The sequence below is a fragment of the Primulina tabacum genome, chromosome 6 (genome assembly GCF_025594145.1).
Source record: "Primulina tabacum isolate GXHZ01 chromosome 6, ASM2559414v2, whole genome shotgun sequence".
Taxonomy (NCBI): Eukaryota; Viridiplantae; Streptophyta; class Magnoliopsida; order Lamiales; family Gesneriaceae; genus Primulina; species Primulina tabacum.
Genome location: NC_134555.1, coordinates 14479008 through 14551096, shown reverse-complemented (window position 1 = coordinate 14551096; position 72089 = coordinate 14479008). Strand labels below are relative to the sequence as shown.

Here is a 72089-nt window from a genome sequence, read left to right as displayed (position 1 = left end):
GGCGTTGGGCGAGGGGCGAGCTGCGGGTGGCTGGGCGAGCTCGGGGTGCTGGGCGAAGGGTGAGGAGCGAGGGGCGAGCTGGCGGACGAAGGGCAAGGGGCGAGCGTGGCGAGCGAGGCGAGAAGGGCAGGGGCGATCTCGCGCGGGCGACCTTGCAGGGGTAGGGCGATCTCGCGCGGGCGAGCTTGCAGATGGATGGGCAGTCGGCGAGCTTGAAGGCTCCGGGGCTTGGGAGGGGCGAGCAAACGGCCAGAAGCTTGGACGAGCGTGCAGCAGGGCGAGGGGCGAGCGTGAGGGCGTCTGGGCGTGCACGGCAGTGCGGCTCGACGAGGGGCGAGCGGGTAGGCGGCGAGCTTGGGGGCTTTTGGGGCGAGCACTCATGCGAGGACTCAGCGTGGGCGCGTTCCCTACATATGTTTGTTCTTCATGTGGATGATCGATTCTGGTTTATGATCATTGGTATTCTATACTCTTGAGAATTTCTCGGCATGTATTACGGAATCATGGTCGAATTCGGGATTTCTTTTTTATTTTTTTTGCTCTGTTGATAGAATTGTTTCTAATTCGAAATCTGAGGCTTGGAATTCTGTGTATTTATGAGATTTTCTCAGTTGTTCCTACTTCCTATCTTGATTTAGTTTTAAGAGGTTAATTGCTCTTGTTGGTTAGACTGTCTTTTGTTATCCTGTGAAGCAAGTTCCACACTTTCCTCGTAAGTTTTTATCTGAAGAGACAAGTACACTTACATTGGACGAAACATTTATATAGGAATAGAATATAATTAATGAAGTAACTACTACTTTTATGAAGTAATGGTTGATTTGATTGAAGATATAGATGTGCTGGATTTAAGAGATTTATGTAAGATATAGTTTCCTTGCCAGGGAATCCAAAAATTTCCGGTCACTTGTATTTTCTTGTTTTATACAAAATCTGAACACAGTATGTGTACCCTTGCCTTGTTCAGTTAGATTCTTGTCAAGAAGAAAACAGAATTTTCCTTCCCAAAAAGAGAGAATTTTCCTTTGGATTGTCCAAAAGGCAGATGTATGAAAATGGCTTTTTTGTGATTATCGCCTATTATTTCTTAGCGTGGTCAAATTTTTCTTTTGTCTATTTATTACAGTTGCTGCAAGTAGAAAATGTTTTATTCTTGTTCCTGGAATCAGAGTAAAATGTGGGGATGTATTTCATTCATTATCTCTACTTCCAAAATTTGCGAAAGGCTAGTTTGGTTAGTCATCAATCAGTTATTCGAGTCCAATTGGTTTCTTGAGTGGTGATTATTCACATTGTGATTAGTTGCTGAACAGTTAATCAAATAGAAAGAAGATATGAAAAACTGTCCATCCATAAAGTAACTACTGTACCGTGTTATTAGGGTGGAAGAATGTTCGAATATCATAACAAAAATATATGAATGGCACCTGATAAATTGGTCTCAAATGTTGAGATCCAACAATTAGTTTCTTCACATATCATGGTTTGGCATACCTTTTCTGATTAACATAAGTAAACATGCAACCAAGGAGCTTTATATCTTAGACAAAAAAAAGTTTCTGAATTCTTGATGCTTTAAAACTAAACATGTATGGATAAATTTGGTGACTGAAAAGATATCATATACATAATTGCTAAACAATGATATTTGTTTCTTTCTTTTCATTTTATTTCTTTTTTATTTTGCATTCAGATGATATTTGTTTCCAAATGGCTGCAATTATGCAATTCTTTTAGCACGGATTCATTTGATGGTCAAGAACCCTAATTTTACTTTTGCACTAGTTGTCCATTTATGTTAGAAGGCAGTCTTATGAATTTATGTGTATCTTCCCAATGGGTATCAGTTGTCCAACAGTTAGATTGCTAATGACTGTTTTTCCCCAGCTAGTTAGCTTGTTGTTTTTGAAAGTTTTCATTTGATAAATTTGTGCAGGCTCTATTACACAAAAATAACAATTGGGACTCCTCCAGTTGACTATCATGTTCAAGTTGATACAGGAAGTGATATTTTGTGGGTGAATTGTCGTAACTGTCTTAGGTGCCCCACTAAAAGTGAGCTTAATGTACGGCTACTTTCCTGTTCTGTCCTCTTTTCTATTCAATTTCTCTCAAAAATCAAAATTTTAGCAGTTAAATATGGAATCTTAACTCTTAAGACTGTCCACTTGCACAATCTGATGTACACCTCATAATCAACTATGTTTCACCTTGGAGCTGGAATGTGTAGCTTATGATTTGTGGTCATCTGCCAGATACCCTTGCAGCAGTATGACTTGACGGCATCCTCCACAGGAAAGACAATCTCTTGTGACCAGGATTTTTGTGCTTCTGTATTCAGCGGTCCTAGTTCAGATTGCAAGGTTGGATTGAATTGTGAATATGCTATTACCTATGGAGATGGGAGCAGAACTGAGGGTTACTTTGTCAGAGATTATTTTAAATTTGATCAAGTGATTGGAAACCTTCAAACTTCAGCAATGAATGGTTCCATAGCATTTGGGTGGGTTTTATATTTCGATCTCAGAGTTTGGTGTTAGGTTTTTGGGATTGTTTCCAGTTCTCATCATCTTACATCAGCTATTAACTAGGTATCCTATACTAAGCTATTTGCAATACGAACCTTTCACATTGAAACACTAAACCACCTTTAGCACATGTTTGGAACAGCTTCAACTTTGGTGGAAATTGTGGAATCAATCTCAATTTGTTATTGAACATGTATGCATATATTTTTGGAGGCACGTTTAGTAGCTATGACCAACTTTCTAATTAAGAAAATGATGTAACAATATACATTTTTACCTGCTTTTATTGAAGACTAGAGCATGAGAAAGTAGATTAGGGAAATATGAAAAAGGGAGAGTACCTGATTTTTTGATTTAATGAAGTTGTTTTTCCATTGTTCTTCATCCATTTTATTGTCCGTACTATGATAGAGGAAAAAGTTTAGTGCCTAATTGATCTCAAGAGGCCAGGTAGAAAGGTTGGATTTTTTCAGGCAGTCTTATGTTAAAGCTGGTAATTTTAATGGTGTATATTATTAATTATCGATGTATGTGAATGAGTTATTATATAATGAAACTATAACAATTTTACATTTATTATATGCTATGCATGAACATCAATTACTTATGTACAACTTAGCTTTATAAAGAAACCTAAGAACTGTGTGACTGTATCTTTGACTTCCTATAGAATCGTATTTTGTGCCTCGAAATTGATTTTGTAGTTATGTTTTTTTATATGAACGCTATCAGTATTCAGGGTCCATTATATCACAAATAGATGGTAATGATATATTATGTACACATAAATTAAAGTTATTCTAAGAAATTAAATTTGTGATGTATGAAAGAGAACAAGACAGAAAATTTAATCCTTCTCTGAACATATGGTATAAATCAAGTTATAGTGATATATCTTCGTGAGTATCCCCTCCCCTGATACGTCCTCTATATAAGTTGTCTATAATGTATCTTCATGATAATACTTATCATGTGCAGTGTGTCACTTTCCCACATTTGAAAGAAGATTGCAGTATGCATATAGTTTCCTTAGACAAACGCCTGTAATAAAAATGACACATGCCTGTTGCTATGCAATAAGCTCTAGTTCTTGTTAGATATCTAAACCCATATTTTCAATAGTGGCAGGATAAAAATCAATTGTATTTCTCTTTTGGATAAGGATTTTGTTTCTATATTTACCATAGGAAGATTAAGTCATGCTCTGGGAATTAGCTCAGTACATTTTTAAGGGACGGCAAAAGTTTCTCTGCACTGAGTTTGAGGTATAGGATCAAGAGTAGATTGATGACCATCAGTGTTTTCAGCAATGCCAGTTATATTACATGAATTAACTCAACATATTCTGGATTTTGTGAAACTTTTTTATTTTCTGTTTTTGATTTTCCTTTATTTTTAACTTTTTTTGCACCAAGGAGAAGGGAATTTCTTAATTTTCTTCTTTGGATATACCTGAAATAATTGCAGAGGTTGAAATTTGAAAATATGGAATTACTTACACTTATTTAGTGTTTATACATCATTGTGTTCGTACTCTGTGCTTGCTTCTAAAGTGAGTCTTCCCGAATTCTTTCTTACAACATTTCCCTTGTCAGATTCTTGCAACTTAAATGACATGCCTTTTCTGTCTCTGACATGTGTATTATCTGAGATAGGTGCTCAGCTAAACAATCGGGAGAGCTTGGTTCATCTTCTGAGGCAGTTGATGGAATAATTGGTTTTGGACAAGCAAATACCTCTGTTCTTTCTCAACTTGCTTCGTCTGGAAATGTGAAAAGGATGTTTTCACATTGCTTGGACAGCTACAAGGGAGGTGGCATATTTGCTATTGGAGATGTAGTTCAGCCAAAAGTAAATAGAACAAAACTCCTCCAAAATGAGTATGTGGCTTTATGACTTGTTTGTTTTTTTCTTTTTTCTGCATTGGAGTTGTATGGAAGATGTTTGTAGTTTATGTTTTATTATGTTGTTTTTATCTGTGTCTTGAGCTATTAGTGGAATCTATCTCCTATGCAGTTGCTCACCTTATGTCCAGAATTTATTTAAAAACCTCAAGGCTAATCTGAATTTATACATATGATTGAGAATCTCATTATCACTATGCTTTGAAGCCTTTTATCTTATATCTGGCCCCAAAAATTATGCATTTAGCTCTATTATATTACACAGTCCAGCTTCTCATACAGCTTATGAACTTATATGAAAGGGTGCCTGATGATATTATATTCTCTAAAAGTCAAAAAGGTTTTCTTTGGAAAGATGGTAACCTTCAACCATTGGTATTATTACATGTGAATAAAGTTGAAATATTTGGTCCTGTCCTGTCTCATTGATCTCCCTGAGGTGGGAGAAGTCAGATTTTTCACCATCTACAGCAAGATCAAATCATCCTAGCAATCACCATGTTTTATTCTAAATTTTTGGCACACTGCACACCATTCATTGTGTTGGTTATTGTCCCATTTTTGCCACAGATCCACTGCAACAACCGTAGCTATTATTTAGCCTGTGAAAAATGATAAAGTTGGTCAGTATTGATTTTTTCAGTAACACTGTTTGTTCTATTCACGTTATAGCTTCTTAAGTAATTACCTCTATTTATTTTTATTGATTAACTCTACAATTTTGATTAACCCTTTTTATAATGTTGCTCTGAAGGAAATTGACGTGGGTGGTCAGTTGCTTGATCTTCCTACTGATATATTTGACACGGGATCTAGTACGGGAACTATAATTGACAGTGGCACGACCTTGGCCTATCTTCCAAATAATGCTTATCAACAGGTTGCAAACAAGGTAAATCTAATATTTTCAAACTTCTCGGAGTTATTAATACATTCTTGGTACTAATGTAGGTTCATATTATTTACTCATTGATCTTTAGCATATCCTCTCTCTCTCTTCCAATTTGTATATCTTTGTCATTAGATGATGGCTCAGCAACCAAATTTGGAAACTCATATAGTTGAGCAGCAGTTTAAATGTTTTTACTACAGTGAGAAGTAAGTGTCATTTCTTAGCTGCAACACCCTCTTTCGTTTTCTTTATCTATTTTTGTGTGGGTGCAATAAATGCCAGTATAATACAACAAATACAAGCCAATGCCCTGTTCTAGTTAACATGTTCTCTTCACTAAAATATGCATATTTGTATCTTTAAATTAAATTGTGACTCAAGCTCGAGTTCGATTTGAAACTCGAAAATGCAAATATTTTTTGCTTGAATTCGGTTCTAATCAAGGCTCAAGTTCGAGCACGGCTAGAAATATTGGACACAGTTTGCGAGCTACTACCAAATAAATGTCCGAAAAGTTCGAAATATATTTATTTAATATATAATTATATTATATTACTAAAACTCACGATCGACTTGCGAACCATCGTACAAACAAATTTTTCTCGAAAAAAGTTCAAGCATGTTTGAGTGGGGCTCGAATTGATAATTTCGAACCCAAATCAAATATTTTTCGAGCTGGCTCGATTCATTTACACTTCTGGTAATATTCATTGAATTGGGTACGGGTATAGTGAAGAGTTTTCAAATTGACCTTTCTCAAGCTTAAAGGGGTTGAGTTTGTTATGGACAAAGTTATTGGAGAATATTTGAAGTTTGAAGGGATAATTGCCCAATAATGAAACTCAGATCTAATTTTGAAAGGAAAGTAGTCAAAATGTTTTAAGAGATTCATTTATTGATGGTCTAGTTGTATCTTATTAAAGATTTTAATGGATCCAAAATTGAATGAAGTCATGCTGGCAAGTTTTTAGATCAAAAGTATTCAAGAACAAGATTCAACCGCTCTGATATCATTTGATAGGATCGATTAACGTATCAAGAGTGTTTAGAAGGGGGGGTTGAATAAACACTCACAGTTAAAACTGGTCTTTTCTAATTTTGAGTTCAGTTTGGTGACAAACTGATTCTCGGAATCTTGTTGGTCAATGACAATCAGTTAAACTAAAGTAGTTGCGAAAAATAACTGACTGAAAGATAGAATACGAAACTGAAATAAAGTAGGCAAGGGTTGTTTCTGGATGTTCGGAGAATTTAATTACTCTTACGTCACCCCTTCTATCTCAAGGATAGGATATCCACTAAAAGACTTTGATCAAATACAAGAATTGTACTGACCCACTTCAGTTTGGACTTAACACTGCCAAAAACTGAAACTCTTAGTTTAACAGAATGTTCTCAGTGCGTAACTGATTTTAGCAATATCGAATTTCAACGATTATTACAACTTGCTAGTGAGCTCAAATTGTAGCCTTAACTGCTACGAATATATCAAGTAAGAGTGAGATAAGATTTTGACAGAGTGACAACAAGCTTTTGAATAGTGTTGACTCCCTTTTTCCTTCAGCTGTTCTTCTGTCATATTTATAAGCTTCTTTTCTCCAACGGTAACTTGAGATGAATTTGAATCTTTGTATCCGTTGATTTCTACTTGATTATTCCTTGGACATTGTTTGCTTCATTTATTGTGATGCGGCATCTTAATTGCTTTCGCCGAAATGTGTTTTTCTAAGCTGTATTGATTGAAGTGCGGCGTTGCAATCTTCTATGTCTCTTGACGGTTGAATGTTCTTTCCCGAGACATGTTCAGTTGAAGGGTGCTTAGCATACGACTGAATATATCAACTGATCAGTTTTCAACTGATCAGTCTTCTTTATTAGATCAGCTGATTTCAGTTGTTAAGTCCAGTTGCTGAGTTCAATTTACTCGATCAGTTGGTTCGTATTTTCAGTTGGTTCATATTTTTTCAAACGCCGGAATTTAGTTTCCAACACATAATTAAATCATAAATAGTAAAATCATTTAAAATAGCTTTAAGCATAAATAACTCATTTAAAAAAATAGCTTTTAATCATATATCGTAAAATTATTTTAATCGTAAGTTTGATCCTCGAAAGTGATTAGCTTTTATCCTTTGGTCGACAGGTCAGTCTTCAGCTCCACATGGTCCATGAGGGTGGGCACTAGGCTGCATCGTGGAAATACGATCGTCGGACTCCCTCGGGTGCCTTCTCCCATTGACGGGCTCCCTCCGGGATCTTCTCCCTTAAATGGGCTCCCTCTGGGGCCTTTTCCGTCATGACATCCCCACAAAATCATATGTCATTTGTCACAGTCAATTCACATCCCTCAAAATATTTTTCATTTTCTTTTAAAAGCGTAAAATATCATAAATTTTCAAAAATAGCATTTTAACATTAAAATTTGCACAGCTTTATCTTAAATTAAAAAATCTCATATTTTCATAAAAATCATCATTTAAAATCATAAAATATCATTTAACATGCGTTTATGATCCTTCGGGACGCTTCCAAGCTTTGATATATTTTCTCAAGTGTAAAATAACCGTTTTGCCCTTGGACTCTAAAATTCCCGATTTTGACTTTTTCTTACCTCTATTGACTCAAGCATATCCCATAATATCATATAAGCTTAAATTTGACTACTAATATTTTTCTTAGACGTAAATCCGATTCTTTCTATTTATTAACTTACTTACTAAATTATAAAGCGTTTTAATCCCGAAACAATTTAAAACTTAACGTAATCTTCCCAAATTCGAACCATGACTTACCAAAACGTATCTAACCCATATAACTCCAAAACTAAACCCCTGTGAACCCATTCAAAATTCAGAAACCCATATGCCCCAAAACAATTCTCGGCCACCTGAGAGATCACCTCAACCATGAGTTGTACTTTGTCTAACTCAAACCAGCCACTGCCAAGCCTAGACCAGACCCTGACCAGACCTCCTAGGTACCCTGCTGGACCATCTCGAGCCATCTTACCTAGGCCAGAGCCCTGCGCATGAAGCCCCAACAACCTGCGCATCTTCTCCCCCCATGGCCGCACCTCTTACGCAGCCCCTTGCAAGACCTACTGCTTCCACCCCTGGCCACCTTCCCGGCCTCCTATCCACCCTCCTAGGACTTCATGAACCCATCTGGACCATCCCACAACGCTCAACCTTTCCCTCCACCAAACCAAGCTGCGCGCAGATCACCCTCATCACCGCGAGATGCTTGGTGCCTTTCTCCCTCGGGCCAGCGGACCACCAGCCCTTAGCCACTCAGAACCTCACTTTTCGCCCACTCTCAGACATTCACGATCCCTCTGGTTCAAACCCAGATCATGCACTCAGCCCCCTAGCCTCAAACACAGCGCACAAATCACCCCTTCATAGCCATGGTTCCTCAAAGAACATCTTGTTTTCTTTCTTAGTCTTGCATACTCCCTAAGCCTCGATCTATCCATCGAATCGTACTTAAACGACTCTTTTCTTACCCCTTAAATGTCTCCCTATGGCACCGATGTCCCTAGGAATCGAAGCGTGTCGTAAAGGATCGTAAAACATCGAAACATTAGAATAAAAGTTCAAACGATAAATAAATTATTCCATAATTGATGTGACCTAGCTGAAATGGATGAGCCGGGTAAGGGGCTCCAACAGATCAAATCAGTAATTTTAGTGTTTGGGAATTTGAGTGAAGGTAATGGCTGCAACAAAACCTGCAACTAAGAAAGGAACTCGTGAATGGGCGCCGGAGGGGTGTCCGACGTAGCCACTCCGATGCTTAAGTCAGCGAGTTTCAGATGAACACAAGCAATATTTGAGAGGAAATATGTAAATGCTTGAAAGTTCAAAGATTTTAGAATCTATAAATGACATCAATACCTGCTATTTATAGTAGAAAAATGAGGTAGGTACCTCGATCCTCATGTCACCTACTAAGTATGGCAAGTCGGCTAGCCATACTTGTAGCTTCTGATAACTTCTAGGACACTCCAAGCCCAAGTTGTTCTGACAGATTAGACTGCTTGTATCAATCACACTCGAGTATGGTGCAAGTTTCAAGGTGGCCCGGATAGTAAGGTACCCGGATGATTGTGCGCGAGCCCGGGCTGTTGGTTGATCACCCGGGAAAAGGCGTAGTGCCCGGGCTTTTGAGGATGGTACCCGGCATATTAGCTTTGATCTAGGCTGATCTCATTAATATCCTGGGTCAATAATGACCCGGACCCATACAGGGGTATCACCACCCATCTATAAAATAGTCGGGCTAGAGCTTGGCTCGCTGTCCCGATCAGTCATACTTGTACTTTTGTTGAAACATAATTCAGAGTGTGTAAGAGCATGCGCGATATAAAGGCCATGCGCGACTTCATGCTTGCGTCTCCTTCCTAGGCTTCGCACCAGCCTTCCATTGAGCTGTCTAGGACCATGAATAGACCCTAATAGGACCCATGATCATGTATCTACATCAGCTAACGACCTGCATCTTCCTAGGGCAAAAAACGCAAGCCTTTGTCCCATGAAAATCCTATTTTTGTTCATCCTCTTACCCTAACTTTTCCAGATTTTAGAGGTACACCTAGAGACCCTTAAACATGTGGAAAAACATCCCTTCAAATACCCCTATCATGGCAGCCTCTTTGTGCATTTTTAGCAAGAGTTTTAGAAAATGAAAACTCTAATTTTATGCATATTTACCCATTAAAACGAAAATACAAGCGGTGCATATCTTGTTTTTCATGCAAACATAATTAAATATGCACAATATGGTGTGAAAGATGTTTGAAAGAAGATTAAGGTGTGCCTTTACGTATTTCACGCACGAAAAACAACTTACGATGTGAGGGACATCGACGAAGAAGGCCTTGCTGAATTTTTCCTTCAAAAATCATGAGTTTCCTTCTCCAAACTCGTGTGGTGTGTGTTGCTTGGCTGATGGAAGAGTCCTTGTGTTTTTTAGAGGGTTGGGGCGTGTAGTTGTGTGTGTTAAGGTTAGGATTTTTGGCTTTTTATTTTAATTAAAACACATTGTGTAAGCTTAGGTCCATTAACCAAGTATATATGCCATTAAGCCCATTAGTTAATATTTAAAATATTTTGTTTAGGAAAGTTTGTGAGAATATTAGCCGAGTTATGAAAAAGTTCCTATTTTCGTCGAAAATCGAATACCGATTTAAAATATGACTCAGCGTATAAAAACACCTTATTTTCGAAAATTTCATTTAGAATACATCACACATTAAACAATTAAAAATAACTATTTAACAAAATAGTTTTTCCTCATATGGTCCCCGGTCTCCGTTCTTCGATCGCGTCTCGAATAACCTTTAAAAACACAGCTTTATGCATTCATGTAGAAAGGTACATTTTAAACATACACACCATATTTAATTCATGCCATTAAAACCATTTAATTAGTCATTTTTCATTTTTCCTAGATTTGCATGCACTTGAATTACGTCATTGTATTTTGGACCTTACAGAAACGGTTCCTAATATATCATTGATTTTGTTTAATATTAAAACTCATTTATATGATATTTATAATAAATATAACACAAAATATGATGGACAATTGTTCCACATGAAACACAATATACCAGTAATATTATTTCTAAACTTACTAAAGCGCAACATTTATTAAGAGAATGAATGAAACGACCATGAAGATCTTCAAGTTCCAGTAAGGAACTTGGGAATTATGTTAACACTACTTTTGATTTTAATGATGCTGATGAGGAAACTTTTGACATTTTACGATGGTAGTGACAAAAAACACAAATATATCCACTTTTTTCTATAATGACAAACAAATTTCTAATTTGCCATGTTTCAACGGTTACAGTGACATAAACTTTTAGTTTGAAAGACCTTATAACTTAAGGTCGGAAAATTTGGAAGCCTAATGTTTGCTCAATGATTGGTCAAAAACCGATATCTGAACACAACATATTAAAAGTGACGAAAAATGACAAAAATGAAATTGAGGGAACAACGACAAGAAGAAATGCGATTGAATGTGATTGAATATAATGAACTATAATAGAAATGTAGTAGATTTTTTATTGAAGAAACGTACTAAATTTTTTTAACGAGATAATGAAATATTTGATATATTTTTTTTATAAGTTTAACTGTGCAAGTTTTTTTAATTTTTTTTATAAAAAATTAAAAGATGGAACTAGATCCGAACCATCAGTTTTGTGACCGAACAATGAGCGATGATTGACAAAGCGGTTAAGAGTTGGGATTTTTCCAATCCGAACCGGGTTTGTGGCCAAGTCTACATGTAGAGACGTAATCGAGTCGAGTCGAACTCTTGAATGTTTGAGCTTGGTTCGTTTATAATCGAGCCGAGCTCGAGCTTTATTTAACGAATATATGCATGGCTCACGAGCTTATTCAAGCCTTTATCGAGCTTAAACAAGCTTCATAAAAATGAATTATACATTTAAATTTTTATTAAATTAATTAAAAAATAAATTATATATTTAAAGAAAAATATATTATTCTTATTAAAATTTGTAAATTTATTATAATAAATAAATTTAATAGATTTTTCTATATATTTCATAAATAATATGCAAAATCAATAAATCAAATATCAAAACTATTATTTTTTCATCTAAAAGATTACTCATGAACTTACCAACGAACACGTTCACGAGCTAACGAGCCAAATACTGTAAAGCTTGAGTTTGGTTTGTTTATCTTAACGAGCCTAATTAAACGAACTTAAACGAACTTTTATCGAATCGAGTTTCGAATAGCTCACAGAAAATTTAATGCAAAAACAAATCGGGCCCCTTTAATTCAAAAACTCTGCGAACTCATTTTCATACGTGCCACTCCCTTTCACACGTGTGCAACCCCCACCCTCTTCAAAATTCAAAATTTCTACTGGAAGGAACCCATCCTAGAATCAACTCCATTTGTTCTGTTTTCTGCGGTAAATTTGCGTGAGTTTCCACTTTTTTACAGTGAATGAAAGAGTTAAATGGATCTGAACCGTTGAATTTCAAAGCTTTTTCTTCTACCCAGTCTTAATAATTCATTCTTCCATAAAAATTCTCCCACAGTTGTCTGTAATCATTGCGTACTGTACAATAGGAAAAAAAAATTGCGATTTTTTATTTGTTGGCGTGAGGAAAAAGGCTGAAGTTTCACAATCGATCGAAGCTTTCGATAGGAGGAGAGATTGTTGGGTTTCCTTTTTCCTCCATTTTTGTTCTTGGGAGAGATAATGAATGCTGTGGGGAGGCAAAGATCGGGTGTAACGGGGGCTCACCATCTGCGCCAGTACTCCGAAAACTTTCTCGAGACTTCCTCGAATGGGCGATGGCTGCAATCAGCTGGTCTGCAACACCTGCAGTCCTCAAACAATGCAGTTCCTCCTCCAATTCAGGTGACTTGCAAAGTTACTCAAAGTGATTCTAATCTCTAAAACCCGTGATTATTATTGAGATAATTTTGTTGGTTCCTTTTGTTTATCCGAAAATTAGGATTTTGGGTATTACAATGGAGGGGATCAGGGTTCGAGAATGTATAGGAGTGTGCAGTGGCAGAGAACGTACGGCGGGGGAAGTGATTTTCTTTCAGAGCCATTGACGCCTCCGGGGAATCCGAGGCAGAGGAAGAATGGGGAGGAATCAGTTTCGTTGAATGAGTATAGCCCAGGGCTCTTGGATCTGCATTCTTTCGATACTGAGTTGCTTTCGGAGGTAACCTTCTTCTTTGAGGAGTCAAAATTTGTTTTTCGCTGTTGCTTTTTAGGATGTTATGGAGGAATTTTAGATTTGCTTTTGGATGCTACAATGTCCAACTTCAATCTTGCTATGCGTTTGTGGATTATGTGATTGGGTGTTGAACTGTGATATTTGGCTTTTTAGGATGTTATGGAGGAATTTTAGATTTGCTTTTGGATGCTACAATATCCAACTTCAATCTTGCTATGTGTTTGTGGATTATGTGATTGGGTGTTGAACTGTGATATTTGGTTTTATCCTGCTTACATTGGTCTAATCTTTTGTACCGTTTCATTCCTGTCTGATGGCCAAATTTTGTGCTCTCTGATCTTAGTTTTACACTTTTAGTCTTTGGGGGCCGGCGTGGGTCCCCTTAATTTTCAGTTTGGGATCAATTAATATCCCTTGCGTTACCTTAAAACTAACTTCCAATCAGCATGTTTGAGTATTAATTGAGCTGTATAGTTGATGTATAGTTGGTGTTTTCTTCTGGTCTCTTGAATTTGATTTTGATCCTGATTTTTTTTTTGTCTGATTGCGATTTACTTTGTATAGACATTGGCACAGTGCCTGATTCTCTTCTTTTTTTCCTCTGTTTTGGTGCGGCACTGTGGAAAGATGCCAGTTCCTGGTCTTTACGATGTCCCCTCAATGAATCATATATCACGAGGAAGAAGCTTTGATGATGCAGATTCATATTTTGGAAACAACAAACAAGCTGGCAAAACTCGGGGCCTGCAGGAGATCAATGTTCTGAAAAGCCTTGCAGTTGATAATTTGAAGGCCAGCAGTGTTGCAAAGATCAAAGTGGTGGTAAGTACGTTCAACTCTATTCAAAATTGCCATATCTCAAATTTTCAGTTTTTTGTGTTAGCAAAGCCTGAATACAACTTTCGACTTAGCTGTCCTTACAATTGCTCCTAAATGATCAGGTCCGCAAAAGACCAATTAACAAAAAGGAATTGGCAAAGAATGAGGAGGATATTATAGAAACCTTTTCAAATTCTCTTGTGGTCCATGAGACAAAACTTAAGGTCGGTATCTCTGTATCCCTCGATTATAATTTTCTTAAATTTCTGTGATGCTATTCCACTTTCTGTAAAACTTTTGTTTAGAGTTATGTCTCTTTTGAAGCTATGATCAAAGATTGAGGTAATTAAATATAAATTATTCAAGAAATTTTTTTCTTTCTACATATGCCCAATAGTTTCCACATTTCAGTTAATCATCTTTAGTCACTCATGTAGGAAAAATACCGTTTATTCAATTGTAGACTTATCAGTTTGATTTGCTGTTTTGTTTTCAAGGAAATTCTAGAACACCAACTAGTGTTATTTGAAAAGATTCATCCAGATAAGGATTCTATGTTAAAAATCAAATGACCTGGTTCTGAGTTTATTCAGCTTAATAGAATCAGCCCTTTCGTTAAAACAGTTACTGTTCTGAATTTAAATGTGCTGCAGGTTGATTTGACTGAGTATTTGGAGAAACATGAGTTTGTCTTTGATGCTGTGCTGAATGAAGAAGTTTCAAATGATGAGGTGACTCCAGGGCATGAACTGGACCTGATACTGAGATGACTTTAATTTAATGCTCACCAATTTTTTTCTTTTAAATTTTTGTATTTTTAATTTATTTTGTATATGATTTGTGTAGGTGTACCATGAAACAGTGGAGCCTATTGTCCCTATCATTTTCCAACGTACAAAAGCAACTTGCTTTGCTTATGGGCAAACAGGTAATTGATTTGCATCAAATCACAGATGGGTTTGTAAACATGATAACTGTAGTTAGTCTAGTTTTCATTTCTCACCATATCCTGGAAGATGTAGATTATTGAGAGCGGCATTGTAAATATTGATACTTTAGTTTCAACTTTCTTGAGGTCTTATCCAATGACTGAAATTCCTTCAATGGAAGCACTTAAACATGCAGGGAGAAACACTGTTCTCTTTTCCTTTTGTATCTTCCTCCCATCTGAATTCTTTTGTTTAACTACCATCTAAACCAATCAGGAAGTGGCAAAACTTATACAATGAAACCACTGCCGCTCAAAGCAGTAAGGGATATCTTGAGGCTCATGCATCACACTTACAGGAACCAAGGCTTTCAACTATTTGTCAGTTTCTTTGAGATATACGGAGGAAAACTCTTTGACCTGCTCAGTGATAGAAAGAGCTGTCTCGTTGGTTCTCATTTAAGCCAGTAGCTTTTTCCATACATCACTTTCATTGCAATAATGCTTCCAACATCTTTCATGGCAGAAAACTTTGCATGAGAGAGGATGGGAAGCAACAAGTATGTATTGTTGGCTTGCAAGAGTATCGAGTATCAGATGTCGAAACAGTCAAGGAACTTATTGAGCGAGGAAATGCAACAAGAAGTACAGGCACCACAGGTGCAAATGAAGAATCATCTCGATCACATGCCATTCTTCAGCTTACTGTTAAGAGGTCAGCCGATGGCAGTGAAAGCAAACCTGCTCGGGCTGTTGGCAAACTCTCCTTCATTGACCTTGCTGGAAGCGAGCGGGGTGCAGACACTACTGATAATGATAAGCAGACCAGGTATATATAAATTGCTTCTTAATCAGTCAAATAAGTTACGTTTTAACAATATTAAAAATGATTAGATTTATTATGATGTTTGCACTTGGCACACATGCCACTCAAGAAAGATAATGAACGTGTGGATCTCCCCACCCTCATGTGTTGTTTATTATTTGTTTTTTTTTTATGTTTTCTTTTCTTTTTTTTGAAAAATATACTGGCCAATGTGATTTATGTTTGTTTTTATTTTCTGAAGATTTTATTTTTGGTATAGATGTTATGTTACATTAAAAATGTTGGGTGAGTGATGTGATGTCGGAGATATACAATTTTTTTATTTTGTATGCGATATTTTTAAAATAAAAAATATAATTGATTAAATTTTAATATAGTAGAATGATAAAGTTTTTCTAGAGAGTGGTGAAAGTTCAACTAAAATTAATGATTATGTTCGGAAATGTTGGAGGAGGAAAATATTTCGGGAGAAGAGTGTAACTTTTGGCGTCTTTTTCTGGAGCTGAGGGAGATGGGGGAAAACAAACCCAATCACGCCCTTGGCTTTTTTTCTCTCCTAATTATTATCCTATCTTCTTTCTGAATTCGAATTGTGCAGAATGGAAGGGGCTGAGATAAACAAAAGTTTGCTTGCATTGAAGGAGTGTATCAGAGCGCTTGATAATGATCAAGGCCACATTCCATTTAGAGGCAGTAAATTGACTGAAGTTTTAAGGGATTCATTTGTTGGAAATTCTCGCACTGTAATGATTTCCTGTATCTCACCAAATTCAGGATCATGTGAACATACATTGAATACGTTACGATATGCAGACAGGTTGAAATCTTTTATGTGCTAACATTTGATTTTGGGACAAACATTTCTTCCTTTTTAGGGTCTTACCATGCCTTTTGTTTGATTTTAGGGTGAAGAGCCTTTCAAAAGGCAACTCCAAAAGAGATGTTTTATCTTCAACTACGAATATGAAGGAGTCAACAACACAGCCTTTGTCTTCAATAATGCCACCAACATCAACTTTTGAAGATGAAGCAGGCAATTCATGGCTTGAACAAACTGAAAAGGATGAATATGAAGAAGATTTCTACGAGCAAGAGAAGCCATCATTGAAGAACTCGAAAGCTGAGTTACTCAAGTTCTCAACTTCAGACGATAAAACAAAGAGAGCTAATGAGCCGGTGAAATGGAAGGAGCCACCTAAATCAGAAATGACGTTTTCAAATTCAGATGATGATCTAGATGCTCTATTGAAGGTTTAAAAAAAAATTTGCTTTAACTAAATTTTATCTAATTTAAATGTTGATAGTAACAACATGCTGTGAAATTCTTTTAGGAAGAGGAAGATCTTGTCAGTGCTCACAGGAGACAAGTGGAGGAAACAATGGATCTTGTTAGAGAGGTCTGTTATAGTCAGTAGATGCATTTACCATTTCTCTTTTTCATTTTCATCCCCTGCCTTGCTAGGGGATCTTGAATCAACCTATATTTTTCCTTCTTCACAGTTACTGTTCGCATATCTGATCTTTTCAGGAGATGAATCTATTGGTTGAGGCAGATCAACCAGGAAATCAACTGGATGACTATATCTCCAAATTAAACACAATCCTATCCCAGAAAGCTGCGGGTATCTTACAGTTACAGAATCGTTTGGCTCTTTTCCAAAAACGCTTAAAGGAACACAATGTTCTTGTGTCATCTGGCTATTAATCTAGTTTGGCATGATGAAGCATGCAGAAGTCAGTTGTGGTGCAGCTTGATTAGGACGCCAGTACCATCTGTTGTGTTTGATTGGCCCAACTTTGCATGTAAACTGCGAGCCTATATGATAGCTTCAGAGTTGAAATAGGGACCTCCTGCTAAGTCATTTGATGATTATCCGGATATCCAGTCCAGTTTTTTTTCCTTTTACCTTTTGATTGGTTCTCTCGATATTTGTTATTTGCTTATAATTCAGGAAATTATAGAAGACCAGATGATAATGATCTGATATTGTAAAGCTCTTCAGCGTTTTGATTTCTCATAATGAAACTCTTCCTGTAGTATCTGATGTTTGGTTGATTTACAAAATATTAAATTATTTTAAATTTAAGTCATTATGTTGGGATCAATCACTGCCCCACTCTGTTTGTACGGTGTATTGGTAGCATGGCGAATGAAATGCGGTGTTTCGATTGTTCTACAGTTTAACAAATTTAAGTTGCAAGTGTTGAAAATATGAAAAATATTTGTGTTGAAAATTATAATGTTGAATGTTGAAAATTAGGTAAAATTAGGTGTTGAATGTTGAAAATTAGGTAAAATTAGTGTATGATGATGTATATAATGATGAAATTGTTTTTGGATTGTTTTCCAAAGAAATCCTATAAATAGGTCTCCATTTGTAAAGATTTGATACAATTGAGTAAAGAGAAAAATATTATAAAGTGTGTATTTTGGTAAATTTTGAGAGTTTGAGATTTTTACTTTTTACCATAAATTTTTACTTTTTCACAACTCGTTATCAGCACGAAGCTCTAAAAGTCTTCCATACTTTTCCAAGATCCAAACAGAAGAAAAAAGTAACAAAAGTAATAATATTTATTTTAATTTTTCACAACACATTATCAAATAATAACATTATATTATATATTAAATATATACACAATAAATAAATAACAGTAAAATAAATTTTTCAAAAACTTGTTATAAATCCTGGGAGAATGTCAAGACGACATCCCACACTCCCGGTAAGAGATACGATAAGTATAAAAACCTATAAGGTTTTTAAATAAAATAACTTATGACACTTCATTATAATAATGTGATATGATATACATAATTATTTAAACATGACTAATATTATATACACCATATTATTACCATAAAATTATACAAATACATACATTTATTTTTTTGTACACCAACGGTCATAAACGGTAACAAAACGGCTAGTTTTTGCCCTATAAATATGATCTCACAAACTCTTTCAATCACTCCAACTTTCTCCTATTCTCTAAAAATTATTCTTCATCAAATTTTCGAAGAAAAAAGAAGATGGCTTTCTCAAGGTTATTTTTAATTATTTTTGTTATCATACTCACGAGTCTTTTATTTATCGGAGAATATCCTACTCGTGTTTTCTTTATTTTTACAAATGCTTGTACTTGTTGTTTATCCATTACTTTGTATTGCAATATTCATTAGCTAATAAAATGCATCGTAATTTTTTAGTACCACCATGTCAAATTTGACAAAGCTCGAATTTGTTGCGCTCGACATCACGGGAAAAAATTATATGCCATGGACTCTCGATATAGAAATGCATCTTGAGTCATTGGGTCTAAGCGAGACCATTAAAGAAAATGGTATATCTTCATCACAAGAAAAAGCAAAAGCTATAATATTTTTGCGTCGACATCTCGATGAAGGTTTAAAATGTGAATATCTCATCGAAAAAAATCTCATGGCTCTGTGGAAAGGATTGAAAGAAAGATTTGAACATATAAGGGAAGTTATACTTCCGACCGCCCGTGATAAATGGAATATGTTAAGATTCCAAGATTTTAAGAAAGTCGGTGATTATAATTCAGCTATGTATGAGGTTACAGAATCGGAAATGCTTAAAAAAACATTTTTCACGTTTCACGCATCAAATATAACTTTACAACAACAATATAGAGTGCGTGGATTTGCGAGATATTCTGAACTCATCCCCTGTCTTCTTGTGGTGGAAAAGAACAATGAGCTATTAATGAGAAATCATCAGTCCCGACCCACTGGATCAACAGCATTTCCAGAAGTAAATGCTATGAGTAAAAATGAATTTAAACCTGGAAACCAAAATCAAATCCAGAGACAAGGTTTTGGTCGAGGTCGTGGACGTGGACGTTGAATTGGTCGTGGTCGTGGTCGAGGTCGTGGTTTTGAAAACAATAGAGATAGTTATTTTTATAACTCATCTCAAAAGGGCGTCACGAACCATCCACAGAAAAAGAATCATGAGAACATGAGTGTTAATGAAAATCACTCGAAAAGATTTGAAAGTTCTTGTTTCAGATGCGGCACTCCAAGACATTGGTCTCGTATTTGTCGAGCCCCTGAACACCTTTGCAAACTCTATAAAGAATCGATAAAGGGGAAAGAAAAAGAGACCAACTTCACTGAACGAAGTGACCGTTCGAGTGATTCAACTTATTTTGATGCTGCTGATTTTATGAATGATTTCTCTGGAAATGATTAATATGTTGGTGGGATAGAAATGAACAATATTGATGCTACAGATTTTCTCAATGATTTCTCTGAAAATGAACAATATAATGGTAGAATATAAATGTACAATAATTTATTTTTCATGTATTCATATAATAATGTTTTATTGTACAATTATGATATGTGTTATATTTACATATGTATTGTCAGTAATTTTATTTCATTGCATATTTTTTTTGAAGTTCAAATATGGAAAATGCTATGAGCAAAGCTGAAGTTTGCATACCCGATAGTGGTACAACACACACTATTCTCCGAGATAAAAGATATTTCTTGGACTTAAAACCAACAAAAACAACGGTGAATACAATATCAGGTCCTGTAGACTTGATTAAAGGATGTGGTAAAGCACAATTTTTGTTATCTAATGGTACAAAATTTTTGATCAATGATGCTTTATATTCACCACAATCGAAAAGAAATTTGTTGAGTTTTAATGATATATATTCTCATGGTTATGATACTCAAACAATGAATGAAGGGAATGAGAAGTATATGTGTCTTATCACATATAAATCAGGAAAGAAATATGTGATTGAAAAACTACCAATGCTCCCTACTGGATTGCATTATACACATATAAGTCCCATTGAATCAAACATGGTAGTTGATAATTCTTCAATATTAACCAATTGGCATGATCGATTATGACATCCTGGTTCAACAATGATGCAAAGAATTATAGAAAATACACATGGTCATCCGCTGAAAGACCAGAAGATCTTTCAGAATAATAAGTTTCAATGTAAAACATGTTCTCTTGGAAAACTTATTATAAGACCATCACCAGCCAAAATCCAAACTGAATCACCAATGTTTCTTGAACGTATTCAGGGTGATATTTGTGGACCAATCCATCCACCATGTGGACCATTCAGATACTTTATGGTATTGATTGATGCCTCCAGCAGATGATCACATGTATGTTTATTGTCAACTCGAAATGTTGCATTTGCAAGATTACTTGCTCAAATAATAAAATTGAGGAATCAATTTCCTTATTATACAATCAAGAAAATTAGACTTGATAATGCTAGTGAATTTACTTCCCAAACTTTCAATGATTATTGTATGTCTATGGGAATTTTTGTTGAGCATCATGTTGCTCATGTACATACACAGAATGGATTGACTGAATCATTGATTAAACGTCTGCAAATGATTGCTAGACCAATGATGTCAAGGCCCGTATTTCATTTTCATAATTTTGCGGAATAATTAAAATTTTTCTAAATAAATAATTATCTTGTCTCATTTAATTAAAATAAACATGTAAATAATTTTTAACTTTAAAATAACAGCGGAAGCAAATATTGTTTTCAACCTACAATTTAAAAATAATTAAATGTAAACATCAACTTAAAAATAATCCAACGTATTAAAACTGAGTTTGAATAATAAAAGGTGCATAAATTAAATCATGAGGTCCTCGGGATTACTACTGCTGTCCCAAGATCGCTCATTGGTCTCCGTCCGCGGTCCCGACCTCATCAATACCTACAACAATCAAGTCTAGTGAGTCTAAAGACTCAACATGTATATATCGTGAATAACAAGTAAATATATCATAAAATCGCATGCATCATAAAAATAAAGTATCGTAGAGCGTATTGTGAAAATCGTATCATGAATAATTATAACTACGTGCATATCTGAAAATTCATACGTAAAAGCTTTGCTCAATAGAGCTATGTCATAACATATCATAATTTTTTTGGTAGAGATAATGTTTCTAAGCAAGTGGCCCATAACATAGCGTAAGCGCCTGATCAGACTAAACCACAGTATACTGGGCGGTAGAGATCAATCACAGCCCTTGGACTGGATGTCCGTACCCATACATAATCATAAACCGGTCGTAAGTCACCGGGCGGAGAGGTCCTCGGTTGCGCCTACCGACTTCCAAACCCATAAACGTAAGGTGGCCACAAGACATATAGCATATATCTCAAAAATAAACATTTTATAATTTTATGCACGTAATATAATTATAACCTTATTTTTACCGGATGAGTTGGATCGTTCCCAGGCTTGCTACGACTTACTACTAATATGTGACACATGCAATAAATCTTAACTTGACAAAAAAAAAAACTTAACAATAGAACCAAAAACGAGACGATTAGAGACAATAACTTGATTTTTAACCATGGCTTCGTACCAACCCGAACCAACATTAAACCGACGTTTAACCATGATTAAAATACCCCAAACATACTGAAAAATATGCATAATAACTGTAAAACACGAAAATAGGTGAAAGGAATCCAAAAACATAAAACATTCTTTCGAGAGTCATTTTGGCACCTTTCACCGTAAATTCTCGTACGACCTCTAAACTCGACCAAATCACAAACGGCCAAAAACATGACTTTCCTAACTCCTTAAGGTAGCGTCCAGTCCAAGGCCATGGGCTAAAAGCCAACCAAGAACTCAAACCACCACCAAAACCGTGACCCAAATCTGCTGTCAAAAAGCAGAAAATACAGCAGCGGCAGCTTGCTTGTTTGTGGAGCAAACTCTGAAAATAATGGCCAAGGGCTTGAACCACCGCCCAAGGACTCTTACCAACATCCTAAGGCATGGCTTGGACCATGGCTAAGGGCTAAAAGCCAACCACAAACCAAGCAAACACCTAGGACAATCACAGCTCAAAACCGAGAGAGCCACTTTCTGTATAGTGTGATGTATTGCATTGTTTTGTTGTCTTGTATCATTCCAATGGCCATTTGAGCGACCATGTATCGATCTAGACATGATGGAGTGTTGTATAAACAATGGCTATGGGCTAGGAGCCAACCACAATTCATCCAACATCTCCAAAACCGAAAGTGCAAACACACAGAATTTGAAGGAAACGAAATGAACTTGTGTTGTTGTTGTGCAATTCTAATGGATCTGTGGACCAAGCTTGGAAAGGACACCTTGGTCACGTCCTAGACATGTTAAGGGAGGGTTCTAATCGTGGCTACAGTCCCTAGGATAGTCAAGATTCGAATACTCCCCTTAACCACCCAAGAACCAAAAACGAAGCTCAAATCTGTAGTTTTGAAAAAGTTTGCTGTCATTCCTTTATTTGTGAGTGTATGGATGCAAACCAATGGACCAATGACACCCTAACACATTCTAATTCATGCCTAACAGCAGCCGTGTGAGCCGGGAACCGAGCAACTACCTGTAATCCAGAAAAGCAACCAAACCGTGAAGTTGAACCAAAATAGCATAGAAAAATCTGTGCAGATTTTTTTTTTGAAAATGTTGCTGCCACAAATTCATTTTGCCTCATGAATCTTGAACTTATAATGTTTAAAAATATTTATAGGGCTTGATTGAAGAGAAAAGAAACAACATATACATGCCTGGAATTTGTTTTGACACAAAACAAATCAAAACGACAATACGACGCGACGGAACCGAGTTGGATTTCTCTTCTTGTTTTCTGCTGAATTCTCACGCCTCTAAGCTTCTGTTTTCTGATGTATTTCGAAGGTAATGGTGTGGAGGTGCTAGACAATGGAGATGGCTGTTATAGGAGTTGTTAAAGGTGTCTTGAAGTACATTTAGTGGAGAGTTACAAGTGCAAGAATTGAATGGGTTTGAAATGATTCTCCTCCCCCTTGCTGCCGTTGCTTTTCCCTCATTCTGCTGCATTTTTTTTTCCCGATGATTAGCTTAGTCATTAGTTGGGAGAAATAAGGTGTAACATTGTTTTTGAATTACTATTAATTAGTGAATTAAAAATGGGAAATAGATACTCCAAGAATTGTAATTAGGAATGATTTGAATGGGGAGTTATCAACTTTTGAATTATTTTAAATGTTGGACCCAAAATTATGATTAATAATTTGCATGGTAATTTATTGTTTAAATCTTGTATTTTAATTGCTTAAAGTTTAGCACCCTCATTATATATTTTTTTGTGAATTTACACATTAAATTTAGGATAGATTATTGCATGACATTCATGACCTCAAATTTAAATATTCAAATGCTATGATTAATTTCTTGAATATTTTATACCTAGATTAATTCACCTTCATTTGTTCACATATTTTAATTTAAACTTTAATTAAATATTGAACCTAAAAGAATTTATTTAACAACTTAGCTCTAATTAATTAATAAATCCTAAAACATTATTTTTTTTAAATTAAATTATTCCTTGACTTAATTTAAATTTAGGAATATTTTTCTTATTATTAATCTTATATTTAATCTCCAAACTCCGGTCCGGCCTCGCGCATTTATCCTGAAAAGATAAAACTAAACATCTATTTTTTTAAAAAAATAAATAATCATGACTCAATAAATTTAAAAGAATGAATTTAAACTCTCATGCATAAAAATCATTTTAATTTAAATAACAGTAATTATGCATGGCTTATACGTAGTCTGATTTTCGGGTCGTTACAAATGATTATGAAAACAAAGCTCCCTATTTCTATATGGGGACATGCAATTTTACATGCTGCTTCATTAATTCGCATCAGACCAAGTGCATATCATAAATACTCCCCATTGCAGCTTGCATTTGGTAAAGAACCAGACATTTCACATCTGAGAATTTTTGGATGTATGGTGTATGTGCCTATTGCACCACCGCAACGAAAGAAAATAGGACCTCAAAGAAAGGTTGGAGTTTATATCGGTTATGATAGTCCATCAATCATTCGATATCTTGAACCTCAGACAGGCGACGTGTTCACAACACGTTTTACTGATTGTCATTTTAATGAGGAAATCTTCCCAATGTTAGGGGGAGAACAGAAACATACCGAAAAAGAAATTACATAGTATGTATCATCATTGTTACATCTGGATCCAAGAACAAAACAATGTGAAAAAGATGTACAGCAAATTGTGCACTTGCAAAGAATAGCAAATCAAATACTAGATGCATTTGCAGACATAAAAGGGACAACTAAATCATATATACATGCTGCAAATGCCCCTGCTCGAATTGAAATTCCGAAGAAACAAATTGAAGATACTCATGATGTCATTAAACGCCTGAAGCGTGGAAGGCCAGTCGGTTCCAAGGATAAAAATCCTTGAAAAAAAAATTCATAGAGAAACACGATGATCACAAAATAAAGAACGATGTTCCTGAAGAAACACATGATGATCACAAAATAGAGAATGGTGTTCCTGAAGAAACACATGATGATGAAAATGTTCTGTCAGAACCACAAACTGACGAGAATCATGAAATCTCTATCAATTATATTAATACTGGAAAAATATGGAACCGAAAAGATATAGAAGAAATTGATGATATATTTTCTTATAATGTGGCAATCGACATCATAAATAATAATGAAGATCATGAACCAAAATCTTTTGGTGAATGTAAAAATCGACAGGATTGGATAAAATGGAAAGAAGCCATCTAGGTTGAATTGGATTCGCTAAATAAACGTAATATTTTTGGACCTATAGTCCTTACACCTGAAGGTGTAAAACCTGTTGGATACAAATGGGTTTTTATTCGAAAGTGAAATGAGAAAAATGAAATAGTAAGATATAAAGCTCGACTTGTTGCGCAAGGTTTTTCTCAAAGGTCTGGAATTGATTATGAAGAAACGTATTCTCCCGTGATGGATGCAATTACGTTTCGGTATTTGATTAGCTTGGCGGTATCTGAAAATTTAGAAATGCGTCTTATGGATGTTGTTACAGCTTACTTATATGGATCACTTGATAGTAATATATATATGAAAATCCCTGAATGATTTAAGATGCCTGAAGCACAAAGTTCAAAACCCAGAGAATGTTATTCTGTGAAATTACAAAGATCATTATATGGGTTAAAGCAATCCGGTCGAATGTGATATAATCGACTAAGTGATCACTTGATGAAAAAGGGATATGTAAATAATTCAATATGCCCTTGTGTTTTCATTAAGAAAACAACATCCGGATGCGTAATTATTGCTGTATATGTTGATGATTTAAACATCATTGGAACGAATAAGAAAATTCAAGAAGTTGTGTCATACTTGAAGGAAGAATTTGAAATGAAGGATCTTGGAAAAACCAAGTATTGTCTGGGTTTACAAATTGAACAAAAAGAATGTGGAATATTTGTTCACAGACAAATAGGGATGTCAATGGGTATGGGTTTTACCCAGACCCCCAAAGGACCCACCCCATCTGGACTGGTTTGGGCATACTAAATAGGTCATGGGGTGGGTCTCGGGTCCAATTTTTCAGACCCGTATGGGTATGGGGCGGGTCATGGGTCCTATAATACCCGCCCCATATATGTGAATATAAATATTCTAGGATTTAGTTTTATTAATCTTCATTTTTTTAGTAGCTCACCTCAAGGTCAACCATAGAAATGACTGATTCTTTTTTACTCGCTGATTTTATATTGATCTGTTTAAGTTCTGTTATGACTTATTTTTGGGGATGTCAAGATTTTTTTTGGAGAGCTAGTAACTCTTTTTTTATGTAATTCATTATGTCGTGAAAATATTTTGTTTGTTATTATTAAGTGTGGTCGAACACATGATTAGTTTTCTATTGTGTTGCATTTATAGGCTTGTTTGTTTAATAATTTAGTAATGTGACAAAGAAGATTAATGTTTTCATTTTAAAAAAATTCGGGTCTCACGGGTCTCATAGGTCTAACCCGCCCCGTTTCGTATTCGGGGTGGGACGGGTCCAAAGAATATTTAACCGGGTTGGGGTGGGTAATGCATCGAAGTTTTCTTCATGGGGCGGGTCTTGGGTTTAGCAATACCCGCCCCATTGACATCTCTACAGACAAATTATACAGAAAAGATCCTTAAACGTTTTAATATGGATAAATCAAATCCTTTAAGTACTCCAATGGTTGTTAGATCATTAAACATATAAAAGGATCTATTCTGTCCATGTGAAGATGGTGAAGATATTCTTGGTCCAGAAGTACCATATCTAAGTGCTATCGGTGCCCTTATGTATATTACAAATTGTACAAGGCATGATATATCTTTTGCCGTAAATTTTTTGGCAAGATTTAGCACATATCCAACAAAGAGACACTGGAACGGAATTAAACATATATTCCGTTATCTACGAAAAACGACAGACTTGGGACTTTTGTATTCAAAAGATGCTAATCCAAGTATAATTGGTTATGCCGATGCTGGATACTTATCTGATCCACACAAGGCACGTTCCCAAACTGGATATGTATTTACTCGTGGAGACACTGCAATTTCTTGGCGTTCACAGAAACAAACGCTTGTAACAACTTCATCAAATCATGCCGAGATTATTGCACTACATGAAGCAAGCCGTGAATGTGTGTGGTTAAAATCAATGAGCCAACATATCCAAATCTCATGTGGATTATCATTCGACGAGAAGCCTGTGATACTATATGAAGATAATGCTGCATGTATAGCTCAAATGAAAGAAGGATACATAAAAAGCGATAGAACTAAACATATTCCTCCTAAGTTCTTCGCATTCACCAAGGAGCTTGAGAAGAATAAATGTATTGATGTTCGTCACATTCAATCAAGTGAAAACTCATCAGATCTCTTCACAAAGGCACTTCCTACGACAATATTCAGTAAGTACATATATAATATTGAGATGCACAATCTACGAAATTTGTAAAGAATTGTTCATGTCAACATGAGGGGGAGTTTACGTGGCTGCACTCTTTTTCCCTTACTATGGTTTTTATCCCAATGGGTTTTTCCTAGTAAGGTTTTTAATGAGGCAGTGCAAAATCACGTAATGAAGACATCATCGTATCATGATTATCATCACAAGAGGGAGTGTTGAAAATATGAAAAATATTTGTGTTGAAAATTATAATGTTGAATGTTGAAAATTAGGTAAAATTAGGTGTTGAATATTGAAAATTAGTGTGTGATGATGTATGTAATGATGAAATTGTTTTTGGATTGTTTTCCAAAGAAATCCTATAAATACTTCTCCATTTGTAAAGATTTGATACAATTGAGTAGAGAGAAAAATATTATAAAGTGTGTATTTTGGTAAATTTTGAGAGTTTGAGATTTTTACTTTTTACCATAAATTTTTACTTTTTCACAACAGCAAGCTTATTATTTATCTTAATTATTTGGCATATTGGCAAATGTTTGGTTTTACAATTTGTAAGTTCAAAATGATGTGCTTACTGAGATTATGGTTCAAAAACCAATATGAGAAATACATGGTGAAACGTCTCTTCTTTTTTAACTTTAAAATACTACTAATTTTTTAATGAACTTTTTCATAAAAATTCGAAACCATCATATTTATAAAATATTTTAACATCAAAAAATTTGAAATGTATAAAAACTTCATTAATCGGTAATCGTAAAAACACACGATAACTCCAAAAGGACCAAACTTCAAAATTTCAAAACAAGTATAAAATCGTTATCAAATAATCATCAAACTTTTGCTTAAGAACTTTAAATATAAATCTAGTAGTATGGAAAGTAAAAGTCATTTCACATTCCTCAAAAATATTTTACTCTACTTTATCATTTCATAAAAACATGCATAACTTTCCATATTCTTTAAAACTTCTACAAATGACTTATATGATTCGTATACGTCGAGAATGCTAAAAATAGCATATATCATATATATACTTTAAAACTTCTAAAAATAACATTTAACATGATATGAAGTTGTTTTAGGAAGTTGCAAACCGCCCTCGACTTTTCCTCAAATCGACTGTCCACGTTTCACCTCTATACCTATTCGGACGACCTCGGGTTTTGTCCTAATAAAATTGACTCGATTCCAAAACTTTAAAAACACCCAAAATACCGAGAAAATTGCTGTAAATTTTCATCTTAGAACTTACGTTTCAAAAACGGCTCGATTCGCTCACCGAATGACTCGTTTACCCCCGTTTTCGCATTTTTTGGCAAACAAATGACCAAACTACCCTTCCAACTCGAACCGACCCAAGACCAAAGATTTATTAACATCCTAAGACCCAATTTAAGCTGCTCGAACTTCCCAAACCCAAGCAAAAACCGAAACTCAAATCATAATTTTAACCTAGGCTCATTTCGTCTCTATTTTGACACGTTCTGGAAAATTACGACCCCGAACAGACCACAGCACAAAACGACCCTGAACCAAGCCCTATACCTCTTCCTTAAACCCTAACTAAGACCATGATCAACCCCTTTCTGACACAGACACGACACCCTAAACCTCTCGCATCAGCAGCTCTCCTTGCGCGCCTTCTTGCGCACAACGGCTCCCTCGCGTACCAGCGGCTGTCACAGTCCTTGGCTCGACCCTTGGCTCATACCAGCCCCTCGACAGGACCCTAAGGCAAGTCCCAAGCCCCTGGTCCAGCCCTTATACCATCCCCTCAGCCCTAGGAACCACACACACCCCACACAAGGCAACAAGTGCAACTTTTGGAGTCACGGTCGCTGTGCCATACCATTTTGTCCAAGCTCTGTCCGAACCCATCCTAGACCTTTCTAGGACCCTAAAACTTATCTCAAGACCACGGCTAGGACCCCATGCAACCTCCATAGCCGAAGGAGCCCCAAAGCCTTGCCTCCTTCCCTCTTGGCCTGCACGCTTGTTGGGTGCAGGGCTGTGCAGCCCCTAACCAGCCTCTCGTATGATTTTTACCCTTCAAAACATACTTAAACATTTAGGTCTACCCTAAAATCTCTTGGTTTGCATCCCTCCTTCAACAATTCTCAAAAATGTCAAGGATTTCTTATTAAAAACATGAGGTACATGTGAATAAAACTTAAAACCATCATCCTTATGAACTTTTCACACAAAATCAAATACATGCAATATTATAGATTGAATGGTGCATAAAAAAAGGTTTGAAAACATGTCTTTGCGTTTAAAATGCTCGAAAGATGAATATCGAATCGGTGGAACGTCAGTGATGAACGAGAGACGATTCTACATTTTTTCTCGACAAAACCCCACCAAAAAGTCACCTTGAGATGCAAGGGAGTCGGGTGATTGTTGTTGGAAGGAAGAACGAGGAAGAAAATAGAAGAATGAAGGAGAAAAAAATTCGAAATCTTCCTTTGCCAAAACTCCCATGTTTCGGCCATTTCTTGCACCACTTTCACGTAAATTTGTGTGTGTAGGTGTGCATGTGTGTTTATGGTTTAGGTTTAATTATATTAAAAAAAACAAAAACAAAAAGGGCTTTTAAATATTTAATTAATGAGCTTAGTTAATCATAGTTTTTAATTAATTAATTAGGACCATTATGATTAATAAAATTACTAAACCTCAATTAAAAGATTTTAAAATAAATATTTCCAAAAAAATCTCTTATAAAATACATAATTTCCTTGCTCTCGCTAATTAATTTAAATTTGACCTTAAAAATGCTAAAATTCTTGAATTATTTAAAATAAATATTTTATTAACTAAAACTAAAAATTTAGCTTTTAAATCTTTAACACTTTAGTCGTTTTCAGTCCTCCGTCTCCGGTCAACCACCGAAATTCGTCTGAAAATCTTTAAATTATGCAATCGAGAAAAGTTATACAATTAATCATTTAGTCACTCAAAATATATCATTCATACATCCAAAATCATTTAATTAAAATATTTTAGCAATTTAATAATTTTCATGTATGCGGTTTACGCGTACTGATTTTCGGACATCACACATGGGCTTTCTAGGCTGGCCTAGAACTTACTTCATGCGAGGCTTCAAACTTGTTTGTATGTTGAGCTCAATCTAGCCCGGCCGTAATTATCAGACCTAAGCTGAGCTAATAAAGTGAGAATCACATCATCGAGTCACTGGTTTGTACTTAGAAAGTTGCCTTAGTATTTGATGTGATCCCGTTAAAATGGGTGAGCCGGGTACGGGGCTCCAACGGACCAAATCAATAATTTATAGTGTTGTTTAGGAAAATGAGCAAAGTAGATGACTTCGATCGTGACCTGCACACAATAAAAGGAACTCGTGAATGGGCGCCGGAGGGGTGTCCGGCGTGGCCACTCCGATGCTTAAGTCAGCAGGTTGAAGATGAGAGAAAATGGCGATATATGTGCGAATATATGTGAGTGCCAATGCTCAGGATTTTTCCCCCCCTTTAAATGAGAAACATACCTGCTATTTATAGGAGGAAATATCGTGATTACTTCGACTTTCGTGTACACCTACCACTCATAGCCTTTGATGTTGACTTTCTGTCAAGCCACCCTACTTCTGATAGCTTCTCTGACACGCCAAACCCCTGTAGTTCTGACAGATAAGAATGCCCATACCGATACACTCGAGTATGGTGCGCTTCTCGAGGTAGCCCGAGTAGAAAGTTACCGGGAGCTTGCATGAGAGCCCGGGCTATGATGATGGCCCGGGAAGAAATGGAATGCCCGGGAAGCTGGCTATGATATGGGCTTCCCATTTAATAAACCGGGTTAAAGACGACCCGGATCCTTATGGGGGTATCACCACCCATCCCTAAAATAGTCGGGCTAGAGCTTGACTCGCTGTCCCGATCAGTTATACTTTGTACTTTTGTTGAAACATAATTTAGAGTGTGTAAGAGCATCGGAGGCTTCAAATGTCCCATAGATGAAATGGGGTACCGGGGTCTGATACAACCCGGGTTTTGAATATAGTGTCTTTAGTATTATCGGGTAGTCCAAAGAGTGTCATTATTACCCATGCTTTAGCATTTATGCCGCCGAAAATCGTTTCATATTCCGAGGATCCGATAAGTCTGACATATTGACATTCGTGCACGTCCTTTCATATGCCCGGTACAATTTACGAGGGACATCTTGATCGTCCACGTGTATCTAGATTAGCGACAGAGATCTCCCCTCGCCCATATATATTAGCCCTCCTCATTTTCAAAAATTAATTTCAAATTCAAATTTGCGGCGAATCTGGCGTGTAAACTCCTCTATCTCTGGCGACCTGGTACCACTGCAACTAGTCCCTTCAAAAACTCGTAAGTTACTTTTCTATAATCCATGTCTAATTCTACTTCTTCCACCTCAGGAGCCAATGCGCGAGGCTCATCTGGGTATGAGTCCATCGCGATGCGCTCCGATTCCCCCCCTTCTCCTCCTCGCCATCGTTTTGCTCAAACTTCTAAAAAGCCTGCAGCCCACCAAACTAAACCTTCTTCTTCGGGCACTTCACGGGTCCTGAAGAAGGACAAGGGTAAGGGCAAAGCCCGTGCTTCTGACCATCCTTCTATTGAGGCCCCGGGAGTTCCTTGGTTCTCCTCAATGAGCAGCACTTTGCGCTCAGGGGCGGACGAGGAGCTCCGGGTTCTGGGGTCTATCCCTTCTGCTTTTTCCATTCTGATTCCCGGTCCTTCCGATAGAGCCAATAACCCTCCTCCCGGGTACACCACTTTCTTTCGGGACCAAGTCAGAAGTGGTCTTCGTTTTCCCCTCCCTCCGTTTTATATCGAGGTTGCTGAATTCTTTGGCGTGCCCATTAACCAATTCCATCCGAATTCCTTCCGCATTATGGCCTCGGCCTATATTCTTTTCAAAATGAATAATCTCCTTATCACTCCCCTTATTCTCCACTATTTTTTCGTTTGTAGATTGGGAGATAATGCCTTCTCCCTCACTGCCCGGCTAAATGCCCGGTTCCTTGATGACATTCCTTCTTCCCAGAAGGGGTGGAAAGGAAGATTCTTTTATATTCGACTCCCGGGTCCTCTCTCCTGTTTAACAGAGTTTCTTACTTCCCTTCCTCAACAACCCACCCTTCCCCGGGCCTACAAATTTGAGGATTTTTATACCCGGAGCCAAGACTTGATAGAGGGCAAAAGATACTCCTCCTCTATCCTTATTTCCCAGGAGAATCTGGTTGCCTATGGGTTGAGTGCCCGGGCTGAAGACCCCATAGATCGGGCGATTGATGAGGCGGCTGGCTCGGGCTCTCAGCCCGGTAACTCTCTTTTCCTTGTCTTTTCTTTCCTATTCTTTATTTATGTTTCTTAGGTGATACCCTTTGTTTTTTCATAAATACAGACAAGATGCAAGAATCTTCCGCAAAAAAGTGGGAGGCTGAGCGGCTAGCCAAGGAGAAGAAACTGGCAGCACGGAAGGCTGCTGCTGAAAAGAGGAAACAAGCACCAAAGGAGGCGGCGGCCCGGGAGAAGGAATTAGCCCGGGCAAATACTGAGCCAGAACGGGAGGTGCCTTGCTCCCCGGAAGATGAAGAAGATCATATCCCCCTTCGGCAGAGGAAACAAAAGGCTACCACAAGCCCAGAGTTGATTCTGGTTGAAGATGATCAGGCAGGAGACCAAGGTTCTTCCCGGGCAAGCCAATCCAACACCACTTCCCTCCAACAGGCCCTTCAGGAGCCACTCCAAGAGCCCTCCCTATCCGAGCAGCCTACCCGGGCCAGCATCTTCACAGCAGGGGCTACGGCACTCGGGGTGAACCTTATTAGGCAGATGTTGATCCCTGCCGAGGAGGCTTTTCTGAAGAGCTCCACCCCGGGTCCTCGGTTCCTCGAGGGCTCTAACAGGCTTCTATCAGTAAGTTTCTTTACCCTTGTTTCCTCTCTTTTTTTCTTGTTTGTTTCTAACCTCTTTCTTACAAACAGGGCATGCAAATGCTGATATCAACCTTCGAGGAGGTAGCTGCCATAGCTACTCGGCAGGCTCCCCAAGTCCGGGCTTCCAGAGAGATCCACGATCGCCTCCAGGGAGAGATTGCCCGGCTGAAAGGGCTCCATGAAGAAGAAAAGTCTGCCCTTCACGCCTCCCTGGATGTAGCCGGGATGATTTACAAGAAAGTCTTGTCCGGGAGAAATCCCTTCAAGAACACGTCTCGTTTCTTGAAGGCAAGAATAAATCCCTGGCAGAGGGTATGACTGAGCAGACGTCCTGGGCGGATGCCGCGGAGGAGGCTCTGGCTGAGGCTGAGCGAAAGAGGGAGCAACTTCAGAACTCCTTCCTCACCTCCCCAGAATTCAAGGCAGCAGTTGAGGATCGGGCTTATCCTCTTTTCAAGACTGGTTTCAACAAATGTCGCAAACAATTTGAAGAGGCCGGGCTCTTGCCTAAGGATAAGTCTAACTTCCCAGACTTTAGGCTAGCCATTGCATCACTTCCAAAGGCCGGGGAGGAGGAGAAAGAAGACTCCGAGGACGAAGAAGATCAGCCAGGGTCCGCACACCCGGACATAGAATAGGATTTGTACTTGCGTTTCTCTTCTTTTTCCTGCTCTTTTTTGTAATTCCTCGGTCTTTGGGCCTTCTTTTTTTTAATGAAATCTTCATTTTCCCTTTATCATTTTTGCATTCATATCCTGATAAATCTTCAAAGACCCGAGTAATATAATTTCTTGTGTACAAAATAATTAGGAAATTTTCTAAGTGTTGTGATTTAACCGATAACTTCAAATGAATACCCGGGATCTTGATCCTTATAATGAATAAAATGCCTCATAATCAGTAAGTGACCCAGATGTAAGCAAACTTAAACCCGGATATTGGTGCATATAACCAAAATGGGAAAATCGGGCAAGAAAGCAAATACCGGGATTTAGATTGGTCGAGGTGTGGTGCTCCGAGCCAGGGTGTAGTGCCCTGGGCTTTTGAATAACCAAGGTGCGGAGCCTTGGGCCGAGGAGCATGTCCCGGGACTTGAGAATGGTCGAGGTGCGGAGCCCCGAGCAAGGGTGTAGTGCCCTGGGCTTATGAATAACCAAGGTGCGGAGCCTTGGGCCGGGGAGCATGTCCCGGGACTTGGGAGTGGTCGAGGTGCGGAGCCCCGAGCCAGGGTGTAGTGCCCTGGGCTTATGAATAACCAAGGTGCGGAGCCTTGGGCCGGGGAGCATGTCCCGGGACTTGAGAATGGTCGAGGTGCGGAGCCCCGAGCAAGGGTGTAGTGCCCTGGGCTTATGAATAACCAAGGTGCGGAGCCTTGGGCCGGGGAGCATGTCCCGGGACTTGGGAGTGGTCGAGGTGTGGAGCCCCGAGCCAGGGTGTAGTGCCCTGGGCTTATGAATAACCAAGGTGCGGAGCCTTGGGCCGGGGAGCATGTCCCGGGACTTGGGAGTGGTCGAGGTGCGGAGCCCCGAGCTAGGGTGTAGTGCCCTGGGGTTATGAATAACCAAGGTGCGGAGCCTTGGGCCGGGGAGCATGTCCCGGGACTTGAGAATGGTCGAGGTGCGGAGCCCCGAGCCAGGGTGTAGTGCCCTGGGCTAATGAATAACCAAGGTGCGGAGCCTTGGGCCGGGGAGCATGTCCCGGGACTTGGGAGTGGTCGAGGTGCGGAGCCCCGAGCCAGGGTGTAGTGCCCTGGGCTTATGAATAACCAAGGTGCGGAGCCTTGGGCCGGGGAGCATGTCCCGGGACTTGGGAGTGGTCGAGGTGCGGAGCCCCGAGCCAGGGTGTAGTGCCCTGGGCTTATGAATAACCAAGGTGCGGAGCCTTGGGCCGGGGAGCATGTCCCGGGACTTGGGAATGGTCGAGGTGCGGAGCCCCGAGCCAGGGTGTAGTGCCCTGGGCTTATGAATAACCAAGGTGCGGAGCCTTGGGCCGGGGAACATGTCCCGGGACTTGAGAATGGTCGAGGTGCAGAGCCCCGAGCCAGGGTGTATTGCCCTGGGCTTATGAATAACCAATGTGCGGAGCCTTGGGCCGGGGAGCATGTCCCGGGACTTGGGAGTGGTCGAGGTGCGGAGCCCCGAGCCAGGGTGTAGTGCCCTGGGCTTATGAATAACCAAGGTGCGGAGCCTTGGACCGGGGAGCATGTCCCGGGACTTGGGAATGGTTGAGGTGCGGAGCCCCGAGCCATAGTGTAGTGCCCTGGGCTTATGAATAACCAAGGTGCGGAGCCTTGGGCCGGGGAGCATGTCCCGGGACTTGGGAGTTGTCGAGGTGCGGAGCCCCGAGCCAGGGTGTAGTTCCTTGGGCTTATGAATAACCAAGGGGCGGAGCCTTGGGCTGGGGAGCATGTCCCGGGACTTGGGAGTGGTCGAGGTGCGGAGCCCCGAGCCAGGGTGTAGTGCCCTGGGCTTATGAATAACCAAGGTGCGAAGCCTTGGGCCGGGGAGCATGTCCCGGGACTTGGGAGTGGTCGAGGTGCGGAGCCCCGAGCCAGGGTGTAGTGCCCTGGGCTTAGATAATGTGCCGGGGCCTCGTGTCTCCCGGACTTTCAACCTTTTTGCTCCTCCTGCTATACTAGTTTTATTAAAAATCAAATCACTAACCTGGAATATTGAATCCGAATTCATTTCCGGTAGAGTGAAACTTCTCTGGTTGAGCTAAATTAGGTGACTAATATAGCTGTATGCTACTGAGTGCATAGTAAATGATCTTCATGTCAATCAGGGATAGCTGCTGAGCTTTGAGCCCATATGAAATCCACATATAACATCTGTGTGTCGAGTTGGTCGGACTTACTTTTGAATGGAAACCATATCTACGTCTTGAGCTCAAGTTCCCACAGACGGCGCCAATGATGTGATCCCGTTAAAATGGGTGAGCCGGGTACGGGGCTCCAACGGACCAAATCAATAATTTATAGTGTTGTTTAGGAAAATGAGCAAAGTAGATGACTTCGATCGTGACCTGCACACAATAAAAGGAACTCGTGAATGGGCGCCGGAGGGGTGTCCGGCGTGACCACTCCGATGCTTAAGTCAGCAGGTTGAAGATGAGAGAAAATGGCGATATATGTGCGAATATATGTGAGTGCCAATGCTCAGGATTTTTCCCCCCCTTTAAATGAGAAACATACCTGCTATTTATAGGAGGAAATATCATGATTACTTCGACTTTCGTGTACACCTACCACTCATAGCCTTTGATGTTGACTTTCTGTCAAGCCACCCTACCTCTGATAGCTTCTCTGACACGCCAAACCCCTGTAGTTCTGACATATAAGAATGCTTATATCGATATACTCGAGTATGGTGCGCTTCTCGAGGTAGCCCGAGCAGAAAGTTCCCGGGAGCTTGGATGAGAGCCCGAACTATGATGATGGCCCGGGAAGAAATGGAATGCCCGGGAAGCTGGCTATGATCTAGGCTTCCCATTTAATAAACCGGGTTAAAGACGACCCGGATTCTTATGGGGGTATCACCAGTATTCATTGTGAACCTGCACGAATTTTTATTGGCATACTTATGTTATGCCGCGGAGTTTATCTTGATTTGATAATGGTCTTTCCATTCTAAAATCCTTAATTGATCGAGAGGAAAAAGGTAAATAGTGCTAGGAATGAGGTTTGATTTAAGCATCATGATTAAAACCTAAATGATTCATGGATCTGTTTTATATTTTGTTCTGGTCCATAAATGGATCTGTTGCATGATGTTTTGACATCTGATTTCGTTTATTAAAAACATGTCGTAGAGTGGAAACTGGCAAAAAGTTCACGAGATCATGCAACCCAAGGTTCTTTTGCCATTTTTGACAAATTGGGGCCTAAAATGACTGAATGGAAGAACTTAGGGGCCATAGGCTAGAGAATGCTTCCATTTGAGTCCAATAGGGCCCCTATGATTATTGTTTAGTATCTTCATTTCATATTTAATGCTTATACATCTATATATTTAAGTTCTTGCAATTAATATTGATGCTTGTTGAGTTTCTACCAATGAGGAAGGAATTATAGAAAATCATACTATTTCTCACCTGTCTCAAATATATAATGATTTGATAAGTATTTCTTCTATTCTTTTACTAATATGTGAAGGATAATTATATCCGTTCACAATTGAAAAAACACTTTTATAGGTATATAATATATAGATATACACGTTATAAAATACATTAGATAATTCAACGATTTTTTTTATATATTTTAAAACACTCATTAAATAAAGATAAAAAATAAAATTTGTTTGTATAATTGACTATTCATATGATATTACTTAATCTATGTGAAAAAAAAACATATATGTTGATATGGAGCAACATTTTTGAGAAATTTGTTTGGATCTTACTTTTTAAAACAGATATATCATATAATGATATTCTTAATATATTTGAAATAACAAATAAACATACATGTTCAGTGGGATGGAGTGATTAATATTTATATGGGAAAGTTGTTTGGATCCTCGGGTTTTTAAGAAGATATATTATGCATGTTAATATATATCTTGACTACATTTAAATATATAATTAGTACATCAAGTAATTGAAAAGGATTGAATAAATACATACAATGGACTAATACTGTTCAAACTAAAATAAGGGCCATTTTAACTCAGTGGAGTAACTTCTACACAGCATACAATGACCTTAATTGGCAAGTATCTAACATTAGTTCATGCCTATCTTCACTAATGAGTGAACCTAATTTTAACTGTTTATAAGTAAATAATCGGTATATTTGGTATATTTTGAATAAACGTAGCATGGAAGATGCCTTTGGCATACCCTTTTTGTTAAGATTCAGCTTTTGTCGTTAAACTCTTTGCTAGTTGCTTCCTTGTTTTTATGGAATCTGAAGAACTGGTGCAGCAGCCTGTGAACTTCTCCATAGTTCTTGGTTCTTGTAATGAGATGGCTTTTTATCCATTGCGCTAGCTTCTCAGTCGAGTGCGCAAAGTTTCTTTGGTTGGAATCTGAGGCATAACGTGCATCCACCAATAAGATTGCTGCATAGTCATTTACATGCCGAATAGCTCTGCCTAAAACATAGGAATCACGGTGAACAAATCAAAACTAGTAACATAAACTAACATATGATCACAAATTTTATGATGCAACTAACCAATTGATTGATTTACAGCTTTCATGCAAAGATTTTCATAATAATCTTTTCCTCTGCCTTTGCACCGTTTAAGGATGTGAAAACCTGTCTCAACGTCCATGTCAAGGCTTTCATTATAAAAAGAAGACCTGGCATTTTTGCATGGAGTTGTCGTCTCAAAACCTTCAATATGCTTCACCCTCTCTATCAACTCAATGTCTGATGGATTGGGATATGGCAATCCAACCATTACTATGCATCGGCCTGTCCCATCAGCAAAGTTGATGCCTTCGGATATCTTACCTCCCACAACTGCAAGGAGAATTGCTCCATTGCAAGCTATGGGATCACTGCTGGGTAATGCATAAATAGTTTCTTTGTATTCTCTCAAGACAGCTTCAACATCTGAATTTTTTCTGGGCTCTCTAAAAACACGCTTCTTCTTCATAATTCTTGAGAGGATTCCGGATGCTTTCCATGCATCATAGACCCTGCCCTCATAGTCAAAGGACGAGAAGAATGCAACTACACCTTCCGGAACAATTGTCACTAGATTAGCTAGTAGAAGACCTAGTTCCTCAATCTGTGATTCAAAACAAAAGGAAGTAGTTAATCGTCAGAAGCATAGAAGTGAATAAATAACAAAATTTGCATTCAAACTTCAGTTTGTCTCATATGTGATTATAACGCTAATGGGATCTAGTATGATTCAATACTGAGGCTATATGATGGAATTTCATAAGCATATGCACGTGTTAATAACATAAATAATTAAATGAGGACAAAACAAAATTGTTTCCGTAGCATTAGGCAGGTTAGCCAAGCCTCATTCTTTGTCTACCATTATAATGACATTATCATGATACGTATCAGGATTTGATGAACTTGAAGTGTGCCTAGGAGGAAAATACTGGGGGTTGGAAACGATGAACAGGATCTAGACCCCACTAATGGAATTTGATTGGGCCGTGGAATGCGTGTCAAAAAGATAACCAACAAGCTGGAGGCCTACTCGACTTAAAACATGCAGAGAAGAATTTCAGAATTCCAAAAATGTGGAGGGGACATTAAAACATGCAGAGAAGAATTTCAAAATTCTATTTCTTTCAGTTTTTCTTTTGGACATCGGTAACATTGGATTTAGCTATTTATGATCACCATTTCCAGAACAACTAATATTACCTTCTGCAATTTTTTATTTTGATGTATGAAATAAGCAGCAGAAAAACCCATTTGTCCTGTCGTTCATCTTATTTTTTAGTGTAAAATAATGCTGCTGGTGTGTTTGGTTTAATTAGTAACTTCGTAGCAATCTGAGGAAATGAAGGATAAAGCATTCTAGATTTCTCACCATGGTCGGTGAGCTTCTGCATTTGAAGCTAAAATCAAGTGGCTGGCCAGAAGGCCCGTGCTTAACAGCAATAGGTAAAATATTCTCCGATGGAATTATATGACCACATGAAAAGAACCGCAACTGATCTCGTGGCAGCGAAGGAAAAAGTCTTTCCTTTGTCTCCTCAATAGGTTGCAATGTCCCTCCAGCCAAAATGACAGCTTGAGCTTGATGAACTACCTATAATTAATAACCGCATGGATGAAAATTGAACTAGAAGCATATTAGAATGCAACACGGAAAAAACCTGGCAAACCTGAGAAAATATTCTCTCCCCTGTGAGCATCACATACTTAATATTACCTCCTTCTTGCCCATTGCATGTCAGCCTCTGTCTAGAGATTATCACTTTTCCATCACTGTCATTATTTGTCAAAGAGAATAGCATGTCCGCTAATGCTCTAAATCCAGATATTGCACTGTCTCCACTAATTGCTTCCCCATTAGTAACTGTAGCACCTTTTTGATAGAAGGATATTTTATCTCCATATCCACTGACCTGAGAGAACAAGAAATATTTCAAAGTTCAGAACATCACATGCGACAAAAAGACAAATATTGATGGAGGAATAATAAAGGTATCACCTTGTAAATTATGTTGCTCTCTTTAATATATCGCAACAGTTTGACCAGGTTTATGTTGTCAATGTTTAAAGCAAACAGAAATTCATTCATAGCCATTGAAGAATCAAAAGCCCCTTCACGGTCCTCAATATTAGACAAAACATGGACATTGTTAACAACCTTTATATCGTCACATAATACTCTTGAAAATGCCCGAGTAAGAACCATCAATATCTGAATATATCTTCTGTTCCCGGGTCCTAGGAGATTGCAAAATCGTTTGAAATAGCCGTCCAAGAGAACCCTCAAATGGGTCAACTGAGGAGGAGAGGAAACTGTCAAACTTATGCTTAGACCTTGAACTTCTGTAACATTTAGAGTAATAACAGCAAAATTTAAAATTACTAATTTACCTGGTGCAAAGTAATTTTGGCATCATACATACTTATGAGAGTGTCTGCCAGATTATGAGCTTCATCTATGATAACGACGCTATTCTTCAAACTTAAACCCAATGATTCACGTGATGATTTTGAAAGAAGAGATTGGTAAGGAAGAACCACAAGATCAGCTGTAGGCATAATTTTTCTCGAACCATAATAAGGGCAACTTCCTATGTTGAGTCCAATATGAACAAGATCCTCAATATCCAGAGGTTCCTGTTGAATAACTACATTTTTAAACTCCTCAGTTTTACGTCTTCTCAGCATTGGACACCCAAAAGACGCCTTTTTGCAACGAACCCCTTTTTCAGCTCCCAGCTTCTGATTATCAGCAGAACAACTTCAATCAAGAAATTATTATTATTCACTTGTACAATTCCATTACTCAGATATTGTTTGATATGTGTTATAGATTGTATATAGAAATGGGAAATATGTAGATATGATTTAGGGATTTGATTAGTTACTTTTCTAACATACGAGAAAGTCCATATATAATATATATGCATATGATCAATTAATAAGACATATTGAAATGTATTTTTCCTCTTTATTTGCCTTCATATTTTTTTACATGGTATCAGAGAGCACAAACAAATAGCGGGAGGTACGGAAATCTGGTCACTCATTTTATTGACAATTTGTTCTCACCGTCCGCATAGGAAGAAGCTCTGCTTTGTGATCTGCCATCGCCCAAATTCGGGTCCTACGTCGTCGGCGTGTCAAGGTACGTCTATCACCGGAAATCTCTTCGGGTTTCACTATTCCACTCGCCCTGCTCCATATACTACTCCCATATACGTGGTTGAGTCAGCATCTGTTCAGGTGTGGGACTTTTTGTGCATCAGGTTCAAAGTTTTTTTGATATTTCAGATTTAATCGTTTGTTCCCTTTGTTCTTACTGCCCTTTAGTGATATGACAGAGAAGAAATCTGTAGTGGTGTCTAACATTGTTCTGTGTTCTCAAAATTCACGGAACACAAACTAAATTACTCTAATTATCTTGATTGGATTAAGATTATTCGTCTTTTTCTGTGGAGCATTGATATGAATAGCCTAACAGCCCATCTACATATGAGTCAAAACAAACATGGTTAATACGAAATTTCATTGGCAGTGAGGCAATTGGTCTGATTAATCACTGTGAATTTGTTAAAGAACTGAAGGAATATCTAGATTTCTTGTATTGTGGAAAGATGAAAATTCAAGCATTTATGAGGTGCAAAGCCTTTTATCGTGCAGAAAAACAAGATAGGTCTCTTACAACCTGTTTCATGGAGTTTGAAAGGACTTATAAAGAACTTAACATGTTATTGTCATTCAAACCTGATGTGAAAGTACAACAAGCTCTACGGGAGAAAATGACAATAATGAGTTTTTTGGCTAGGCTTTCTCATGAATTTGAAAATGTTAAATATCAGATTCTCTCTAGTTCTCAGATTTCATCTCTGCGAGAAACATTTAGTAAGGTGTTGCGTACAGATAATTCTCCACCTGTTGGATTTAATAATGTTTTTGTTGTATGAAATAACATATTTGAATCTGGAAGAAATCTGGAAGACAACAAGACAAAAGTGGTGGTCAAGGAGTAGGGACAAGCAACTATGACGAAATTCTTGACACTCAAGGACAGGAATTCGAAGGTACTGTTTGCCACAATTGTCATGAGCCGAGCCATATGAAACATTATCACAGGAAATTGCGGAATAATAAAACAAAGTCAGCATACATCACATCTACCAATGACACTTCAGTCACGATGTTCGTTGATGAATATGCCAAATTCTCTCAATACCAAGAATCATTAAAATCTCCACCAGTTACTGCCATCATTGAGTCAGGTAAACCAAATACATGTCTTGTTTCCTCATCCACCAAGTTGGTCATTGATTATGGTGCCACAGATCATATGACATGTAATTCTAAATTAATCTCTGCATTTCAGTCACATACCTCTATTTCTACAGTTACTTTAGCAGATGGGTCAACCTCTGATGTTCAGGGGTTTGGCACAATTATTCCCACTCCTTCAATTCCCTTACACTATGTCTTAATCTTACCTCAATTGTCGTTTAATTTAATTTTTGTGAGCAAACTCACCCGTGCTCTTAATTGTTGTGTCTCATTCTTTACAAACTACCGTTTATGAAGATTATTGGTAAAGGACATGAGTATGGGAGCCTCTACATTCTTGATCCACAATTACTGAAGTCCAGGACCTGTTCTTGAATAACCACCCCATTCGAAGCTCATTGTCAGTTGGGTCATCATTTTCTCCCAATGTTGAAGAAACTTTGTCCACAATTTTATAGACTATCCTCATTAGATTGTGATTCTTGTCAGTTTGCTAAACACCATAATCTTAGTTCCAACCCAAGAATAAATAAATGAGCTAACACTCCTTTTGAATTAGTTCACTCAGATGTTTGGGGGCCTTTTCTTGTTATGTCTAAAAGTGGGTTTAAATATTTTGTTATTTTTGTTGACGATTATTCTTGTATGACATGGTTATATTTAACGAAGACTCGTTTTGAGTTATTCTTTAATTTCTCTGCCTTTTACGTAGAGATTCAAACTCAATTTCATATTCCTATACAAATATTGCGAAGTGAAAATGCTAAGGACTACTTATCAAAGTCCTTTCAAACTTACATGACTCAACATAACATTTTTCATCAAACCTCTTGTGTAGACACACCCTCTCAAAATGAGGTTGCGGAGAGAAAGAATACATCTTCTCGAAAATGCAAGAGCTTTGTTATTCCAAATCCTAAACGGTTTTGGGTGGATGCAATTTCCACAACCAGTTTTCTAATTAATCGTATGCCATCGCCTGTTCTTTATGGTAAGTCTCTTTACCATGTTCTCTTTCCAACTAAGCCATTGTTTCATGTTGAACCTAGAACATCTGGTTGTACTTGCTTTGTTAGGGATATTCGTCCTTACGTCACAAAACTTGATCCCAAATCTCTAAAGTGTGTTTTTCTTGGGTATTATAGGGTTCAAAGAAGATATAGATGTTACTGTCCTATCTTAGCAAATATTTGGTGTCCGGTGATTTTACTTTTCTTGAAACCACATCTTTATTTCCGTTTATAGATCGCCCTAGTCAAGGGGGATGATGATTTGTTAATCTATACTGTCACATCCTCTATTTCCGATCTTACAGAATTTGTTATTGTAAAGCCTCTCATACAACAGATTTATTCTCGGCAATGTCTTCCTCCTAACCCATGTGCGGGACCAGCTTGTTCGTCGGTACATCCAGTTTCAAGTAATGATCTAACAATTGCTCTTTGCAAAGGTACACGTCAATGTACCCATCCAATGTCTTCTTTTGTGTCTTATAACCACTTATCATTATCTTCATGCTCGTTTATTGCATCTCTCGATTTTATATCTCCTCCTAAAACTGTTAATGAAGCTTTATCTCATCTAGGATGGCATAATGCTATGATTGAAGAGATGAATGCTTTGGGTGACAATGGTGCTTGGGCTATGACCAAATTACCTGTAAGAAAACACCAATAGGATGCAAATGTGTGTTTACTGTTAAGGTCAATCCTGATGGGTCTATTGCTAGATTGAAAGCCCGCCTTGTTGCTAAAGGCTATGCCCAAACTTATGGTGTGGATTATTCTTAAATGTGCTCTCCTGTTGATAAACTTACTTCAGTCAGGTTATTTATTTCTATGGCAGCCACTCATAATTGGCCCTTACATCAGTTAGACATCAAAATTTTTTTTCTTCATGGTGACTTTAAAGAGGAAGTCTATATGGAGCCACCACCCGGCTTTGTTGCTCAAGGGGAGTATGGGAAAGTATGTCGCCTTCGAAAATCCTTATATGGTTTGAAACAAAGCCCTGGGGCCTGGTTGGCAAATTTAGCGAGGTAGTTGAGCAGTTTGGAATGGAGAAAACCAAGTCGATCATTTTGTGTTCTACAAACAATTTGCAGTAGGTATAATTATGTTGGTTGTATATGTGGACGATATTTTCATTATTGGAAATGATATTGCAGGTATTTCATCTCTTAAATCCTTTCATCACAGCCTGTTTCATACAAAGGATCTAGGGATTTTAAAATATTACTTGGGTGTTGAGCTAACAAAAAGTAAGAAATTAATCTTCTTATGCCGAAGGAAATATGTACTTGACTCATTGTCTGAAACAGGAAAATTGGAGGCTAAACCATATAGTACTCCAATGATTCCTAATTTGCAGATCACAAAAGATGGTGAATCATTGAGAATCCCGAGAGGTATAGAAAATTGGTTGGAAAGTTAAATTATCTCATTATGACTCATCCAAATACCGCATATTCAGTCAGCTTTGTAAGTCAGTATATGGCTTCTCCAACAGTTAATCATTGGGCAGCTGTTGAACTAATTTATGTTATTTGAAACGAGCACCTGGACGAGGTATCTTTTATAACAATCATGGTCATACTAAGGTTGAGTGTTTTTCAGATTCTAACTAGGCATGATGCAAGGATGATCGAAAATCTACATCTGATTATTGTGTCTTCATTGAGGGAAATCTAGTTTCATGGAAAAGTGAGAAGCAAAATGTGGTCTCACGATCGAGTGCAGAATCAGAACATATAGCTATGGCGAAAGCTGTATGTTAGATAATGTAGATATTTCAGCTTCTGACCGAAGTAGGTCTTAAAACCTCAATACCAGCAAAATTGTGGTGTGATAACCAACCAGCTTTACATATCGCTTCCAATCCCATATTTCATGAACGAACGAATCATATTGAAATCGATTGTCAATTCGCTCGTGAAATGATTCGGGTAGGTTTGATCACTACATGATATGCGAAGACACTAGATAACTGAGAGATATCTTCACAAAAGCTTTAAATGGAGTTCGGGTCGATTATCTTGTAACAAACTGGTCATGATCAATGTCTATGATAGAAATAAGAAATATGTAGATATGATTTACCTTGATTGTTTGGGTTTGATTAATGATTTACCTTGATTGTAGGGATTTGATTAGGCTACTTTCCTAAGATAAGACTAAAAGTCTGTATATATATGTTATATGACTAATGAATAAAACATACTGAAATTTATTCTTCCTTCATATTTGCCTTCATATTGTGTTACAATATTGCAAACAAGTCAACAATCCCCATAGTTATTAGAAAGTTAGTGCTTTTCCAAGATACAACCAAAAACATTTTAAAAACAGGTTTCAGACAGTGTTAGGTCTGCCAAGGAAAATATGTTCCAAAACTGGATTAATTCTTGACGGTGGATGTAAATATGGCCTGGAATATACACTTTTTCAGCCTGAAGTATACACTTACTCTAGGAAAGTGCTTCAGGTCAGCTATTTGTGACTATACCTGACAGGTTTATGCTCAAGAAATTCTAAATAGAGCATATCACAAAAAAGGCAATTCTCCAAGCTGTTCTCATTGCGCATAACATATTGTGTAATTGAGATGATATGCAATTGCACAGATAATTATGATGTGTACTTAAAAAAATATATATGGCAACAAAAGCGTAATTACCTTTGTTATGAACCTTTACCGTATTTTGTAAGAGACATTAAAAAAATTCAAAAAATGCAAATGATACTACAGAATAAAGCCATTGTGTCATGAGAAAAATATGACTCTTATCTCTTCAACGAACATAAAAGAACAATTGAACCACTATCAAGTGAAAAAGAAAACAACACAATCATAAGAAATTTTGCATACAATCCAATGCAGAGAATAATGGTTAAGTCGAGGTTACCTGTACCTTCATTTTAGAAGCTTCATCCTTCTTTTTTTTTTGGAGCTCCGAGCACCTCTCATTTATGCGAGTGGAGTTCCCTAACTTCAGCACCTCTGAAAGTAAAGTTCAATAACCATTACATTCTACAGCCATGTATGCTATCCAACTCAATAACAATTAGATAATTGATTCTCCTACCTTCATTAATGCATAAATTCTTCCTAGAACCCAAGCAAACAACCTTCAACTCGCTGGCAAATTTGGTCTTTCTCAACTCTGAGATGAACTGTGAAAGCTGTGAATGTGTCCGACTACAGAAATAAATCTTCATACTTGTCACCTCTTCCTCCTGACCCAGCCCATTTGCCTCCTCTTCATCCTCACTTGACAAAACATCTACCTCGCTGTTTGTTCTTTTTAATATTCCACCATCTTCTCTTCCACTATCATATTCTTGCAACAAAAACTCTGCCTCATCCACTTCGTCAACTTCACTTTTTGTATTACAAATTGTCACCTCCTTGATACTGTTGTTTCCCTCCACTTCATCTGCTACACCAGGATTAAATAAATCCCTGGTAAATTCTTTCTTGTCCCTTTTAATCCGCTTCCCATTTAAACACACCCCATTTTTTCTATTTCCTTTCTTGTTATCACTTAATGGTGGATCAACTTCTTTATTTGGAACAAAAGTTCTCATCCAATCAGGTTCATCATTATCCACACCAGTTCCATCACCCTGTTCCTCCATCTCATTACATTTAGAATCATCCAGATTCTTTCTATCAACAAGCCATTGCAGTGAACTGCAGATCATGCTTAGCGTTTTCCCAGTCCCTATACAGCTCAATCAAAATTCAAACAACCACTAAACCAAAATAAAAACGGGGAAAAACATCGAAATAGTAAAACGTTATAATCATGCAAGGAGACGAGCAAAATACACCTGTGGGGCTTTCGAGCATGGAAATGCCGCCTCTGTCGAGGGATTGGTAAAGGAATTTCATGAAATCCAGTTGAATAGAGTAGGGTTCATACGGAAATGCTGGGAATTCCATCTCTTCATTCTCATTCATTCTCGAAGAAACCGGCGGCAATAATCGGCAGTTCGGCGCCGCTAATATTCCTGCTTGTTTTTTCCCGCGCAAATGTATCATTAAACCCCAAAAAAGTTGTCCGCCTCCCTCCCCCCCTACTGTTTTAAATAACCACAACCCGATAACCTATCGAAATAGCACTTGTTATTATTATTTTCAAAAAAATTTGGAAGTATCCAAAAAGAAGAGAAAAAAAGAAAGTGAAGCCAAGGTTACAAATAGATGAATGAATTTGAAATCCGTGGATTTCAAATATATTTTTATTATTAAGATAAAACTTTGATTCATAACTTATTTACACAACGTATAATGAATTTCAATAGTCTCAATTATTGGAAGAAATTGAAATATATCATAATTAACATGAAACTTCCATTAAATATGGAAGTGTGAATTTTCTTGTTTTCCTAAAATAAAAAAAAACATTTGAATATATTTGAAATTCATCTATATAAACACAACCTAAAGTGATTAGTTCTATCAAAATATATACTTCATGTATTATTAAAGTTGAGAATAAATTCGGTGTCATTTTATGTTTTTTTATAAATAAAATATCGAAATTACAAAACTGTTCACTTTTATTTCATTAAAAAAATAATGGAAACTTATTTCAATATTTTATTTATTTATAACTATCATATCCTAATAAATTTTTTTTGTCATTATCTATCTTTTAAAATTTTTAAATGAACTATTATAAAAAAAAAATTTAAGTGGTTTTAATTTTAATATAATCTCTAAAATTTTCACATGAAATTATTTAATTTAAAAATTTTTTGACATTATGGCAAATGCTTGATCATAACAATTAATATTAGAGTCAATTTTATGAGTTTGATTACCATTGATTGCAAATAGTAAAACGATTGAGAAGAAAATTGTTGGTTCCTATAATTGTTTCTGTTTGATACAACAAGGCTTGAATTGTATTATTATCACGAGCTATAATTCATGGGCAAACGGTAAATACTTCATGCTAACATATATGCAACCACAATTTAATCTCTTTCTTATTTTAAGGGGAACTCATAACAAATACTATCTGGACGCATACCGAGTAAATCCCATAACATTTATATTCATCCCTCACGTTTGAAAACAATGTCAAATTCATTTCCGATCTTTCAAATTGCTTTAATTTCATCTTTCATCACTTTTTTTTTTGGCCAATTAGTTGTCTGTTAATTGTTTTACTTAAATACCATTTGGTTAATTTATTAACATAAAATAAATTTAAATATTTACATTTGTAAAATTAAATTTTATTTTTGCATCTACTTTGTTAGGATCGGTTAAAATAGCTAAAGTGTTTAGAATGAGAGGTTGAATAAACACTTCGAATTTATGAGTTCTTTTCTGAAATACAAATAAGTTCTTTGAGAAACTGATCCTAGAATCTTGTTTGTTGATATATATCAGTCAACTGAAAGCGGTGCTGAATAAGACTGGGATATAGATTAAATACTTCGTATAAACTGAAATGAAAACATCAAATTTTTCTAGATGTTCAGAGACTTCAAATATTCATATGTCACCCTTTCTATCACAGATATATGATTTCACTAAAAGACTTTGATATATTACAACAAATTTAATAATCCACTCAGTTGGTCTAACATTCTGCCAAACTGAAACTCATAGTCTAACAACTCTTATACAGTTATAAACTGAAAGATACTCTAACTGGTAGCCTGAATGCTAATGATAAATACAATAATCTTAGAGCTTAGATGCGCGACCTCTAAATTTAAGAATATACTTCGTGAAGTGAATCACAATTGATTGATTTCTTCGTGTGTTCACTTATTTTCAGTCACTAACTTTCTTTAACTAATTCGATCAACTATATATAGTATTCGATCTCAACGGTCGTATTGAATGCATTTAATGACCATTTACTGACAAATATTCGTTAAATCGTCGTGTAATAGCTTTATCAGACAGTAGTACGAGGTACTCAGACTGTTCTGTTCTGATACAACTGTTTTGCTTTGGTACGATCTGTCAGTTTATTTGTTGATCTTTTAACTGATGATATGGCCAACTGATTAGAATTCAAATGATCAGCCGATCTGTAAAGTCCGAAAAACAAACCTATGTAAACCACATGCATGCAAAATTGTTTTAATTGCTTAATTGTTTTATTTAATTGATTTTAAATGCTAGCATGATATTTATTATATGATTAATGCACGATTACATGACTAAATGATAATATGGCATATTTACATGAAATTAAAGATTTTACCCGAATATTAGATAATAGGCAGTGGAAAGGAGACCGGAAACGACCAAGACAAGAATATTTATTTTTCATTAAATAATGACAGGGCTTCCTAATATGATTTAATTTCCCTAAAAATGTTGGAGTTCGAATTATTTTACGAGTCGAGCTCGATTTTTCCCGGGAAGCCGATTTTGGAAGGAGTTTTAAAAGATCAAAAATATTATTTTATGGGAACTTATTTTATAAAATTTTATTATTTAATTAATTAAGTATTATTGGGCCCAATTTAATGATTTAAAGAAGGCTCAATTACCCTTAAGCTTGTAAGCCCAAAACCAAAGCCCATTTAACTTGTTAATTAAATTATAAATAACTAAACCTAGGTCTTTTATCACCCCAATTCAGCCTAGATACACTTTGCACACACACCAAGTATTTTCAAAAATTTGGGGAGAAGAAAAGTATGTGTTCTTCGTCGTCCGGTCGTCCAACGTCTCAACCTCGCCAAAGATCGTATATTCAAGCGTTTTAAACACAAAGACACGTTTTTAAACTCTTTTAAACATCATAAGAATCATAATAGGTGTGCTTTAATTGATTATGCATGAAAAATATGTGGGTTCGATTATTTTGCGGTATGATACGTATTTTCGACGTTTTTACGATTTCTCGCTTGTTTTAAAAGAATCGTTATGAACCCAACGGACACGCTGCCAATACATGATAAAATATTATAAAATATGAACAAACATGAAAATTTTTAAAAGGAATAACAAGCTGGAACCGTGGGCAGCAACAGGAGAAGGAACTGTGAGTTTGTGTTTGTTGCACAAGTCAAGGAACTCGGTGGCTTTGCATGGGGCCTTGGGGCTTGGCCAGGGCTGGCTGGGGTTCGAGGAGGGTCAGGGGCGAGGGCTTGGTAGAGTCCTAGGGGGCTAGGGCTCGCGCTAGGTGGGCTGGAAGAGTCCTTGCTTGAAGAGACTCTTCACGCGCAGGTTTCAGGGGGTTGGCCGAGAGTTTTCAGAGGGTGGCTCAATCTGGGGGCGAGCTAGGTGGTCCATCAGGGTCCTAGGATGATGGGCAGGGGTCGGGCCATGGGTTGGAGTGGTGGGCTCGCTGCTAGCTTGAGCTAAACGAGGGAACCGCATGGCAGCAAGGGAACGCGCAAGTTGTTTCCTGATTCAGGTGCTTCATGCTTGGGGTTCCAGGGTAAGGGCCGGTCTGGGTAGGGTCTGGGTATAGTCCAGGGACGGCTAGTGTCAAGTGGGCTCGATGGTTAAGGGCTGGAAGAGTCCTAGACTAGATAGGAGTCCTATTACTCAAGGGAAACTCACGCACACACACATGCAGTACATGGTCTCGGTTCCAGGATAGTTTGAGCGAGCTAGGGGATGGTTTTTTGGGCTGGGCTTGGTCATGAGGGTGCCTAGGTGGGTTGGCTTGGGTTTGGCTCGAGGCGGCTCGACCATGGCTCGAGTATTTTAGGAGATGGCTCGGTGTGTCCTTATATGTGTCAATTTCAAAAATTAAAAGACTAAAATTGGAACCATGGGTCCACGAGTGTGGTTCATGGCTCACAATGGTAGAATAAATAATAAAAATGTTATGTTCAAAATTTGGGATCATATGGACTTTTGGATTTATCCGGGATTTAATCGCCTCATGAAACGTTATTTTAAGAATTAATTGAAACGCCTAGTTTTAAGCGGGATAAAATTACGGAAAATTATATTTAAGCTTAAATAATTATTTAAAATAATCTCATGTCATTAAAAGTGAGAAAAAGATAAATTCGAGAATTTTTACGTCCATGGGCAAAACTGTAATTTTACACTTAAGAAAATACATAAAATATTGGCAGCGTCCCGAAGGATCATAATGCATGTTAAATGATATTATATGATTTAAAATGATGATTTTGATCATAATACGTATTTTATGATTTATTGTAAAGCTGTGCAATTTCTACTGTTAAAATGTTATTTTTGGAAGTTATGCTATTTTATGATTTTAAAAGAAAAAGAAATATTTTGAGGGATATGAATTGACTGTGACATATGATATATGATAAGTACATATTCATACAAACATTTCAACTGAAAGAATAAGGCTCCAGACTAATCTACTGATTTAGGACACTAAGAAATTATTTCTTCGACTTCTTCTCAGTTGGTCCTTTATCAGTTGGCTTGTTTGGTTCAGTTCTCTTCTTGTTACTTGCTCCTGCTGCCTCTGTCTTTTGTTCTTCCCCCTTTTTGTCAACACTCGCATTTTTGTAAAGAGGAGGAATGCTGAACTAACTTGAGCAAATACCTCTATCAGCTGATTCTGCATTATGTCAATCTTCTTAGATAGATTGGTATTAACAAAATCAATATGGTTGTTGAGTTGTTCTTGTGAGGAGAACATAGTAGGAATTGTAACTGATTCTTTTTAAAAATTTTCAACTGAATCGAAAAGAGCAACTCCATCATTTGTCAGTTTCTTCAAGTTTTTCATTGTATGTTCTTTTAAGGTGTCCAGACTCCAAGAATGCAGAAACTGAGTAGATTTGATCTTGCTGATTTGATCTGGCTGATATGTGAACCAAGATTTTTTAGTTCTGACACTATGGTGTCCGGCAATATATCATATCCTAGTGGTAATTCATGGGATAATGATTCAGTAGGGACTTTTTCTTTTCCTTTTCCCTTCTGAGAGAATTCCACAACAGCAAGCTGACCTGGGGCAACATATAGATCAATATCAGCTGCAAGTTATTCCACTGTAGCTTCTTGAGCCGACTGTCTGGGAGGGTGATCCTGTTGATAAGTTGTTGGTATTCATCTGATCAGCAAACATATGAAGAGTGGCTTCTATCATAAAGAAGGTATCAGGAAGCAGCTGATCGATAGATGGCAATGTAGTTGCAGCTGGTTGTTCCTGGGTTGAGGGAGAGATTATTTGTTCAGTTGCTAACTGAACAGCTTCAGTTTGTACTTCTGTCTTTATTGTTGATATCATAACTTGATTTTCAACAAGTTTGACAATGTCATCAACATAATCAACTTTGAACTCCATTTGAATATCCTCGAAAACTGATTGTGCAGATCATCTACATTTTCCAGTGTCAGATCTTTTTTAGAATATGTAGATGGCTTCATTGCTGGTGCAGAGATCGGTAAGATAATCAATGTTGTAGATGAGGATGGTTGTTCATCGGTTGAGAGAGAAAGATGGACTTCTGAAACTGGTTCAACTGGTTGAACCACAATTGAATATGTTTCAGCTGGAGCCATCAGCTGCTCCTCTGCTATTTCAATTTGAAAGTCCTCAACAAATGACTCAGTTAGAGTTTCTTCCTCAGCTGATTTTGAACCACTAGCATGCATTGGAATATGTAATTGCTTGTCCATCTCCAAATTCTTCACTTTCATCTGAAGGGAGATGATATCAGAGTCCATTGGTTGAAAAAAATGGATATGATTTCAGCCATCGTTTCGGGTGAAAACTCCATGTTCGGAAACTTCAAATGCTCTTACGTCACCCCTTCTATCACGAGGATACGATTTCAATAAAAGACTTTGATATATTACAACAAATTGTAATAATCCACTTCTGTTAGTCATACATACTGCCCTAACTGAAAACTCTTATTCTAACAACTCTTATATAGTTATAAACTGAAAGATGCTCTAACTGGTAGCCTGAATGCTACTGACAAATACAATAAACTTAGAGCTTAGATGTGTGATCTGTAAACTTGAGAATATACTTCGTGAAATGAATCGCAATTGACTGATTGCTTCGTTTGTTCGCTTATTTTCGGTCATTAACTTTCTTTAACAGATTCGATCAGCTATATATATTCTTCGATCTCAACGGTCATATTGAATGCATTTAATGACAAATATCCATTGAATCGTCGTGTAGTAGCTTTATCTGACAGTAGTACAAGGTATTCAGACTGTTCTGTTTTGATACAACTGTTCTGCTTTGGTACGACTTGTTAGTCTATATGCTGATCTTTTAATTGTTGACGTGATCAACTGATTAGAAGTCAACAGATCAGTCGATCAGTTCAGCTGGGCATTATCAGTTGTAACTAATGTCCTATCAGTTACGAAATCTTCAGTTAATAAGGTTTTCAGTTCAGTTCCAAAAGAAGTCTTCAGTTACGATTGTGCATCTTTTCGATCAGTTGGATTCTTCAGTTCCATTGTGGATTAATTTGTCAAACTATAAAATCTATAATATTCCTACATACTTAATTTTCAAAAATAAATCTATTTAACAATTTTCTCATAAGTAAGATAGTCCATATAATTTTAATCTATATTCTGTATCTATATCTATATTCTATGTCTATATCTATATATTCTATATACATATACATATAAATATATGAGTTTGATTTGTCAATTTACTTAGTTATTTTTTTCCCACAATTACTTAATTAATGTTTTATTTATTTATTTATGTGACATCTCAATTTTCTTATTTAAGGATCGAGATTGGAAATGAGAATAATTTTATTTCATTATTTTAATTGAATTGACGTCAAATATTATCAAATATTATAATATGATACTTTATTTTATTTTTAATTTCACAAACTGTGATATTTAATTAATGTCTCAATATATATATCAAGCTTACACTTTTCTATACATGTCAATAAGAACATGTCAGAAAATGTTATTTTTTTTTTTGGTCTATTTCCAATGAAAATGAACACTGAAAGCATGTATGATTTTTTGCAAATTTTTCTATTATTTTATTTTATTTGCAATTTTGATTAGTTTGATTTATTTCAACTTTATTCAGAGAAAGAGAAATTAATGATAAATTAAAAAGAATAAAAATTACTTTCTACTCTTGTATTAAATTTATGAGATAATTCTTATAATTTTTTTAAATAAGATAATCCTTATAATATATATGAATTATAATGATAATTTATATCATTTGTTAGAAACTAAATTTTTTACATATGATATTTTTTTAAGTGAGTATTTCTTATTATTTTATTTATATATGTGTTTTACTATACATACTTATTTGAGGATATTATTAAAAAATTTTATTTAATATAAAATTATTAATCATCAATATTAATTTACAAATGATTCATTCAGATATAATAGTAAATATCTATAATATGTATTCTTAAAAAACTGAGAAATTTAAACAAAATCCGCAAAGGATTAAAAGTTCGAAAAACACAATTGTTATTTTACTTAATAACAAGTTTAGTGGTTTTGTCATGATGCATTTTTATTTCTTGTGTTTTAATATATTTAGATTAATAAATACTTGTAAAAATGATGTTATTCAAACGATTTTGAACATTGTCTAAATCTCATTATTATCTTCTTCATGATTAGTCACCCACGTACATCGCACGAGAACATTCCCAGTTTAATAAATATACAAGTTTGTGCCAAGTATAAAACTGAAATAAAAATACTTGAGTTTGAAAGATAAAATTTAATTTGGTTAAAATAAGCTTTGAATTAATTTTATGTAAAACAAACCAAACGGTATTTAGGCAAAACAACTTAAAAAAGGCGACTTATTAGCTGCAAAGATAAAAAAATGATGATAGACACATTGAATTAATTTGAAATTGCTTTCAAAACGTGAGGAAAGAATATAAATTTGACATTGATTTTGTATTAAAATATCTCTCCAAATTTGAAATTACTTAATAACAAGTTTAGTTGTAATATCCAAGCTTGGTGAACGGTACGGTTTAAGATTTATTATGTTTATGGACTATTTGTTTAAGCTTAAGTATAGTTTAGATGTTAAGAATTTGGATTTATGATTTATAGTATTGTCGGTTATAGATGGTGTGTAGTCATAGTGTAGCGTCGTTGCGATTTAATTCATGATAATTTGTATGTTGAGCCAATTGGTATGAGTTCAATTGTAATGGTTAGATAAGACATAGAGGTGCAACTTTCATGTTGAGAGTGTTGCCGAATTATGAGGAGAAGCGACGTTGCGATTCGATTTTAGTTGCAAAGAATATTTGTTGGCTACAGAGGAGAGTGCACCCGCGGTCCATTATGCAGTGCACCCGCGGTGATTGGACAGAAGAGTCAGTGCACCCGCACTGGAAAAGAGACCGCACCCGCGGTGTTTGGGCAGAGCAGCCACCGCACCCGCGGTAGAAAAGGAGCGCACCCGCGGTCGTCGCCTTTGTATTTTCGGAAGTTGTTCAGCATGCCTAGCGCACCCGCGATAAGAAGTGTAGCGCACCCGCGGTCGGTGAACAGTGAAGTCGTGTTTCGAGATTTAAGTGATATAATACAAGAGTTGGTTCATTTTTCCTCATTCTTCCTTGCACTTCTCGGTTCTTCAGCTCAAGGAGAGCTAGGGTTCTCATTTTCTTACTTTTGTGCCTTTGATTTTAGCTTCTTGTTGGGTATTTGAAGTGAGAACAAGATCATTGTGGGTTCAAGGAGCTAAGGTAAGCTTTTGGTTTAGTTATTATTGGATTATGGTGTTGGAGAAATTATGGGATTCATTATTGTGTTGGTTTTATGGGTTTTATGGTATGGTTGTTTGATTATTAGGTTGTTGATGGTGCAATACATGGTTTATTGTTGTAGGTTTTGTACCAAGAGATTAGATTCAAGCTTTCTATTGGTTGTAAGTGGAATTCATTTCTTGTGCTCATATGAAGTATATGTATTGTATTTCAATGGTTTTAATATGGTATTCCCTTCCACTTGATTCATGTTATGTATTGATACACTTTGTTGTATATTAGAGGCATTTTTATGTCTCAATTATGTAAAAGGGAATACAAAAGAATAGAGTATTCAAAGTGTTTGTTTTAATGCCTAAGAGAGAGTTCAAATGATTTATTGGATTGAAAAAGAGATATTCAGAGATTGCATGCAATTAGTTGATCAACGACCATATGCTTATATCCCAACAGAGTAATCGATTTATATCGATGAGATATAGGTACAGAGACTGAGATACTATTGAAATATCAATCCATCAGAGAAAAGAGTAATACCATCGTTATGTTCATGTTCTACTATATTATTCATGTTTAAAGAGTTAGATGTTATTTAATGATTTCAAAGCCATGTTTTACAGAGTATGATATGTATACATTGTTATGTAAGAGTTTTACTTACTAAGTTTTATACTCATTTCAGTTATTTCATGTGATGCAGATAAGAGTGACGGGCCAGGACGTTGAATGGAGCCGAGGTCATATGCATACAAGAGATGGAAGGAAGACAGATGTTTTGTTAGCTTTTGACAAGATCAAAATGATATTTTGTATTTTGATTCAACACTTGATTGATCATGTATATACTTGTGATTGCAAATGTTTTATGTCAAGAAAATTTTAAAATCCTTCTTTCCTCTAAGTAAATTTTTATTATTCCGCAGTGTTATTTTATAAAATCAGTCGAGGGTGTATTTTGATGCAACACTTATTTGATCATGTATATACTTTTGATTGTATATATTGAAAATGTGTTTATGTCAAAAAAATTTTAAAATCCTTCTTTCCTCTAAGTAAATTTTTATTATTCCGCGGTGTTATTTTATAAAATCAGTCGAGGGTGTTACATTAGTTGTTTTGTCATGATTCATTTTTATTTATTGTGTTTTGATATATTTAGATTGATAAATACTTATTAAAAAAATATTATTCAAACAAATTTTAACATTATCTAAATCTCATTATTATGTTCTTCATTATTAGTCACCCACATGTATCGCACTAGAACATTCCTAGTTTAATAAATATACAAGTTTGTGCCAAGTATAAATCTGAAATAAAAATACTTGAGTTTGCAAGATAAAATTTAATTTGGTTAAAATAAAGCTTTGAATTAATTTTATGTAAAATAAACCAAAAGGTATTTAGGCAAAACAACATAAAAAGACGACTTATTATCTGCAAAAATAAATAATGATGAGAATTAATTTGAAATTGCTTTCAAAACGTGAGGGATGAATATAAATTTCACATTGAGTTACTTTAATTCATTCTACATAAAATTAATGATTAGAGAGATAACATTTAAGTACATAGGATCGAGAATGAAAGTTACAATTGTCAACTCACCAACCTTTTCTTACTTTTGACTGTCTTTCTACAAAGGAAGAAAAGGCTGAAGTTGTGGAAACAAATTGACAAAAAGCTCTTGAAGCCCTGGTGGTGTTTGGTTGATCTTGTCGCGATCGACGTGATCAACATGCGCTGCCTTCTTTGCAGTCGAGTACGCCTGCCCATGCTGTCATCGAGCTCACGAGGGACGATGGTCGCGCGCTCAAGCTTGACGCTTTGGCGAAATTAGCCGATGCTCCAGCACCAGACAGCGTGAAGAATGCATCGTTAAGCATCAAGTCGCCTTGCGATCTCCAGTTCCATTTCTTCCATTGGCTCTGTGGTGCAGTCTCATGTTTGGTCACCTTGAAAGGCAATAACTTCACTTGTCAGCAACAGTACACTCAACAGTTAAATTATGATTTATTCCATTGATTATGTTACTATTTTAAGTACAAATATATAGATTTTTTTATGGTAACATGTAGCATATCTGTATGTATATATTCTCTCTCACCTCCTTATGGACCCTATCATCAGGTGCAAGAAATCTATTGCCTTGGCTGTTGATAGTAGGAGCTGCACTTCCACCAATCGCATACTTTCTCCAGTGTGTATAGTCATTGTTCACAACATGAAAATAGCCATGCCTGCATCTGCAAAATATGTTGAGAACAGTGTCTTTTCAGCCATCGTTTCGGATGAGACGAAATGTATCATATATCTCAAGAAAATAATATCAGGGTTGAAATTCTAAACATGTCAAATAGCCATTTTAGGCTCGAATTTATGCAATGGTCGCGCGGGTGGAAGGATTTGAAAGAGAGGAGTATGGTGCCTGTCTTTATGTACCTTGGCATCCTCTGGCTGAGCCCTTCTCCGAAATGATTAAAGGCAATGGTGACTTGCATGGCTTTATCACGTGTGTAACTATCACTATGCCCCAAGAGCATGACCTTATCATGATGTGTCATGTAATTGTTCGAAATGGTGATGGCTGTCGAGCCCCTTATGGCATCGATGAGGCCGTCTTGGCAGTTCGACAACGAGCAATGATCAATCCAGATATTGCTGGAACTGAATATAGACACTCCATCACCATCTGTTAAGCCTCTCCATCCAAAATGCTTAGTAGAATCCCTCACATAAGCATTCCCCCCTATCTTGCAGTCATGTATGTTGATGCCATGTATGATGACATTTGTGACATATTGAATGGTTATGCATGGCCCGTTAGCTATGTGCACACTCACACCTCTGCCATCAATGGTTTTGAACGAGGTTATCATGAGTTCTTGCTTCAGTGTAATGACCATGTCGCGCGAGAAAACGATCCACAAAGGCTCGCTTTGGATGACACCGTATCTCAGAGTCCCCTGTTTTGGATTCACAGCATCATCTCCCGAGTCCGTCACTACATAAATCTTGCCATCTCTTCCACCAGTGGCACCCCTTCCGAACCCAATCGCGCAATCCGCCAACCTCTGCCTATTGTTTTTCCAATTAGGATCACAACTCCAGCAATCGTCGATGGGGTTGCCTGTTCCACAGGATAGAGATCCCAAATTCCTTCTCGACGCATTAGCTTTCCTGCAAGAATTTATAGCACATTGTTAACACTATGTCCAGCTGAACGAAAAATTATGAAACGAAACGTCATGTCGTGTCGTGTCGTGTCGCTTACTCATTAAATTCTTGCACCACTAGTTCAGGGTCTGGAATTGTGGAAGATAATGTGAGAAGTGGAAGCAATAGAAGAAGTGATGTTAGAGGGAAAAGTGGGATTTCCATGTTTGTTTCTTTTTTTTTTTATTTGTACAAAGAGGAAAACAGAGTAGTTTTCTGTTATTTCTTGTTTGGTTTTTAAGCGAATGGCATTGTATTAATTTATATAGGAATGAAATAACATTGACCAGCCCACTTTTTCTCCACCATTCTGAAATTTTGCATCTTTCCATGTGAATTACTATTCAAATGCCCAATTGTTATTTCGTATGGCTTTTTAAAATACTTTCTTTGATTTCAAACTTTATTATTATTATTATTATTCTGAAATTCTAAATGATGCAAAGGAAAATTTATTCTGGGCTTGAAGCGAGGATCAAACAAATCCATCCACCAAAAAAATTAACTATATGAAAAATTAGAGAAAAAACATGATACCTCAAGTAAAAGAAAAACACATACATGCATCATTGTATTTCGTGTTAATATTAGTGTGTTTTCTACATGATTCGAATCGAGTCGATCTTTTGAAGTTCTACACTTCTACTTTGTTTACAAATACTGAGTCTCAATCATCATAAAATTTCTGGTTTTATTATTCTCCAAGATTCATTTAAACCTTAGAAATATTATGATGTTTTAATTTAAAATAGAAAAAATTTGTTGAACCAAGTGTTGGAATTATTTTGTGGGCTCACATAATTTAATTAATTATACATGGACAAGTTATCTAATAAAGAATCCAATAAGAATCAAATTAATTATGAGTTTTCAAAGATTGAATAAATTGGTATGATCCACCTTTATGTGTAGAAACATAGCCCAATTAAGTCTTCAATAATGGGTCGAAAACTGCTAAGGTTATATAAGGTTATGGTCCCCGAGGCACAAATAATAATACAGAATTTACACGACATACATATTCTAAATCTCTCTCTTTTTCCAATCTAAGGCAAGAATAAGGTGGTCGATTTTCTGTTGTCTTGGAAGATCCGTAACTCCAACGCTCGATCAATCAGCAGTGGATTCTGGTACGTGTTTACTCTCATTTATATTTTCTAATAATTCAACATGAATTCCTAGCGTGTTGTGATATATTGATTTAATAACATGATTTAGAGATTGTTGTGATATATTGATTTAATAACATGATTTATAGATTTATTTTATTAAATTTTCAAGACCAAGAAAATATCAAAACCTCAATATAACATTTTATTTGCTGCAACATTTCAAATTTAAATAAATTGAGATCTTGAGAGTTTTGTCACATACAATTCTTTGGATTTTGGTATATATTGATTAATTTAAAATTCTCCGTTTGTTCGCATCTTAAGCATAAACATATTCAACCCCTAAAATAACTGGACTAGGCAATAAGTCAATTCTCGAATAAGTAGAACTATGCAGCAATGATTAGAGCATAGTCAACTTATCTTTTAATTGATTTTATTCAATTGTTACAATAAAAGTAGTGAAACATATAAAATATTATGTACCTAAATTAATCTTGTGTTGGATGAACTCAAAAGTCGCGTAAAATGAATTTTATAGACAATTTTTTTTAAAAAAGATTGAAATTTGCCAAGAATTCACATGCTATTTAATCAACTTGACGATCTTTTTATGTAACGAGGCATGTGCGAACATGCAACAACTATGTATTATTAAGGAACTTATGAAAAACCATTTAATATCGAGTTCGAGTAGAGATGGTCGTTGTTCTTCCTTGATCTAACTTAAACGTGATTTTATGTTTTTAAGAAAACATCATTAGTCGTATTTGATCAAATAGTTGTGTGAAAATTTTGAGAATGTTTCCAAATTAAACCTCGCATGATTTTGACCACGGCAACCACAAAACCCGTCGATTTTTTTTTTCATGATTATATTTCAGTTTCGTAAAAGGATCCGTACAGACCGACTGTGGACAATTGAATAAACTTTAATTATATACTAGCAACCGAAGCACATGCGTTGTTTGTGTATAACGAAATATATGAATATTGGGTGTTATATTGTGAATATTTTATACAGTGCAAGATGTTAAATTTTTTCCTCAAAAATCATGTTTCTACACATTTATAAACATGGTAAACAATATGCGGAAGCAGATCGAGCAATACCTCCAGTAATCGAATGATTTATAAGTTTCTGATTTCCTCCGATTGAAACATTTTAAGCACTCCAACACTCTCTGTAGATGGTGTATTTTGTTCTTTTGAGGTGTGTGCTTAGGGACCACAATAATCGGTATTTACAAGCCTTTCATACCATCAATGAGTGATCTTCGGGAGCCTTACTGTCAAAAGAAGAGGCGCATGTACGTCTCAATTTTTTAAAGTGGAGGCGGCTTGTATCGTTTGTAAAAAAATGTAGGCTATGGTAATCGCTATTTTCTACACGTCTTTCCTTCTTTTGATAGATATGTGCCATTTTTTCTTAATTATATTCCATGTATCATAATGCATTATGTATCTCAAATTTGTATAACTTAATGAATAAATCATATGTTTATTCGAGGTCCAACTTTATTGATATATCTCAAATCAATGAATGTGTGCACAATAAATATGAGAAAATATCACATCATAGTTTCATTAAATTTGTTCTTACAACAAAATTAAATAAAGGAACCAAGTCCCATTATTTCTGTGTGATCCGTAAATTTCAATGGTGGCATGCCTTTATCAAAGGATTTGTAATCATCAATTCAATGCTAATGTGCTCGATAATTAATTTTTTATATTCAACATGTTCTCATATGGCTAAATATTTAATGTTGATGTGCTTACTTCGATGACCAGTTTTGTTATTTTTAGCCATAAAAACTGCAGCTGAATTGTCAGAATATATTCTTAATGACCCAGATATATAATTCATAATTCTACGCCTCGAAATGAAACTTTTCAACCATACACCATGTAAGGTTGCCTCAAAACAGGCTACGAACTCAGTTTCCATAGTAGAAGTAGTAACCAATGTCTGCTTTGCACTCCTCAAAGATACATCTCCACCAGCTAGCATGAAAATATATCATGAAGTTGATTTTCGTGAATCAATGCAGCCAGCGTAGTCTGAATCAGAGTAGCCAATTACTTCCAAATTGTCAGTTCGTCTGAACATAAGCATATAATCTTTGGTCCCTTGAAGGCACCTCATCACTTTTTTTGCAGCTTTCCAATGGTTTAAACCTGGACTACTCTGATATCTTTCCAACATCCAAACAACAAATGCAATGTCAGGTCAAGTGAAAACCTGATCATACATCAAGCTTTTGACCACAGAAGCATAAGGAATATTTTTCATTTGTTCCCGCTCTAAATCATTCTTTGGGCATTGGCTTAAATAATACTTATCTCCTTTCACAATGGGAGCTATACTTGGTGAACAATCTTTCATCCGATATCTCTCTAAAACTTTGTTAATATAGGTTTCTTGGGACATATATATATATATATATATATATATATAAATTTGTTATCAAAATAAACCAACCAACCTATTATTTAAAAATCTCAAAAACGTAGTGCAAAACATTAAAATAGTAAACCGTCAAACCAAACCTAAAACTAAAATTTCTCAAAATAAAGTATAATTATCTTAAATCCTCTCAAAAACCATTCAAAAGGATCAAAAGTCATAAATGACATAAAATCTTTAAAATCATACTAATGCGGAAAACTAGCTAAGGTACTTGGGTTATGTGCACCATCAGTCCAGCTAGTTTAACCATCAAGTCCTCCAACATCACCAAAATCATGCTCACTGCATCGATCACACCTAGTGAGTATAATGACTCGGCAAACCTTAATCATGATAACAAGTAGTACATATATATTCACATGCAACAGTGAAAATACTTTTAATAAAAATAGTTTTTCATGAAAATACATACTTTAAACTTATTTCCTTTCATCATAAACATATATATACACATTCCATTTAGGGTGAATTTTGTTCATTGATTGTGACCATCCTTTCATCATTCGGTCGATTTATCAATATCAGCTATTACATATCATCATATTCCTTCGATGGAAATTCGATCGTCGAGATCCCTCTTGAGTCTTTTCCCATAAACAGGCTCCCTCTCGGGGCCTTCTCCCTCACGAATCCCCATTTTTTTATTGTCACAATTAAATAACTTCTTTCAAAATATTTTTCCTCGTTTCCATCATTTATAAAAATACATGCAATAATATCATTTTCTCTTAAATCAAACATACAATGCGTCTTTTAACATTATCATTTTTCATCATAAAATTCCATAACCTTTAAAAATAAATATTTTATCATTCAATTCAGCATTCAGGGCACTGCCAGGACGTCTGACATTTTTTAGGTGTAAAATGATCGTTTTGCCCTTGAAACCCTTACTTTCCCAATTTACCCTTGGACCTTAAAACGATGACCCGAATCCATACAAACTTAACATATCACCTTAAAATACACCCATAAGTATTTCTTAGGCGTAAGCTTAAGTTTCTCGATGAATTTCTCAATTTTTTTACAAACTTAAATATATGTCTTGGTTTTAACCCGAATCAACTCGAAACTTAACCAAACCTGAACCATAGCTTATTAACACTTAATCATACCTTATACAACCCAAATAAAACCATTTAAGACCCTCGATCAAGCCTAGGTACCTGCTGGAAAATCCTTCTCATAATTCGAAAACCCTAGCCTAACGTGCCACGAGTTCTTTCAAGCCTAGACCCTAACCATCATGTCCAGACACTAACCAACTATCCTAGGACCATGAACGACCCCTAGAGACCCTGCTGGACCAAGCCTAAAGAGCCTAGAACCCACACCCCCAAACCCGATCCTCACAAGGCTTGCGCGGGTTTCAATAAGCTAAGTTTCTTGGTTTTGGCTTCCTAGTAGAGCGCGGCCACCAGCTGCTGTAGTGACATGTTTAAGGGGCCTAATAGGTCCTATTCATGGTACTGCCCTTTTCCCTTCAAACCAGCCTTCCCTCAATCAGCCTAGTACCATGAATAGGACCTATTAGGCCCCTTAAACATGTCACTACAGCAGCTGGTGGCCGCGCTCTCCTAGGAAGCCAAAACCAAGAAACATAGCTTATTGAAACCCAAATTTTTGTTTAATATATTGCCTTACCTGTCCATCCCTTAACCGTGGCCCTTAACCACCCTTAAAAACACTAAATCACTTCCCAGAGCCCTGCCATGACAGCCTCTTTGTGCATCAAAAACATGAATTTAAAAAGATAAAAAATCAAGTTTTATTCATGTTATGCCATAAAAACAAAAATATAAGAAATTAAATGATGTTTTCATGCACAAATGAATCAAAACATATAATATGATATGAATTATGAGTGAAGGAAGATTAAGGCATTTCTTTTCTTATTTCGCGCACGAAAAACAATCCTTGACGCGAAGAACGTTGGCGGAGAGACGGGAGAGAAGACCTTGCTGAAATTCCTTCAAATCCATGTGAATAGTTTTAAAAAACGTGCGGTGTGTGTTTGTGTGCTTATGGTGGAAAAAGCCCTGGGTTTCTAGTGTTTTAAACATGTGGTTCGAAGTGTTTTGGGTTTAGGAAACTCTATCTTTTGATATAAATAAATGGGTAGAGATCTATGCCCAATAACCTTATTATAATAGGCACATTAGGCCCATTATAGTATAGAAAAAATATTTCGTGTAGGAAAGTTTTCGAAAATATTAGTCAAGTTCCCAAAAAGTCCTTTTTTCGTAAAAAAATGATTACCGGTTTAAAATACGACTCGACGCGTAAAATCATCTCAAAAAGCACCATTTTCAAAAATATCATATAAATATACCATATATTAAAATAATAAAAAATAATCATTTAAAAAATATTTCCCTTTATGGTCACCGGTCTCCGTTCCTCGATCGTGTCTCGAATAACCCTTAAAACACAGTTTTATGCATTCTAATATAAAAACCTATTTTAAACATGTAAACATGCCTACTGCATTTAATTGATGTAATTAAAACAATTCAATTAGTAATTTTCTATTTTTCCTAGATTTGCATGCAGTTGAATTACGTTATCACATTTTGGACTTTATAAGGTATCTTAATGTCAATGACATAAGATGCATCACCCATATCCTTCATATCAAAGTTTTTAGAGAGAAATTGTTTCACCTCATATAACAAACCATTATCATTGGTTGCAAGTATTATATCATCCATATATAAAATAAGGAAACAAATCTTACTCTCCCTGACCTTCTGGTATATACATGATCCTTGATGTTCTCTACGAATCCGAATGAAGAGATAACATCATGAAATTTCAAATACCATTGACGGAAAGCTTGTTTCAATCCATATACAGATTTCTTAAGCTTACATACCAATTGTTCACCGTTACTAGAGAAGAATCCTTCAGGTTGTTTCATATAAACCTCTTCCTCTAATTCTCTGTTGAGAAAAGCTGTTTTCACATCCATTTGTTGTAAATCTAAGTCAAAATGTGCAACTAATGCTAGATTGATACGGAGAGAATCTTTCTTAGATACAGGAGAAAAAGTCTCATCGTAGTCTATTCCTTTCTGCTGAGTTAATCTTTTAACTACGAATCTTGTTTTATATCTTTCAATGTTGCCTAATGAGTCTTTCTCTGTTTTGAAGATCCATTTACATCCAATGACTTTTACACAATCAGAAAACTGAACAAGATACCAGACTTCATTAAATGCCATAGAATTCATAATCTCTTCTTTCATAACATTAAACCATAATTTTGACTCATTATAACTCATGGCTTGCAAAAACGTTTCAGAATCATTTTCGGCTCCAATGTTACAATCTGATTCTTGTAAATACACAACATAATCACTAGATATAGATGATCTTCTATTATAGTAGATCTCCTTAGGTTGTTTGGTTGATCAACAATTTTTTGTTTTTCTTCATTAAAAACTTGATCTATTAGAATTTCATCAGCGATTTGTGTAACTTCAGTAACCAGTTGCCTAACACCCATTTGGTCTTGAGGGGTGTGAATAACGACCAATCTATCATATGAATAAGAGGGTTGTGAATTAATGTGATATTTCTTAAAAATTATGTCATTTGAATTATCACTCCCAAGAATCAAGTCATTCTCAAGAAATTTTGCATTTCTTAATTCCACAATTCTAGTGTTGTGAGATAGATAATAGAATCCATACTCTTTGAATTTTCTGCATACTTGATGAAATATCCACTTATAGTTCTTGGGTCCAGTTTTTTTCATGTGGGATGTAAACACTTATTTCTGAAGGACAACCCCAAATACGTGAATGTTGCAAACTCGGTTTCCAACTTTTAAATAATTCAAATGGCGTATTTGGGACAACTTTAGTTGGAACTCGGTTTAATATATACACAGCTGTCTTCAGAGCTTCAGTCCACGAGAATTTAAGAAGTTTGGAGTTACTAAACATGCTCATCACCATGTCCAATAATGTTCGGTTTCTTCTCTCAGCTACGCCATTTTGGTCCGGAAAATTGGCATAGTATATTGGGCAACAATCCCATGCTCCTGGAGAAACTTCACAAACGGACCAGGTGCATTTCCATTCTCAGTGTATCTACTGTAATATTCTCTACCTCTATCATTTCTCACGATCTTAATCTGTTTTTCACTTTGCTTCTCAACTTCAGCCTTAAAAACCTTAAAGGCTTCAAGTGCTTCGTCTTTGTTATGAAACATATAGATATACATGCATCGTAAGTAATCATCAATGAAAGAGATGAAGTATTTCGGACTTTTCATGTTCATATCTGGACAACAAATATCTGAATGTATGATTTCTAATATTTATATACTTCTTTTAGCACCCTTTTTAGACTTATTGGTCTGATTTCCATTTATGCAGTCCACACAAGTTTCAAAATCAGTAAAATCTAAAGTACTAAGTACTCCATCATTCACTAATCTTTTCATCCTCTCTATGGAGATGTGTCACAATCTCCTATGCCACAATATAGATGAATCTTTATTTATAACACATATGTTAATACCTTTATGAATATGCATAGTGGTGTTATTATTTTGTAAAGAAATAGAGAAAAGATAATCAATCATTGAACCATTTACAACAATATTTGATTTATAAAATAAATTTATTGATTTATCCAAAAACTGAAAGGAATAACTAAGGGGTACAAGATTTGAAACCGAAATTAAATTTCTAGAAAAACTAGGAACATAAAATATTTTTTCCAATTTTAAAATAAAACCACGATCCAATATAAGACAGCAAGTCCCAATAGCCTCCACATGCGAAGACATCTTATTTCCTGAATAGATGTTCCGCTCATTTCCTTGAGGTTTCCTTAGGCTATGCATACCCTGCAAGGTATTTGTAACATGGATTGTAGAAACCAAAATCAATCCACCATGGGTTATAAATCATATCAATCATATTAGATTCATAACAGACAAATGAAATAGAAATACGTTTCTTTCAAGCCAATCTTTAAATTTATTGCAATCCTTCTTCATGTGTCCCATCTTTTTACATAAGAAACACTTGGATTCTTTCTTGATATCGGGTTGGGGTGAGATTATTCCTTTCCTTTTTTCCTTGACTTTGGCTTGCTTTTTTTGTAAGGTCCAGGAAATTTTATCTGCGTAACCTGAATGCATGCAATCTAGGGTTTTATTTTAAATTTTTTTAATGATTTTTATGAATTTAATGCATAATTATTGCATGGTTATAGTTTATTTCATGATTACTTAAAAGTTTCATGCATTAGGGTTTTAAGTTGCATTTCGCGCTCGAACGAGGAACGGAGACCAGGGATGTTCAGGAAAAATATTTTTATTGGATGAATATTTTTAATTATGTAATATGAGGTGTTTTTAAGTATCATTTTTGAAAATGGGCCTTGGTTTGGTATTTTTACCCGTCGGATCATATTTTTAATCGATACGCAAATTTTAACGATTCGGAGGACTTTTTGATGGTTCGGACAACGTTTCAAAAACATACGAAAAAGAAATATTTTTCGAGAGTATTATTGGACTTGTTGGGTTTGTTTTAATGTTTAATGGGCTCAAAACCTATTAACCCTTTTAAAATTTTATTAAGGGCCCATTAAGGTGTCATTAACTTAACATAAACCTAATTTATTTAACCCTAAGCATCCAATAACCTATCAGCTGTCCCTCCCTCATATAGCAGCCTCCCCTTCGATTTTTACAGAAAGAAAAACAGAAGCAAATTTGGCCATAGCTTATTCCTTCAAGAAAGCTTCTCCCCGCCTCTCCGGTTCACGTCCTACGCGTAGATATTCAAGATTTTGATCATTTAATCGATAAAACATGCATGTATCTTCGTTTTCTCCTCATTAACGCCATTATTATGCTGTGATATATGTAAATTCGTGACAATCCTTTGATTTACCTTGTGTTCACGTTTTTTATCAGGTTTGACATGAAAATTTCATCGTTTTTTGACTCATTCTCACGTTTTTATGGATTGTTGCAAGGTGCTGCCGATTTCTAGGATTGCTAAGGGGCGTGTAGGCTGTTAAATGTGGAGACATAATGCTGGAGTCAAGATCGAATCGAGCCTTGGTGAGAAATCGATCGGATCTTTGGGGATCTAGAGTTATGCGGTAGGTTGAGTGAGTATTTGGGGAGGGCTCAGCCATGCAGGCCAAACCAGGGCATGGTGTGGACCCTGGTGGGTCCAAGCCATGGTCCATGGAGGCCAAGCATGGCTAAGATCGAGTTGAAGGGAGATCGAAGAGGCTAGCCGCTAGTTGGGGTTAGGTGATTGGATTTCATGGCTTGTGATGATTGGGTCTGGTGCGCAGCATGAATGGGGCTAGGGTCCTTGGTTAAGGTGGTCTAGGAGGGTTCAGTGGCGGGCTAGGAGTGAGTGGTCCGAGGCTGGTCCGAGTGGAGTGAGAACAGGATAGAAGATGGCTTCTTAGTATTTGGGTCGCGCAGGGTTAGCGCCGCAACGCCTGTGCTTCGCACCTAGTAGCGCCACAGCGCAGATACCAGGCACCTATGCGCTAAACAAGCATTGTAGCGCCTCGGTGCAGGCGCCTAGACGCTGGTGTAGGGGGTAAGGGGCTTTTGTTTTAGCGCTATTATCTTGATTGGGGTATCGTTACGACGTTATGACTGAGTTTAACGAGGGTTAGGTTGGGTCGTACAAGGCTTGATTAGGAATCTTTGGATTGTAATTTAAGCCTGGTTGCTTTCGGGTCGAAATTTTGAGGTCTAGGGGTAAAATTGTCATTTTGGGTTTCCAGGGGCAAATTGGTCATTTTGTACTTGAGTCAAGATTTTGTCCTAGCAGCGCCCTGAGCACAATCTGATATGTTTTATTTAAATGTTTTTGTATCACGAGCATGATTTTTATGAATTATAAACAATATGTCGCATGCTTGATTTCAAGTAAAAATTATGTCTATGCATGATTTTGATAAGTAATGAAAATGATGATGCTTTTGAAGGATGAGAGTTGGTTGCGTCTGACGATATATGTATACGATGATGATGAAGCGTAGGCGTAGTGGATGGGTAATACTGTCGCTGATGTTTGACAGCCACCGGGTACCACGGTTATACGTAGATAGATCCATCAAATAGAGCTGATACGATAGAGATGATATGAAAGTCACAACTAATGAATTAAATTCAATTGAAAGTAAATGTATAAGTACATGATGCTATGAAGAGCTGTTTTGACACGCATTCTTTTACGATATTTACGTGCACACTTTAAAGATCATGAATGTATGTTATTACAGTACTTATCACTGTTGCTTGCTATGTATATGTATTTGCTATTATTGGTACAGGTGTGTTGAGTATTTATACTCACTAGGCGTGTTTGATGCAGGTGAACATGTTGATGAGGAGGCTGGAGGTGCCGAATTCTGAGTAAGCAGAGCTGGATGTGCGCACATGATCCGAGGACCGTATTTTCCGCACATCACGTTTTTATGATTTTAGAGTGGACATGAAAATTTTTATGCACTTGTTTCGTCGTGTTGATGATTATTAGGACTTTTACTTGTTTATTTTACGCACACTTTTGGGATGTGATGAGTTGTTTATTTTTAACTGTAGTGTTTTTTTGTTATTTAATTACGATCATTTTTAGAAGGGTATTTTTCAGCAGCATTCAAATTTTAAGAATTTCGAAAATGGGATTGTCAAAAAAAAAAAAAAATTAGCAGTATTTTAAGTAGTAGAGGTTGTAACGATCATGGGTCATTAGGCTGAACCACCATGGGCCTCGGCCCATACCCATGCGCCTCGGTCATTTCGTTTACTTAATACTTTATATAATAATTATTTAGTAACACAATCAACACTTTCCAATAGTGCTCTCAGAAAAGATAGGTAGGGTAAGGCCCTTTAAATACCTAACTCCTATACAGAGCAACGTTCATAAGGGAGATCAGTGGCTAGTCAAGGCAATTTAAACCGATATATGAAGAACTCCATCAGATCATGTATTTTTACGTCACGTTATAATTATTATTCACTTTAATTATCCACATTTATGTGAATTTTTATAAGCCAAAACTTTTCGTTCAATAATTTTATATTCATATTTTTATATAATTTGTCATATAAAATTATATAATCATAATAATAATTGAATATGAACCATTATGAAATATAATGATTTGAAATATCATACTATTGCAGGAAATCATAAGCAATATTTATAATTTTAATTTTAGTGCAAATATTATTCCACTCAATATTGTATGTATATACATAAAGTACAAACTGTACACACATATAACAGAATAAAAATTTTCTGCACAAATTAAATTATACATAAATTTTAGAACTAGTTTATAGTGTACAAATTATTTAATTAAATGCTTTATGTATACCGAATTATACATATAAATTAATAAAAAATTAATTATTATTATTATTATTATATATATATATATATATATATATATATATATATATTCACAAAATAACGTTTAGTATTAAATTTAAGAGTGAGCCTACACAAATTGAATATAAAACATGTAATGTGATGAAATAAATATCATTAAATGGCTCAATGAAAAGAGTCTACGTAAATGATTTTTGAATGCATTATTTCATCTTCAACCTTCATCAATCTCTCTGCTTATATCAAATTTCAGAAACCTTTTACAATTTTCAAGACTTCAGCTGAGAACTTCAAAGTGAAAGTGTGAACAAAATTCTCAAACTAATTATACACGAAAGAAATTCTCATGTACATTTCTTAATATTATTTTATCTGATCTTTAAG

General features: G+C 36.3%; 4 protein-coding genes across 5 annotated transcripts in view; 2 read left to right on the top strand and 2 right to left on the bottom strand.

Moving 5' to 3' along the window:
- Positions 1-5312, top strand: part of LOC142550070 (uncharacterized) — a 5557-nt gene extending 245 nt beyond the window's left edge. Inside the window, exons 1-5 of the mRNA XM_075659310.1 lie at positions 1-415; positions 1896-2066; positions 2256-2503; positions 4184-4408; positions 5187-5312. The exon at positions 1-415 is cut by the window's left edge and continues 245 nt beyond it. Of these exons, the coding sequence (XP_075515425.1) occupies positions 1-415; positions 1896-2066; positions 2256-2503; positions 4184-4408; positions 5187-5262 (1135 nt within the window). The 3' untranslated portion in view covers positions 5263-5312. The remainder of the gene's footprint in view (positions 416-1895; positions 2067-2255; positions 2504-4183; positions 4409-5186) is intronic.
- Positions 5313-12289: 6977 nt separating this feature from the next.
- On the top strand, positions 12290-17683 carry LOC142549172 (kinesin-like protein KIN-13B). The gene is made up of 12 exons (XM_075657989.1): positions 12290-12743; positions 12841-13059; positions 13702-13896; positions 14016-14117; positions 14547-14624; positions 14740-14821; positions 15099-15258; positions 15348-15650; positions 16246-16464; positions 16553-16898; positions 16979-17044; positions 17176-17683. Exons 1-12 carry the CDS (start codon positions 12582-12584, stop codon positions 17350-17352), a joined length of 2109 nt encoding a protein of 702 aa, XP_075514104.1. The 5' UTR covers positions 12290-12581; the 3' UTR covers positions 17353-17683.
- A 20366-nt stretch (positions 17684-38049) lies between these two features.
- On the bottom strand, positions 38050-47860 carry LOC142548081 (uncharacterized). Of its 2 annotated transcripts, none has more exons than XM_075656439.1 (9): positions 47648-47860; positions 46900-47538; positions 46720-46814; positions 40932-41282; positions 40540-40836; positions 40211-40453; positions 39913-40134; positions 38583-39144; positions 38050-38499 (listed from the first exon to the last, which is right to left on the bottom strand). In XM_075656439.1, exons 1-9 carry the CDS (start codon positions 47856-47858, stop codon positions 38261-38263), a joined length of 2859 nt encoding a protein of 952 aa, XP_075512554.1. In that variant the 5' UTR covers positions 47859-47860; the 3' UTR covers positions 38050-38260. The 2 variants fall into 2 exon arrangements, with proteins under 2 accessions (XP_075512554.1, XP_075512555.1); XM_075656440.1 differs by having other exon boundaries at positions 46726-46814.
- Positions 47861-58239: 10379 nt separating this feature from the next.
- LOC142548080 (putative pectate lyase 5) lies at positions 58240-59924 on the bottom strand. Its single transcript, XM_075656438.1, has 4 exons — positions 59781-59924; positions 58949-59686; positions 58614-58752; positions 58240-58461 (listed from the first exon to the last, which is right to left on the bottom strand). The coding sequence occupies exons 1-4, from the start codon at positions 59885-59887 to the stop codon at positions 58240-58242; spliced, it is 1206 nt and encodes a 401-aa protein (XP_075512553.1). The 5' UTR covers positions 59888-59924.
- Positions 59925-72089: the final 12165 nt, after the last annotated feature.

Coding starts and splice junctions, on each gene's coding strand:
- LOC142549172 (XM_075657989.1), top strand. CDS start 12,582: ATGAATGCTGTGGGGAGGCAAAGATCGGGTGTAACGGGGGCTCACCAT. Junction 13,897..14,015: donor TTGCAAAGATCAAAGTGGTG/GTAAGTACGTTC, acceptor CTAAATGATCAG/GTCCGCAAAAGACCAATTAA. Junction 17,045..17,175: donor CAATGGATCTTGTTAGAGAG/GTCTGTTATAGT, acceptor TGATCTTTTCAG/GAGATGAATCTATTGGTTGA.
- LOC142548080 (XM_075656438.1), bottom strand. CDS start 59,887: ATGGAAATCCCACTTTTCCCTCTAACATCACTTCTTCTATTGCTTCCA. Junction 59,687..59,780: donor GTGGTGCAAGAATTTAATGA/GTAAGCGACACG, acceptor AAATTCTTGCAG/GAAAGCTAATGCGTCGAGAA. Junction 58,753..58,948: donor CTCAGCCAGAGGATGCCAAG/GTACATAAAGAC, acceptor CATATTTTGCAG/ATGCAGGCATGGCTATTTTC.
- LOC142548081 (XM_075656439.1), bottom strand. CDS start 47,858: ATGATACATTTGCGCGGGAAAAAACAAGCAGGAATATTAGCGGCGCCG. Junction 46,815..46,899: donor GAATTTATGCATTAATGAAG/GTAGGAGAATCA, acceptor CTTTACTTTCAG/AGGTGCTGAAGTTAGGGAAC. Junction 41,283..46,719: donor CTTCTAAAATGAAGGTACAG/GTAACCTCGACT, acceptor GCTGATAATCAG/AAGCTGGGAGCTGAAAAAGG.